Here is a 72,089-nt window from a genome sequence, read left to right on the forward strand (position 1 = left end):
TGGTGCAATGGACTACAATTTCACAGCAACACAGTTGCCTTGGGCAACCGGATTGGTATATTTAGTATGGGATAATTGGAAGGCCAGAGATGTTGAGGATCTCATGTAGCCTTATTCCCTAGATTTCTGCTGTGATCTGTATTCCCTTTCACAAATGTGTCAAGGACTGAGGCCTGTAGCTACGTTTTGACCTGCTTGGTGAGTTCTGGCAGTACTCCTGTATTTCTGATCTCAGCCTCTGTACTCTGGGCATTAAGGCCTGAGTGTTGTAGTTGGGTTGATGTCCGCTCCCTGGGTTAACAGGAATGTGTGACTCTGAGTAAAGGACGCAGAGATAGCTTGGAGTACAGTGGCTGATGGAAGATGAGTGGTCTGCCATGCCTCACAAACGGGGTTTTAAACTAAATTGTAAAGTCAAAGACCACCCACTCCTAAATATAGCTACCTTATGCATGCGCTAGTTGCTATCATAAGGGTGTTTTGACCTTGGCCTACCTAAAAGCCTAGTATTTAGAAAAGCCCTTTTCTAGACAGGAGCAGATGGAAGTTTCTCTTGGAATAAGTGCTGATATAAGACAGTTTCTTTCTTGTATTGATCTGAGGGAGGTCTTCCTGCTGCAGGCTAGGTTATACACATGAGTATACCCTCGCATGCAGTATGCATAAGATTTTTGTTAGATTACATCAGGAAAGAGAAGTGCAGACAACTTTTCATGTTATGTCTATTATCTCATTGGGAGACTGGGGCCAGAATCTTGCCCACTGATATGTTAGTTCTGTATAAGGCTAAATAATTGACATTGATATGATTATCTTTTTTCATAAAGATAAAATTAGATTGGCATCCCCCAGGATAATCTTTGGGGGACGATACTAGCATAGTCTGTGTAGCCATTTGTCCTTTGGAAAATGTCTAAAAAGGAGGGAATTGTAAGGGTTTGCAAGCATAAGTATATACACTGTCAGCCATTTTGTCTTCTCAGCAGCCATCTTAGGATCCATATATATATTGTAGCAAGCTTTTAGTTTAGCCAGATCTTGAAGACTGAACCTGTCATGCTACACTGCATTCTCACTTCCCCAATTCTGTTCTATCTTTGTCCATCTCTTCTACTTACAGGAAACTTTTAATGTGCCACCCTAAAACTGTCCCCCAGCACCTGCAAAGATATGTCATGGTTTTTGCTGGGAAAATTCCCTCATGTAAATTAGTCATTATGAAGTCCTTTTCATTTAAATCATGTATTATGTAAATATGTTGGAATTTCTATGTCTACTGCGGCTGTGCAAGATGTACAGAATTGTGCATAAATAATGATCAAAGGCAATACATTTTCAATCTGTCTATCAGTCACAACCTGTGTGTGTGTCTTATTGTGACTGACCAGATTCAATGCCAGTACTGGTAACGATATCACAAAGTATTATCTCAGTATTATTTCTAGGTCATTCCTAAAGGTCCAGTGAGTCTGTAAAGTGACCACTTCCTTTCAGAGGGATACGGATGTTGCAGTATTTACCAGGCCTGGATTTACATCACAGGAGCCTATAGGCACAGATGTCCTGGCATCCTAGACTTTGCCCATCACGAACCTACAAACACTGCAAGTGTGCTGGCTGTCCCAGCTGTCACTTCTCCCTTATTTCCCCTGCCCGTCATACAGGTGCCCCTTAGTATTAGGTAGTCTGGAGCACCCTCAGTATTAAGTTGCCCCTGACTGAAGGGAGATCTCATCAGTGGAATGCCGAGAGCAGGGTGAGTGAGCTCCAATTTACTCTGCATAGGGAAGGGGGGAGGGAGGCACTCGGGGAGCAGAGTGAGCCGCCTTTCCATCATCAGGCGCCTGTAGGCACGTGCCTACAGTGCCTTATGGTAAATCCAGCCCTGCTACTTAGTCTAAACTTTGAGCACTTTATTATTATTGGGTTCCAAATTCTACAGTATTTACCAGGCCTGGATTTACATCACAGAAGCCTATAGGCACAGATGTCCTGGCATCCTAGACTTTGCCCATCACGAACCTACAAACACTGCAAGTGTGCTGGCTGTCCCAGCTGTCACTTCTCCCTTATTTCCCCTGCCCGTCATACAGGTGCCCCTTAGTATTAGGTAGTCTGGAGCACCCTCGGTATTAAGTTGCCCCTGACTGAAGGGAGATCTCATCAGTAGAATGCCGAGAGCAGGGTGAGTGAGCTCCAATTTACTCTGCATAGGGAAGGAGGGAGGGAGGCACTCGGGGAGCAGAGTGAGCCTCCTTTCCATCATCAGGCGCCTGTAGGCACGTGCCTACAGTGCCTTATGGTAAATCCAGCCCTGCTACTTAGTCTAAACTTTGAGCACTTTATTATTATTGGGTTCCAAATTCTACAATTCATACATTTCTCAGAGAATCATGTAGGTTTTTTATTTGTGTGTGTAAAGTGAAGGTAAAATATAATCTCACTGTAGATGCTACACTAATACTATGGGTGTTTGTATACAATAATATATTAGAGCAAAATGTATTTGATTCTGAATGCATAACAAAGAAAAAAAAAACTTTGGAAACAGTGAGGCAAATCCCAATAAAAAATTGTAACACAAGTAATCTGGCTCAGTGTGAATTCCCAGGTCCTCCTGGTTCAAACACACTGTTGGATCTGACTATGGTCTGAGTGCTTCCACGTAGTGATCGCAACGGCAGACGATTTGAGAGTGGCCAGCAGTAACCATATATAGAGCAGTGCTCTCTGGCACCACCCTAAAGTGATAAACCAATGGTTACCAGCTCTGAGGTCAGCTGACCGGCCTGGTCAGCTGATCCCCCCTTGATCATCATAAAAGTTCTGCCTTTCAGCGCGCGCACGCGTATTCCTAAACCTGTGTGAACTAACAGGCTCAGCAACACCAGCTGCATGCTGCTGCGTGCAAACCGCCGCGCTGGACGCGGAACCAGCCGCCTTGCTGTCAGTACATGCGGCGGCTTTTCCGCGTACTGCCATGACACTAGATGCACACTTCCACGTGCAGACTGCCGCGTTGGACGCGGAATCAGCTGTCTTGCTGTCAGTACACGCGGCGCCTTTTCCGCGTTCTCTCACAGTAGCCCCCCCTGAGGAGTGGACTCTGGACATCTCCTACCCGGCTTCCCAGGATGCAAGTTATGGAATTCATTTTTCAACTCCTCTGCGTGCATACAACAGTCTGGCACCCAAGTTCTTTCCTCTATGCCATACCCCTTCCAGTGAACCAAATACTGCACGGAGTTCTGCACAAGCCGTGAGTCCAGAATCTTCTCAATTTCATACTCGGGTTGGTCATCAATCAACACGGGGGGGGGGGAGAGGAATCCACGTGCACTGCCGGCTTGAGCAAGGACACATGAAATGATCTCACACCTCTCATGCTGGTAGGGAGATCAATGGCATAAGTGACATTATTGATCTTCCTGGTTACTGGAAAAGGACCCACAAATCTAGGACCTAACTTGGGTGACAGTTGCTTTAGAGCCAAATGTCACGTGGACACCCAGACCAAGTGTCCTGGAAGAAATTCCCATTCTATGGAACGTCTCTTGTCAGCTTGTTTTTTCTGGTTCTGAAAAGTCCTCCCCAGATTTCTTTCAACCATTCCCCAAATCTGTTTCAAAGACTTCTGCCAGTTCTCCAGTGTTGGAAACAGAGTAGAAGCCACTGGCAATGGGGTGAACTTAGGTAACCTTCCCGTCACCACCTGAAATGGGGAAAATCCTGAGGAGGAACTCTTCAGATTGTTGTGTGCAAATTCTGCAAACGGCAAAATTTGACCCAGTCGGTTTGTGCATCTGCAACATAACACCTCAGAAATTGTTCCAGAGACTGATTCGTTCTTTTGGTCTGGCCATTGGTCTGAGGGTGGTAGCCTGATGAGAAAGAAAGCTCCATGTCTAACTGATGGCAGAATGCCCTCCAAAACTTGGAAACAAATTGGACCCCCTGATCTGACACTATATTTTCCGGAATGTCATGCAGCCGGAAAACATGCTGGATGAAGAGATCGGCCAATTCCTGGGCCGAGGGGAGTCCTTTCAGGGGGACAAAATGGGCCATCTTACTGAATCGATCGACTACCACCCAAATGACCATCATGCCCTCAGATCTGGGGAGCTCGCCCACAAAATTCATGGACAAATGGGTCCATGGTTCACTCGGGACTGGCAGAGGCTGCAATGTTCCAACAGGTGCCTGACGGGAGGGTTTGCTCCTAGCACACACTGCACATTCCCTCACATACTCCTTGCAGTCAGTTGCCAATGACGGCCACCAAGCACATCTAGCAATGAGATCTTGAGTTCTGGTGGCCTCAGGATGCCCAGCATTCTTGTGGGAATGGAACAGCTGCAATATTTGTAAGCGAAAAGGCAATGGTACCAACATGACCCCCTCCGGCTTCCCCTCTGGTACATCTTGTTGGAATGGACCCAACGTGACTGTCCAGTGTTTCCAGGTCTCTGTGGCTGCCAGAACCATCTTTTGAGGAACAATGGTTTCTGGGTCTGAGGGCTGTGCTGTGTCGGGCTCAAAACATCTGGATAAGGCATCAGCCTTGACGTTCTTACTACCAGGAGTATACGTGATTACAAATCTGAATCTTGAGAAAAATAATGACCACCGGGCCTGTTGGGGGCTAAGTCTCTTAGCGCCTTCAATGTACTCCAAATTCTTGTGGTCAGTGTAAACCGTAATGGTATGTTCTGCCCCTTCTAGCCAATGTCGCCATTCCTCAAAGGCTAATTTGATGGCTAGAAGTTCCCTATTGCCTATATCGTAGTGTTTCTCTGTGGGTGAAAACCTACGGGAGAAATAGGCACAAGGATGCAGTTTTCCCTGCAAACCGGAACGTTGAGACAGCACAGCCCCTGCCCCTACCTGAGGCGTCTACCTCCACGATAAAGGGAAGGGAGATGTCAATATGTCTCAGTATGGGTGCAGAACAGAGCAGTTTCTTCAGGGTGGAGAAAGCAGCATGGGCCTCAGGGGACCAGTGGTGAGTATCTGCCCCTTTTTTGGTGAGACTGGTTAGAGGTGAAATCACCATAGAGTACCCCTTTATGAACTTCCTATAGTAGTTGGCGAACCCCAGGAATCTCTGGAGAGCTTTCAGCCCTACAGGTTGGGGCCACTCCAAGACAGCTGAAACTTTTCCAGGGTCCATAGAGAGGCCAGAGGTCGAAATGATGTACCCCAGAAAGGCGACAGAGGTCACTTCGAAAATGCACTTCTACAATTTAGCATACAGCATATTCTGTCTTTACTTTCGTAACACAAACTTAACATGCTTTCTGTGTTCTGAGAGGTTGGACGAGAAAATTAGTATGTCATCTAAATACACCGAGACGAATTTGCCCAATACCTCTCTGAACACCTCATTAATCAACTCTTGGAAGACGGCCGGGGCGTTACACAACCCGAAGGGCATCACCAGGTACTCGTAATGCCCATCGGGCGTGTTGAAGGCCGTCTTCCATTCATCACCGTCCCTGATATGCACAAGGTTGTATGCACCCCTTAAATCCAGCTTCGAGAAAATCTTAGCACTGGTGACCTGGGTAAACAAATTGTCTATCAAGGGCAGAGGATAATGATTTTTTACTGTAATTTTATTTAAGCCCCGATAATCAATGCATGGACGGAGGCCTCCATCCTTCTTTTTCACAAAAAAGAACCCGGCCCCTGCTGGGGACCGAGAAGGACGAATAAAACCCTTAGCTAAATTTTCTCAGATGTATTCTTGCATGGCTAATTTCTCTGGCCCAGATAGATTATAGAGATGACCTCTAGGGGGCATACAACCAGACCTGAGATCAATGGGGCAATCAAAAGGACGGTGTGGAGGAAGATTATCGGCTGACTTAGGACAAAACACGTCCGCAAATTCTGAATACTGATCTGGCAATCCCTCCATGTGAATCTTGGTTTCACCCAAGGTTACCTTCTCTAGACAATGATGATAACAATGGGTAGACCGGCTCTTTAGCTGACCTGTAGCCCAATTGATCTGAGGCGAGTGAAGTTGTAACCATGGCATACCAAGAATGATCGTGGAGGTTGTAATTCGCAACACTACAAACTGTAAATTCTCTTTATGTAACACCCCTACCGTAACCCTTAACTCAGGGGTCTGAGACAGAGGGTGGTTACTCTGTAGGGGGGAGTCATCCACTGGAGTGACCAGAATCTGTTGCTTCAATGGGGAAATTGGAATTCCCAATTTCTTAGCAAATTCATAATCCATAAAGTTGGCTGCTGAGCCAGAGTCAATGAAGGCTTCAGTGGTCTCTGTCTTATCCTTCCAAGATATAGTACAAGGGAGGAGCAAACGTTTATCAACTAGAGGTAACGACTGCACGCCTAGGGTATTACCTCCAACTACACCTAGGCGGCAGTGTTTCCCGACTCCTTGGGACAATTTTGCACTTTATGACCCCCCTCTGCACAGTATAGACAGAGCTGTTCTGTTTCTCTGCGCCTTCGTTCCACCCGGGACAATCTTGATCGACCAATCTGCATTGGTTCTGGTGGAGGCGAAGCGAGTGGAGATGAAACAGATAGAAGCGCAGCGTAGGACACATATCTCATATTGTTCCTACCCCGAGTCTGTCTTTGGTAACGTAAGCGACGGTCAATCCTGATGGCCGATGAAATGGCCTCATCGAGAGACTTCCGCTCAGGATGACCCAGCATAAGATCAGAAACTGCGTCTGACAAGCCTGACAAAAAGCAGTATAGAACAGCGAACGGGTCCCATCTAGCTGACATTGCCCATTTCCTGAACTCTGCAGCATAGTTCTCTACCGGACCCTTGCCCTGCCGCAGTGTCTTGAGCTTCCGCTCAGCGGTAGAGGCAATGTCCGGATCATCATAAATTATAGCCATAGCTTAAAAGAAATCTTCCACCGAAGTTAGGGCTGGATGCCCTGTCTGAAGATTATATGCCCAAGTCTGGGAATCCCCTGACAACAAGGTCTTAATAAAGGTTACTCTCTGTGCCATGGTTCCTGACGAATTAGGCCTTAACTCAAAGTATGACAACACTCTATTTCTAAAATTCCGGAGGTCAGATCTGTGACCAGAAAACCTTTCAGGTACAGGCATGCGTATGTCTGTGCTAGGAGGAGATCGCACTGTATCTACAGCCGTCTGATAGACTTGTACAGTTCCAGACAAAGCGTTGATTTGGGTCTGGTGACTGTCCAGCACTCGGGTGTAATTCTCCACCGTAGTGGTGAGTGCATCAAGAAGGCTGCTAAGTGCATCCATTTGGGTTTGGTCTGCCGGTCTGTAACGATCGGTGTCAGCACGCAGAGAGAATCTGATTATTGGTGATCTGCAGTATCACCAAGAATACAGATGTATACCTGATTATGGATGATCTGCAGAATCACAAATAATACAGATATAGTGCTAACCTCTGGACACCTCTAGATATATATATATATGGTGAGTGTTTGGTGTAACAGTATGACTTTGAGCAACCCACCTGATGAACAGGTGACCCTAAGCAGTACAGAAGACACTGCTATGGAGAGAACAGAAACTTTCCAGCAGCCTGAGACTCTCCAAGAGATGGAGTCAGGCTGAAGGTAGGAAGGACCAGAGAGTGAGTGACACCTGAAGGTGGATGTCACTGACTGATCTTGGAGACTATCTCTTAAGTGGAGAGAGATAGTTCTCGAGGTCGGGCAAGCCAGGTCGACAACACACAGACAGATAAAGTATAAAGACAGAAGGCTGATTCATTATCCAAGTCAGGCAGGTTTTGGCAACGTGATATCAGATATGCGTGGTACCGAATCAGAAATCAGAGGGATAGTCAGGAAAGCAATAGGTCATAACAAATATCAAACAATGCCTAGTCTTGGGTGTGAGGTCTGTGGTCTCTACACCCTGGAACTAGTCTGATGTATAACAGAATGATAACACAAGTTCCCTAGTCTTGGGTGTGAGGTCCGTGGTCTCTACACCCTGGAACTAGTCTGAGGTATACCAGAATGATGACACAAGTTCCCTAGTCTTGGGTGTGAGGTCTGTGGTCTCTACACCCTGGAACTAGTCTGATGTATAACAGAATGATAACACAAGTTCCCTAGTCTTGGGTGTGAGGTCCGTGGTCTCTACACCCTGGAACTAGTCTGATGTATAACAGAATGATAACACAAGTTCCCTAGTCTTGGGTGTGAGGTCCGTGGTCTCTACACCCTGGAACTAGTCTGAAGTATAACAGAATAATAACACAAGTAATCTGGCTCAGTGTGAATTCCCAGGTCCTCCTGGTCCAAACACATTGTTGGATCTGACTAAGGTCTGAGTGCCTACACGTAGTGATCGCAACGGCAGATGATTTGAGAGTGGCCAGCAGTAACCATATATAGAGCAGTGCTCTCTGGCGCCACCCTAAAGTGATCAACCAATGGATACCAGCTCTGAGGTCAGCTAACCGGCCTGGTCAGCTGATCCCCCCTTGATCATCATAAAAGTTCTGCCTTTCAGCGCACGCACGCGTATTCCTAAACCTGTGTGAACTAACAGGCTCAGCCACACCAGCTGCACGCTGCTGCCTGCAAACCGCTGCGCTGGACGCGGAACCAGCCGCCTTGCTGTCAGTACATGCTGCGGCTTTTCCGCGTTCTGCCATGTCACTAGATGCACGCTTACGTGTGCAGACCGCCGCGTTGGACGCGGAATCAGCCGCCTTGCTGTCAGTACACGCGACGGCTTTTCCGCATTCTCTCACAAAAATATAAAACAGTGAGCTGGTGCCTGTGTATACTCTAATAGAATAGACCAATAGTAATTTCATTTTAAATGTGTGATCATAATTTCCATAATGAAGATAAAATTCACTTCAAAAAAACAAACAAACACACAAACAAACTTCAGATAAAAGACAATTCATAATTCTCACTGATGAAAACACATGTAGGTAGAAAAAAACAGTCTTGTAAAAGTAATACCTTTTAATTGCTAACTGATAAAGTTAAATAATGCAACTTTATTCAGGCGTATATCCAGATGTTAGTTGTAGTAAAACACAGATGCAGGTAAATAGCAAACATGAAGATGGCAGTTGTGCTGGTTGCTGTTTAGCAGTTAGATGTCAGGTGATCAGCAGGCTGGAGCCAGTGAGCTCATGCAAGCAAACATGAAATCCAGCAGGTTTCTGAAGATAGTGAAGCCAAGTCAATCATGTAACATAAGGAGTCATGAATCCCGTTCCACAATTTAACCCTTCTGTTAATGTCTTGAACATTTTCATAAATGTGTACTCAGAAATCTTTCTTGCTTGTTCATTTTAGAAGTTACCCTTAAGAATAAGTACTTTGATGAAAACACACAAACAGCTGATGTGAATAGGAAACATCAATTACAAATAAACACTGTAGGATGTGAATGAAAAATAATAATAAAAAACTGCATCAGAAAGCAGAGATAACATTCAGTGATCACACTGCATACAATATAAAATACAAACAACTGAGCCCCCGTGTACAGTAATATCCATCAAATGAGAAACTTGGTGGTAAGAATATGTGACAAAAACACAGTGAAGAATATTATTAAGGCAACACAGGCAGTGTTAGAACCTGTTCTATATCACCTTGCTTCGACACCATTAACTTCTTACATTTGCGTCTCACAGACTGTGAGATCACTTGACTCTCCACACAGCAAGCAGGAGATAGACTTTCTCAGGCTTCTTCAAAGTTTACGTTATTTATTCAAGAAACAGAAATACAGATAACTACAGTTCATCATATCCTGGCAAAGCAGATTTCCATGTTGCGTTACAGCTGCGTGAGTACCTTTCTGCTGAAGGTACCCAGGTCTTCTTGTATCTACTCTATGTTACATCTAGACTACCTATGTACAGCATACATTATATCAGATTACAGAAAGGAAGAACATACTTAGAGGTCCCAGTCAGCCTTGCGAACTAGTGCGAAAGTAAGAAGCAGAATGAGCTCCTTCAGCTTGACCCCTCTTTAATACCGACTAGGAAAGAGTTAAATGTGACCTCATTTTTGCCGTCCCCCAGATCAGACTATTGGTGGACCCACTCGTGGTGTCATCATACACACCTACTCGATTAATAATCAATGAGACATTTGACATACATGCAGGAATGTGGATATTTACAAAACATGGTTGATGTTTATTGTTCCATGCCCAGGTCAGGGAGACCTGCGGCCTTGTTCAGAGAACAGCTTCTTGGTATGTTCTAGTTCTGTTGACAGAACTGCAGATTTTCTCTCTAAGAGAAAATCCCCTTAAAGGGCAGGTCTGCTCATCAAGCCTTTTTGACTAACTCAGTCCAAATAACTGAGGCCTACTTAAATTATAACAATCCCCCCTAAAAAGGCTTGACCCGCAGATCCCAGCTTCTGAACCTAACCATACCTGGTTTCTTTTCTTTATGTTTCACTTTTCGATGTTCGTGCTCACACAACTTCTCTGCTCTAGGCGGTTACCCCTTGAAGAGAGAGAGCACGACCTCTTGGTCTTCCTGTAACCAGGCTCTCTGGGGAGGCCCTACTTCTAAGTCCCTCTATACCACATGCTCAGCATTTGCGTCACTTGCGTATCACTCACAAACTTGCATGACCACAGAAAAGTGAAACTTGTGTGTTTGTTACTCAATGGAGCAGTGCCAGGTGCCTTCTGAAAGAGCGCCTTTATACAATCAGCTCCATCACCGGTACTACTAAACCTATACCTGTAACCCTGTATATCCCTTAATTTAAAAATATTGGTTCATGAGATTGTTTATGAGGCACCAATCTCTGGACCAGGTTAATTTGTTTTACGTAATTTTAACACGCAACCTCACCTGGATAATGATGCCTAAAGTTGTCATCCCCATCCAGACGACCAGTGGGTGTAGAAAGAACTTTGGAACTGCAGAGGCCCAGTCCGAGTGTCCCTGGAACATCACCGGAAACCTTTTCCACCAGGTCAGACTGGAACTCACCTGCTTATTTTTGTGTTCTACCTCGTTAAGATCACCTGGATCATGGTGAAATCTTACCTCTAACTTAGTGTACTGTTTGTTTAACCTTTGTAACAAAGTGTGGTCGTCTTGGGTCAAAACCTGTTCCCCTTTGTCCCATGTCGTGTTCTCTTTCAGGATGGGAACTTCCCGTGAAACTTTGACCTTTAGAGTTCTCTTGACAATTTGAGAAACAACGTCATCCAACCTGAATGACTGGATCCATATGGGATCTCCACTCACCCAATATGTTCCCCTTGGAAACTCCCCCTTATCGGAACAATTATGAGAATATACCTTGAATGTATCCTTAGACCTTATGTTAAAAAAACAAACCTTTCCTTCAGCCACCGGAACTATCGGTTGGGCTTCAGAGTGGATCTTTTGAATGGTAGCCTCGCATTCTGCGTTATTGAGCCCGCAGGCTTCTTCACTAAATTTGACTTGCCCCGGCCAACGCAGGTACTTCTGCAAGAATTGCCCGCATGAGGACAACTCTACTCGTTTCACCTCCCCGTCTAGCACCAAAAAAGTTTGACCTCTCAGGTCCTGGTGTAAGACATGTGTTGAGGTGGGAACTAAGGAAGTGGCGGTGCCTAAAGTAATGTTGCACCGTTTCCATTTGTTCACCCAAACATCTCAAAGCTGCCATGCAAAAGATCCTTCTCCAGAAAAATCGATATACCTCCCCTTGTCCAATCTCAGTTGCACAGGATCTTTAAGCATCTCCCTGACAAAATATGCCCCCAACTGTCCTGATTGGACCTCTTCCCCCCTTATGTCCTGAGGCACAATATGTACCTGAGGTCGGGAAGACTGTACTCTCTGCAATCTTTCAATTAAGAGTACCTCTTCACTTACCCAACTAGCATGACGAGTGGCTGCATATGGACTGTGTAATATCGTCCCCTGTGGTGACCCATGTGGTGTGAATGGGGTTCCCTGTGTTGGCTTTCCCTCCCCCAGGACTGCTCTCCCCACCCTCTTTGTCACCTGGAAATGTGGCTTGATCTCGATTTTTACTTCTTGTTTCGAGAACCACCAACCCTCGGCTTTCCAGCCTTTACGTGTGTATAGTTGTTTCAGAGGCACTCTCTGTTGGTAGCTCCAGAGTGTGATGTTGTCCCCTGCGTCTCTCTGGTAGGAGAATTGACGCCTCCTGCTCGTTCCTCTCCAATCTGGAACCATCTCACTCTGCATAACCAAGACAAGGTACTCCTGAATCACACACTCCACCTTTTGCATGTACCTAGTGTACTGCACTGTACCTTTTAACAACTCTTTGGATCGGTGCATCGATTCTGGGAGTGTGGCATTCAATAGCAGATTTACACTGCCATTCAATTCCCACTGCCCGCACACCTGACCCTTCAGACCTTTTACCCACATTGTGCCATGAAATTTGTTTTCTCCTGGCACAAGTGCTCTTTTCCTCCGTCCCTGCATGGTCCATCTGTGCCAAGCGGAGGGAGGTGTGAAAGGATTAGTACCTTTGTCCCCAAACATTAACAAGCTTGGGCCTGGCATTCTCATTAACCACTTATTATACATGAGAATGTCCTCTCTTCATTCTCCTAGGACGAAACGGCAACCTAGGATTACCATCAGCACGGTACTCTTCATTATAAAAGCACCACCTTGGGAAAGAAAAACATTAGCAATTTGCACTATGCTTTGCTCAGTCAGTTTTTTTAGACGTTTTCCGATCTCAGGAATCTCGGGTTTTAGTCTCTTTCCAATTTCAGGAATCTCATGTTTTAGTCTCTTTCCAATTTCAGGAATCTCGTGTTTCTCCAAACTTAGATTGGCATCTGGAACCTTTCGCTTATCCGACTGACATCTCCATCTTTGCTGCCAGCACTGCAGCTGTCTCGATTCCATATTGCCCAACTCCTGAAATCAAAATACAAACAAATCAATTCTTATTAATGATTTGGGATTCGCCCTGCGGCTTGTACTCTGTACACTTTAAATTGATCAATATATATCGTAATTGATCTCGTTGCTTTATGGTTCTCATCTCATGAACTCTGTTTACTCTTTTTGGTAGATTTGAGTTAAACTTCACCTCCCTACCTCAGTAGTATCCTCAGTACTTACCTGTTTAAAATATGCTCCCGCGGACTTCACCTCTGGAAGCTCTCACCTCATTGCAGGCTCCTTCCACACACCCCCCCTTATCTGTACATGCTCGGCCGTCGCATGCACAGATTACGGATGCCACACCTGTTGCTGCTTTGCAGGTGAGCCTGCAATGCTCGTACTCATTTTTGCATTAACTTATCTAGAACTTCATCGTGATACCAGCTCTGCTAGAAGTTCTGTGTGTTGTACCCTCTGATCAATGTTTGCCGTGCCACTACCTAACCTACAAAAAAAATGGCTGCCTCCCTGTAGGAAGGAGCACTTAACACTTAAACTACACAGGGTGCAGGGCTAAGCATACCAACGTCACATGCCTGTATGCAGATCCCTGAATGCCCACGTGGTAGGTAGTCATATGGCAAACACCGTACCGATACACTGTCACTCTGTACATGGCAATTCTTTTAATTTGTATAATTGCCTCATGAACTGCTGTCAGTTCTTGTTCTTTGTGCTACAATTGATAGGAGCTGGAAAAAACATATTTGACCAATCAGTGGACGAGAAAAAAACGCGCAAAAAACAGCCCCAGCCCAGCATAGACCTCTTAGTCAAGCTCTGGCCCTGTCCACGACAAAAACCGGAAAAAAAACGTTACCGCTCTGCAGCAGCAGCAACGGAAACCTGGATTGGTCAACTTCCCTTTTTTTCCAACTCCGGCACCCCCTTGCTGCACTGTTGGGAACTCATGCTGCAACACCCATTAAGGTGTCCCACTTACAGGAATAATCCCATAAGCAACTCAGTACAGACCCATTCCCGATCTGCGCTGTTCATTGTCTCCCTGCACCTAGCTGGAAAACATTTCCTATCCGTGACCATGCTAGTCTTACAGTAATAGCTTGGTGCACCTATTCTGGCATTCCTTTCCATGGACCCAGGGAAAAACTTCTGGGGAAATACTTTAAGAACCGAGACACTCAGTAGAATGTCTCTGTATTTCTACCCCCCTCCCTTTCAGCTGCTCTGCCCAGAGCCGCGATCACAGCCTGACGTGACGTGGATCCCCCAGCCCCTCCTCCCCCCTGCCATGACGTGTGGGAGCCATGACTCTTGGGGGCGGGCCCTCTCCACTGCCGCCATTTTGAGTCCTGGACTGCCAGCTAAGACGGCTGCTATCAATCTCCCGTAGCAACCACTTAATCCTATAAACCTTTGGAGAAAAAACAAATTCACACAGAACAACATTTTATGCATAATTACACATAACATCGATACATAGTGCAAAAAAAAATTCCGCCACACACACTGTCTTCAAAACTGGAGAAACTTTGTCCCAGCTGCAATTCTACCTCAGAATCACCCAGGAACCTGGAAAGCTCTCTCTCTTCACAACTATCTGCTTTAACACAGACAGAGCTCAGACCCACTAGAGAGTGCTGTGAACTCTAAACCACATTAACAGCTAGTACTTCTGAGACGAACATTTATCAGCCCTAGCTGACTAAACAACATTAAACATATGCAGACATTTAAAGCAGCTCTGACTGGAACGAGATAAGCTTGCTCCTCTCACTACACTTTTCCACTACGCTCCTCTCTATCCCCTCTCCCTCCCCACCAGTACTAACAGACTGAAACACAGCTGGCTTATCTCCTGCTGTGGGGGATCCCCCCACACACCTCTGGCCCATTTCACAGATCTTCTCTGTAGAATGAGAGCAAAAGACAGACAAAAAAAGGGAACAAGAGGAGAAAGAGAGAGAAAAAAAAACCCCAATCAACATCTGACCCGCGAAAGAAACCATGCCTGCGACAACTGTGGATGTAACCACATTCTACACCGTATATTACCACTACGTAAGTATGCAACACAGGAACATTGGATCCTAAAAGAAAAATCAAAACACATAAACTCTGAAAACAGCACTATGTATTTACATCGGAGCTGCTCCTATCCTCACCCCTCCCACCACGCACGGGAGAGATGAGAAGCCCGCAGCCTCCACGCTGCAATTAACACAAAACACAGAACACATTATCCTCTCATTGTACAATAAAGATAATGCAATATAACAACGTAAATCATACGTGCCTGATCTGCAGACTCTTCGCAATTCATCAGCTTTCGCAACTGTTCTCCGCGAAACTGAATGGACACCGGAACTTTCTGGGGGGCTCCCACTCCCCCACAGTGGATCGACCTCTCGCAGCAAAGTTGCCAGCTGGCCGTCAGAGGGTTCCTCCCGATCCAATGTCGGCTGTGACCTGCAGTGCACATGCAGTCAAAGTGTAACGTCCAAGAGTTTCGCCGCTGATATCCTCGAATTGCAGCCTGTGTGCTCGACTCCCACACACCAGATTATCCGCTTGATAAGCTTCTCCAGTCCGCGTCTATTCCGCTTGTGTCGCTGTGGAATATCTAGAAACCTTCTTCGGCCCCCGGCCCCTGTCTGCTAGTTCAGCTAGACAGTGTTTAATCAGGGTTTTAATCGGCACCACTGTTAGAACCTGTTCTATATCACCTTGCTTCGACACCATTAACTTCTTACATTTGCGTCTCACAGACTGTGAGATCACTTGACTCTCCACACAGCAAGCAGGAGATAGACTTTCTCAGGCTTCTTCAAAGTTTACGTTATTTATTCAAGAAACAGAAATACAGATAACTACAGTTCATCATATCCTGGCAAAGCAGATTTCCATGTTGCGTTACAGCTGCATGAGTACCTTCCTGCTGAAGGTACCCAGGTCTTCTTGTATCTACTCTATGTTACATCTAGACTACCTATGTACAGCATACATTATATCAGATTACAGAAAGGAAGAACATACTTAGAGGTCCCAGTCAGCCTTGCGAACTAGTGCGAAAGTAAGAAGCAGAATGAGCTCCTTCAGCTTGACCCCTCTTTAATACCGACTAGGAAAGAGTTAAATGTGACCTCATTTTTGCCGTCCCCCAGATCAGACTATTGGTGGACCCAATCGTGGTGTCATCATACACACCTACTCGATTAATAATCAATAAGACATTTGACATACATGCAGGAATGTGGATATTTACAAAACATGGCTGATGTTTATTGTTCCATGCCCAGGTCAGGGAGACCTGCGGCCTTGTTCAGAGGACAGCTTCTTGGTATGTTCTAGTTCTGTTGACAGAACTGCAAATTTTCTCTCTAAGAGAAAAACCCCTTAAAGGGCAGGTCTGCTCATCAAGCCTTTTTGACTAACTCAGTCCAAATAACTGAGGCCTACTTAAATTATAACAGGCAGCACATTTTGCTGATGAGCATCCCTCCTGGTTTGTATGAATGGTGCATAAACTAGCCTCTATAGGTGTTTGATGACATTTTTTTTATTTTACACTGAAATATTACAGTACAGCAACAGCCAAGTTTTTACCACTTTAAATAGAAACTATTTACTTTAAATCTTGATTTTGAAAGACCAACATGAAAATGCATGCATACAATAAAAGCACGAGGGAAAAAAAGGGCAAGGGCAATACTGACAGTAGAATATTGATATAATTATAAATATCCTACTTTCCCTAGTAGTAAAATATTGGTATATATAACCACATTCTACTATCTCTATACCTAAATTCTCACATTAACCCTTCCCCGTGCATGCCTAACACAACCCTTCCCTCACCTACTCTGAAAGTTAAGTACACACATGAGATAAAGTCTTTCGGAAATGAAAGATCACAGACCAATTTTACCACTTTTCATGTAGTATGAGAGCCATACTCTACACAGTCTACTCTATTAAGCTGAGTACATCAATCTGTTAAAAATCTTTGCAAACTGAGGAATTATTTGTCACATAGGTTTGTCAGGGAGGTTAGAAAGACTGATCTTTCTAAAGATGCTGTACACAAGCAAAAGATCAGTATCTGTAAAATGCTTTCATAGTCTGATATCTAGAGATCTCATACACACCTTGTTTAATGGACATTTATCTGCAGATCAGATCCACCAGGATGGATCTGCAGATCTGATCTGCAGATGAATGCCTGTTAAACAAGGTGTGAGATCTCCAGCTATCATAAACAATGAAAGTATTTTGCAGGAACTGATATTTTGCATGTGTACAACATATTTAGAAAGATCAGTCTTTCAAACCTCCCTGACAAACCTATGTGACAGATTAATTCCTCAGTTTGCAAAGATTGTTATCTGATTGGTGTACTCAGTTTAATAGAGTAGACTGTGTAGGTAGGCTCTCCTACTACACGGACGGTGGTAAAATTGGTCTGTGATCTTTCATTTTCCAAAGACTTTAACTCATATGAGTACTTAGCTTAACCTCCCTGGCGGTAATCCCGAGCTAAGCTCGAGCTAGCCGCCAGGAGCTCTATGCAAAGTATTGCGCTCAGTGGGAGCTTTTACTCACCTTCCGGGAGATCCAGACACAGGTAGCCATTCTCCTTCCTGTCCTCAGAGGCTCTGAATCACTCTGGTGAGATCTCCGTCAATGATCTCACCAAAGTGTGACAGTGCCACCCGGAGGACAGAGGTAAAATTGCAGCGCTGGAGCCCAGGGAGGTGAGTGAGAGAAGAGGCTGCTGCAGGCATTCTGGTGGCATCATTTTTTTCCTGATTGTATGGTCTGAAACCTTTTAAAAAGACCCTAAAATCTGGAAATAATCATACCGCCAGGGGGGTTAACAGTAAGCCTTGTAATTAACTCTCCTGCTGCCAGCCTAATACTCAAAATTCCCGAAGTTTGTCTACAGTGTACTGCTCCCACTGAGCGACTATATATCAGCTTGTTATCACATGCCCACTATCATCCCTGCAAAGTTTCACTTCATGATAGCAAAGCTCCATTGTCGCTGTTTTGCTTGGGTGCCCCTAGTGTCTGCTATTATGGTGGCACCCAAAAATTCCCCAGCCACAGGCCCAAATTTACCGTTTGATGCCTGCTATTCTGCTACCTCCTATCTCATAGATTATTGTACAACATGCTATTGGGATGGCACATCTTTTCCACATTATCACCACTTGCAAAATTTTTGTTATTTATCATCAATTTAATGGCAACTACAAGGTTTATAAAGTAGCATTTTCAATTTTATAAAGGCAAAAAGAGACATTAAGACAACTTAACAGAGGCAACTAGCCGTTGACACTACTTTTGTATTCAAGTGAATGGAGTTTCTGATTGTCATTTAAAGGACAACTGAAGTGACAGGGATATGTAGACTGCCATCTTTATTTTCTTCTAAGCAATACCAGTTGCCTGGCTGTCCTGCTGATCCTCTGCCTCTAATGCTTTTATGTTTTAACCATAGACCCTGAACAAGCATATGCAGATCAAGATTAGCTGTATGCTAGTTTTTGGTGTGATTCTCACACTACCACAGCCTAATAGATCAGCAGGGCTACCAGGCTACTGGTATTATTTAAAAGGAAATAAATATGGTAGCCTTCATATCTGTCTTGTTACAGTTGTTGGAATTATGGTACCGCAGGTCTCCCAAAAGAACAAAATATGTTCCCTGTTGTATGAACGTGGCCTTATGTATTGGTAAGGCTTTGAAAAGTGAAATAAATAAAACAAACAAATATATATATATATGAATTAATAAACCTCTTTGTTTTGAATGAAACAACATGCCCTGAAACACATCACTCTGCCTCCCAACCAACCCTTCACAAAAACAAGGGGGCTGTGGGGCTGTACATTAATGTAACGAGTATACATGGGCAGAGAAGCAGCACCAGTCCTACTGTGACTAGTGCTGGGGACACTCTGCTATGGAGGGTTGGCAACATCACTACATCCAGAAGAGTGAAGCAATGTCATGTGATAACGGGTGTGGCACTCACAGATGGAATTTGTATTTATTTTATATTTTTGTCTTCCATCCAAGGCAGCAATTCAGTGGGGGGGATAGAAGACAATAGGGGAGGGGCATTAAATTGCATTAAAAGGACATACTGTATATGGCCATAAAGGCAGATGGGCATAGGGGACCAACAAAGGAGGTACAGAGGCTTTAAGGGAATATAGAGAAGGCACAATGGTTTGAAGGGGGCATAGAGAGGCAGCACACAGGAGTACTGAGATGCCACGAGGAAGACACAGAATGAACCATGAAGTACCACAGAGAACATATATTTAAAAAATGCTGCAAGTTAAAATGATCATATGTTTACCAGACCAGTTAGTAGAATATAATCATATTTGACTTCCTACTTTTACCATTAGTAGAATATACTGGTAAACTTACTGATATTCTACTCTGACTTAAATCTTACCCAATTCTCCCATGAGCCTTCCCCTACCTATGCCTAACACTTAACCCTCCACCTATATCTAGCACTACCACCCAACCTATGCCTAACACTAACCCCTCCCCACCTACTCCTAACACTAGCCTTTGACTCTATAAGCTGAAGTTCCACTATAGTATATCAGAATACCAGCATCCACCATAGTTGCAAGGAACCCATTGCCCAAATTACGCTCTCAGCGCCAGCTAACGCTGCTAAATTTCAAAGCCGGAGTTTCGCTATAGTATAACGGAACACCTGTGCTGGCCATTGTCGCAAAGTATCTTGCGCCCAAATTATCACCACACTTTCATCATAGCAGCAATGTGTACAGCAGCCTATGGTGGTACCCAAATTATCAGATGGATCCGTGACCAAATTAACTGTTTCACTCAGAAACGGCACAAAGGAAGGGCTCACAGAGGAATACTGTAAGCGAGCACAGTAATGAGGAATACTACAAGGGAAACACTATAATAATCATGTTATTTTGAGATACACTCTGTCTAATTGAGTTGAGAGGATGAACTACATACTATATGTCTGAGGAATTATTTTCCCGTAGGCTTCCTAATTATGTTGTTTGAGGAAGTGGGGGACACTGTCTAAATGTTGTCTGAGGCATATATATGCCCTTAGTGCCCCATTTGACCTCCATTTTATTCAGAGCCAGTCCTCCTCAGTTTTAGATTTTTCCCATGCACATGTATGTTGCAAGAATGGATAATATAATAAGCAATACTTTCCTGCGCCCAGTTTTAAATAGTACAGCTTTAATGTGCGTTACTAATAAGTCCTTCGTTAGATGAGGTCATATGCCTACTAATAATAAGTACTAATTTGCATTTGTCAGCGCTTGTTGTCATGTTTTTTCAAGCAGTCTCCATAAACATGGAATTACCAGCTGGTCATGTCTGTGAGTCGCTTACCCCCTGAAGCTTTTCTTTTTAACTTCGAGCAGATATAATAAGTGTTTAATGTTGGAGTTTTAATAAAAAGCAAAACTTGAAAGCGACAATAGCTATGCATAAATGCTATTAGAAGCCTTAGCCAGCTGGAATTTTAGATTTAAAAGTTACTTTGCAATACATTAGGAGAGAGCAGATGGAAATTGAGGAGGGCAAAGTGACAGAGGGAGAATGAGGTTTGAGCCTTTGAAGAAGTGATGCTGAAATCAAGAGACAGACACTTTGCTCTGTAAGAATATTATCTTCCACAGGTGTTACATGAATTTATTGTAATCTTTGGAATACGATAAGTACTACACCATTACCCTTTTTATTTTAGATGGACATTTCTTTTTCTTCCTTTCATGTTTGACTTTGGAATGTAATGCAGTCATCCACTATAAAGTAATTTATTTAAATAGAAGGGCTATAGCTTCTTTTCCAGCAACATAGTCACATTTTAAAGAAAGTTTAGTGATAGGAATATGGAGGTTGCCATTTCCATGTCCATTTACAAATTGCTAGTTGCTGTCATGCCAATTCAGTAGTTGAAACAAATTTACAAAACAAAAAATAGTCATTATCAGTAAAAATGGTGACTGTAGACTTACTTAACAAAACTAACTATAGAAGAACTTGAAAAACAAGAACACATATGGCCTTCAGTTTTGGGGATTCACAAAGTGAATACCATAGCAGTGCTTAAAGCGGATCCAAGATGAAAAACAAACTATAACAAGTAACTTGTCTATATATCTTATGTACAGTTAAGATGGTTTAAACAGCAAATCTGTCTGCATGCTGCTTTAATAGAATATGATTATTTCTTCCTGTGATACAATGACAGCAGCCATGTTGTTTGTAAACCTTACACAGAGGCAGGCTTATCTGCACCATCAGCACTCAGACTGAAAAAAACCTAATCCCCCCTCCTACTCCCTCCTCCCCTCTGCCTCTGAAATCTCTGGCTAGTAATACCTCCTCCTGCCCAGACTGAACTCCCATGAGCCCTTGCTACTGCCAAGGCTCTCTGAAAACTGTGGGTGGGGCATATTTAGTTTATAGGGAATTAAAGTATTAAAACAAAATCAAAAAAATATTTGGCTTGAGGAATGCCCTATAACTATAGGAAAGGAACACAATTATGCAATGAGTAAAAAGTTCATCTCGTATCTACTTTAAGGCAATATAGGTGTATAGGTGGCATGGCTGCAGTGTCAGCATATTACTAGGTGCAGTGGGATGTGAACATTTGGGCAACCTTGTTAATCGTCATGATTTTCCTGTATAAATCATTGGTTGTTACAATAAAAAATGTCAGTTAATTAAATATATCATATAGGAGACACACACAGTGATATTTGAGAAGTGATATGAAGTTTATTGGATTTACTGAAAATGTGCAATAATTGTCTAAACAAAATTCATCAGGTGCATACATTTGGGCATCACAAAAAAGAAATGAAGTTAATATTTAGTAGATCCTCCTTTTGCAGAAAATACAGCCTCTAAAACACTTCCTGTAGGTTCCAATAGGAGTCTGGATTCTGGTTGAAGGTATTTTGGACCATTCCTCTTTACAAAAGATCTCTAGTTCATTCAGGTTTAATGGCTTCTGAGCATGGACAGCTCTCTTTAACTCATCCCACAGATTTTCCATTATATTCAGGTCTGGGGACTGAGATAGCAATTCTAGAACATTGTACTTGTTCCTCTGCATGAATGCCTTGGTGGATTTTGAGCAGTGTTTAGGGTCATTGTCTTGTTGAAAGATCCAGCCCCAGCGCAGCTTTAGCTTTGTCACTGATTCCTGGACATTGGTCCCCAGAATCTGCTGATACTGAGTGCAATCCATGCGTCCCTCAACTTTGACAAGATGCCCAGTCCCTGCACTGGCCACACAGCCCCACAGCATGATGCAACCAACCCCATATTTTACTGTAGGTAGCAGGTGTTTTTCTTGGAATGCTGTGTTCTTTTTCCTCCATGCATAATGCCTCTTGTTATGCCCAAATAACTCCATTTTAGTTTCATCAGTCCACAGCATCTTATTCCAAAATGAAGCTGGCTTGTCCAAATGTGCTTTAGCATACCTCAAGCGGCTCTGTTTGTGCTGTGGGCGGAGAAAAGGCTTCCTCTGCATCACTCTCGCATACAGCATCTCCTTGTGTAAAGTGCGCTGAGTGGTTGAACGATGCACAGTGACTCCTTCTGCAGCAAGATGATTTTTAGATCTTTGGTGCTGGTCTGTGGGTTGACTCTGACTGTTCTTACCATTGGTCACTTCGGTCTATCTGAGATTTTTCTTGGTCTGCCACTTCGAGCCTTAACTTGAACTGAGTCTGTGGTCTTCCATGTCCTCAATATGTTCCTAACTGTGGAAACAGACAGCTGAATTCTCTGAGACAAATTTCTGTATCCTTCCCCTAAACCATGATTGTGAACAATCTTTGGCTTTGTCATTTAAGAGTTGTTTTGAGACCCCCGTGTTGCTTCTTTTCAGAGAAAATTAGAAGAGGAGGGGAACTTAAAATTGACCCCCTTAAATACTCTTTCTCATAACTAGATTCACCTGTGTATGTAAGTCAGGGGTCACTGAGCTTACCAAGCCAATTTGAGTACCAATAATAAGTTCTAAACGTTTTGGAATCAATAAAATGACAAATTTATGCACCTGCCTAATCTTATTTAAACAATTATTGCGCACTTTCTGTAAACCCAATAAACTTAATTTCACTTCTCAAATATCACTGTATGTGTAGCCTATATGATATATTTAACTTACATTTTTTTATTGTAACAAACAATGATTTATACAGGAAAATCATGACGATTAACAGGGTTGCCCAAACTTTTGCATCCCACTGTGAGATAAACTGAACTGCTGCAAGGAGTAAACTACACTAAAAATAGTTTAAACATGGGAGGCAGTGGTGGACTTGTAACCCAACAGATGGGTCTATTTCAGCATGGAACACAATTTTAATGGAAATTTACTCCACTTTGATGTGACATGTTTCGTGGGTTGAGCCCGCTTCTTCAGGCAATAGGATTGTAGCCATGAGAAGTCTCTCACAGGCTATATTAAACATTCTACATTTTCCAATAATATTAGACCACAAAACTAGATTTTGGGACTAGCCCCCTGTCTTTATTTCCCATTGTTTGCCTTGTATGTCCATTTGTCTGGTGTTGCTAAGTTGATCTTGCCACATTCCTGAGTAGCTCCAGCCTGCATGGAAAAAATGGAGATAATAAGAGGTGACAGAAGAGGTGAATATTATTTTTAATTTCTGCAATTTAATAAAACATTTTTATTTTAAGGTGTGCTTGTCATATGCTGTGCTTTACTCCATCGTTCGCTGAAAAACCTTTGACAGTAAAAACAGAATGGTTTCTTTTTTGTAAACTAAAACTTTTTTAACTATTTTGTCAATTTAAGAATCTCGGTGTTAACACAATAGCAGGTGAACCCTTGTATTCATTAATAATAATAATACACAGGCATCAGTATGTAAGATAATTCAAAAAGTCATACCCTCTGGCACCTTTTGCTCAAAATATAAATGTTACTTTACAAGATGTTGGGCTTTTTAATATCCATACGTAGCAAAGCAATCCTCAGTGTTGACCTGTCAGTAGCAACAGCAAATGAGCTGCAATATTTAATGCAAACCTGAAGTGAGAAATCCACTTCAGATTTGACAGTAGAGGTTGGATAGTGTACTGCTAACATGTTCCGTGACGTTGTACAAAGTAAGAAACAGACATGGGGTACAAAACAATACAGACAATGGTGTACACTACTGTAATATAAAAATGCAAAATTGGTCTAAAATACAGAATTCGTAATTACAGTGACAAAAGTAGCATGATTAGAAAAATATATACAACAAATTCCAAGACACAAAAGGGTGAGAGAGAGTCCTTCCCTTGTGAGCTTAGAAAGTTTGCTTGTCAGAAAAAGTTAGTTTTGAGAGAGTGTTTAAAGATTTTAAAGGTTGGAGAGTGATGGATGTAAAGTGGCAGGGTATTCCAGAGAAGGGGTGAACACGTGCAAAATGTTGTATACATGAATGCAAGGAAGTGATTCTAGTGGAGGATAAAACAAGGTTTTGTGCAGATATGAGATTAAAGGGACACTTAAGTCAAACAAAAAAAATGAGTTTTACTCACCTGGGGCTTCCAATAGCCCGCTGCAGCTGTCCGGTGCCCTCGCCATCTCCCTCCGATCCTCCTGGCCCCGCCGGCAGCCACTTCCTGTTTCGGTGACAGGAACTGACAGGCTGGGGACGCGAGTGATTCTTCGCGTTCCTGGCCACAGTAGCGCCATCTATGCTGCTATAGCATATATCATATACCAAATAGCAGCATAGAGGGTGCTAATATGTCTGGGAACGGGAAGAATCACTTGCGTCCCCAGCCTGTCAGCTCCTGTCACCGAAACAGGAAGTGGCTGCTGGCGGGGCCAGGAGGATCGGAGGGAGACAGCAAGGGTACCGGACAGCTGCAGGGGGCTATTGGAAGCCCTAGGTGAGTAAAACTCATTTTTTTTGTTTGACTTAAGTGTCCCTTTAAGTTGTGCTTGTATCTGGAAACTAATAATGAGATGTACAGGGGAGAGAGATTGTGCAGAGCTTTGTAGGTTATGGTTAGGAGTTTGAAATGGATCCTCTTGTTAATTGGCAGCCAATGAAAAGCTTGACAGAGAGGAACAGCAGAGTAATAGTGAGAAGAAAGGTAATGAGTTGAGCAGCTTAGTTCAATACAGATTGGAGTGTTGCGAGTCTGTTAGTTGGTAGTACTCCACAAATCAGTATATTACAATCAATGAGCAGAAACAATGCCAGTGCGAATGTACGCATCGTAGTTCGCATCTACGCATCGTAGTTTGTAGGTGAAGTTTCAAAACTATGCTTACGAATTTACGCGCAGTGAAGTACCCATACGCGTAGCTTATGCCACTATGCGTAGTTAACATGCGTATTACGTAGTGAACTACGAATGCGTTACTCACGTCTAATTTTCCGCGTACGATTGTATGCTTACAAATGTACGCATTGGAAAGGGGAATGTACGCATAGAAGAGTTCCCAGTATAAGCATTTAAGTAGGAATTAATGCATAAAATTTTCTGCATACGGGCATAACCATCCGCATACACTACGCGTTTCACACTATTGCGTATTTTAACGCGTATTCTGCAAAATGCATATGAAGCGAATATTTGATTTTGAAGACGTAGTTTGTCGAAGTGTAATTGCGTAAACCTATGCATAGTTTCAGTGTAGCGAAGTTGGCTGACTACGACCATCCCTGATTACAATAGTCCAGATGAGATATTAAATAGCATGTACTAACATTTTAGTTGTGTCCTGAGTTAGAAAAGGTCGGATTTGAGATATGTTTTTGAGTTGGAGATGACAGGAGCTGGTTAAAGAGTGATGTAAGGAATAAAAAAGAGAGAGGAGTCAAATATTATCCCTAAGCACCGTTGTTTGGGAACTGAAGTTATAGGGGTGTTATTAACTTTTATTGTTTTATCAGGCACAGAGGTGGACAGAGATGGTGGAAAAATGGTCAGTCCCGTTTTACTCATATTAAGTTTTTAAGAAGCGAGAGATCATGAAAGATGATATAGCAGACAAGCAGTCAGGAACAGGCGTGAGGGGGAAGTTAGGGTCTGGGGCCAAGAGATACAGCTGTGTGTCAACTGCGTATAAGTGGTATTGAAAACCAAATGAGTTTATTACGTTTTCAAGACCATGCATGTAGATGGAAAATGGAGAAGACTATGCTAGAGCCTTGAGGAACCTCCACAGACAAAGGATGTAAAGAGGAGATCTGATCCAAGTAAGAGACTGTGAAAGACCTTCCTGAGAGATAGGAAAATATCCAGAAGAGATTGAGTATCTGTAGGAGTAAGGTGTGGTCAACAGTATCAAACGCTGATGAGAGATCAAGAAGGAATATTATGGAATAATGGCCTTTGGATTTAGCTGTAAGAAGATCATAGCCTATTTTAATAAGAGCTGTTTCTGTGGAGTTGTTACAGCGAAAGCCAGACTGGAACTGACCAAGCAGCGAGTTAGCAGATAAATAATGGCTTAGTTCAGCATGTACAGTATATGGCGTTAAAGTAATTTGGATGTAAATGGGAGAAGCGGCACAGGGTGTAGTTGTGCAGTTCTGCGGGATCTAGAGATGTTTTAATAAGTAGTAACACAACAGCCTTTTTGAGTGTGGACCGAAAGATGCCAGTGGAGAGGGATAGGTTAAATAGCGATGTTAGTAAAGGCATGAGGGATGAGAATAGCTGTGGATTGAGATGGGAGGGGATAGGATTCAAAGAACAGATGGTTATATGGGATTTGGAGATTAGAAAGGAGAGAGAATTGTCAGAGAGTGGAGAGAAGGCAGATAGAGAGCAGTCCATGAGAGGCGTGGAGATGGAAATTGAGGGCTGCATGAAAAAAAACACTTCAGATTTTGTCAATTTTATCAGTGAAGTATGTTACAAATCCTTTAGTTGACAAACATGAAGGAGAAGGAGGGGAATAGAGACGGGAGTTAAAAGTGCTAAACAAGCGCTTTGGATTATGGGTGTAGGAGGAAATTAGGGAAGAAAAATAGGACTTTTTTTTTGCCAAAGAGAGAACATTTCTAGTTGTTTCTAGCTTTTTTTTAATGAAATAAAATTCTCACTTGTGTTACTTTTTCTCTACTCTAGAGCACCTTTTCAACTAGCTTTGGTCAGCCAGGGTTGGCAACTGACACAATGAGGGCAGACATTGGTAAGAGTGGCAAAGGCATCCATGATTTTCATGATTGAGCTGTGGTAGTGTATAGCTACCGAGTCTGAGTCAGTGAAGGATGATGGCCAACAGTAAGAGTTGGAGCAGTGGACCACTGAGTCAAGCTGTAGGAGGACTTGAGTGACTGAAGATTAGTAGTGACAGAAAAGCTTTCCTGTTCCTGGATGCAGCCCATCATTCCAGCGCTATCAGACAGTAAAGCCATTTGACCTAACATCTCTCCAGAACCCTGAATGTGTCCCTGAATAGTTGTGAGGATGAGTGCATCACTATTTTGCATGCTCAAGTCCAAACTTGTGCATGCACAGTAGTGATTCACTGATCCTTGGGCCTAGTCAGGGACATGAGTAGTTTTGAAGAGCTGTTTGACCAAGCAAGTTGAACAGCTTTATTGGTGGACAGTGACAGAACAATGAGCCAGGTGGAGGAAAGGGAAGACTCTATACTGTCCAGAGTCTACCCACCACTTAAGTATCGAACCTGTAGTGGATTTTTTTCACTCCATGCATATGGTAATTAGCAGAATTTATATAAATACTAATAAGGCATAGAAAAGGCTTCAGGTTTTCTTTAAATATTTTTTTAATGTCAGGCATAAAAACTTTTGGTTCAAAGCCCAGACAATGGTGCAGCATAATTGACTTTTACAAAGAAAAAAATACTGTAAATATGTTCCTTTTGCTCATCTTTCTGACATTTTCAGCATGATTTCTAACATCTGGATTTCTTTTTTCTTTTCATGTTGATTGCTAGCTTTAGAAATGCCCACTAAATGTTACAGTCACTGCATGACTTCACCAGATAACATTTCCTACAAAAAAACAAAACACATTTCAATGTATTCTCAATGATTTCCTATTAAAATGTTCTGTGTTATTTTGTCTATTCCAAATATGACTCACATCAGTTGCAGACTGCAATAAACTGTAGAGTTTATATGCTTAATGTTTGGTACTGATTTGCTTGATACCTTGTTCACATTTAATCGTTAGCCAAATTGATGAATACAGGAGAATATCCTTTCTTACTAAATAACATTTCCTTTAGTACATCTTTCCTTACAATAAACAGCTGACCTTGGGATATCATGACTTGACAATGGCCTCTTCTATAGATTACCATTTAAAGGGTATCTGAAGTGAAAAAAAAGTTATGATATAAGGATGTATTTGTGTAGTACAGCTAAGAAATAGAACATTAGTAGCACAGATATGAGTCTCATACTGTTTCCAGTACGGGAAGAGTTAAGAACCTTAAGTTGTTATCTATGCAAAGGCTTCTCGTCTGAGCTCTCCGACTAATTTAGTCAGAGAGCAATGCTATTTTCTGAAGCACTAATCTCAACCTGTCTCTCACTGTTTCTTGTTTGTTTACGGTTTTTCTGCCAGGAAATTCGAAGGGTCATTAATTCTGCTTTGTTTCCCAGTTTAAAATATAGAGTGTAATTTGTAAACTGCAAATATTAGGGAATGATGCAATGTTATAGAAAAACAACTAAATAACTAAAAATACAATTATGAGACTCTTTTCTTTGTTACTAATGTTCTATTAATTATCTATACCACACATACAATGCATTATATTGTAAGTTGTTTTTCATTTCAGTGTCATTTTAAGTTACTGGCATCAACCACCCCACTCTGAGTTCCGATGTACGTCAATTTACACTGGCTGGTTAGCCAACAGACACAGTTCTACACAATTCATGCTTGTAATTCTTACCTGAAATACTCTTCAGTATATTGCTGAACTAATTTTCAGATACAGTTACCAAACATAACCTACTCTTTGGTAGGGATACCCCTATCAATTCCCACATACAGGATTCTTATTGTTCTCTCTTCTTAAGAACATAACTCATTAACTGTTTTCACAGTTTTCCACCAATTACATCCTAAAAATATCCTAAAGACTTATCATTTTAAGATCTGTCCTAATCAGTAGGGATAGTTGAAAATGCCCATTTCCGATTCCATCCCAATTTCCCATTTTTCATATTTTCAATTTTTTTTCTTTTACAATTTTTTCCGATTTCTGATTTTCGAAGGAGCATTTTATCATTCATTTTTTTTGTAGTAGAGAAAAATATTTAAAAAAATTAGAATATACAGAAATCAGGAAAACAGAAATGTGAAAAATGGTCAAGTCTTGTGATTAGTCTAAAATTAAAATTGTGCATACAAATTCTACATTCTCTGATTGGTCCAATGCTTCCTAGTTCTGTGATTGAGCTAAAATGAGTTGTGATAATTGGATTTTGCGGGATTCCAATTTCTGATCTGAAATGCAGATTTCCGGTAGGAAATGCGGAAATTTCAATTTCGCGTAATACGAATGAGCATCCCTACTAATCAGCATCTACAATCAACTATTGCTTTTTTGTTACTATTATTACTATTTAATAATCCATGGTGCTGTACAAAAGTAAGACGCAAATACAGAAGAGGTAAACAACGTAAGTGTGGCATAAGTGTAATCCTGTAGTCTTCTAAAAGCAAGATGATCATGAGGAAGTTGAAGAATACAGTAGTCCCAGTTTCAGCAGCTATCTTTAAGCTCTGCCCTTTCCACCACACACTTATAGGCTTAGAAACACACACAGTCCACCCATGCACTCTCCCATGAGAAGCTCCGCCCAAGTCACATTCTGTAAAGAAACAGAAACCACTAGACTCTCACACAGGAATGCTTGCGCCCTGCACCCTGCCATTGAGGCACAATACACTATACAATAATAGTCACAAAATGTACTGTAACATACATCCATTTATACATTATGCACTCATAAAACATACATGTATACAGAATCACCACATACAAATACCACAAAATAGTGGACGCCGCTAGGTAAACTAAATACATAAATACATACAATTCCAATCTTAAAACGACTTTATATACTTCACATTTTGAACCATATATCTCAACAGACAGCAATAAAAAGCACTAAACATTCCACTAAATACAGTTCAATGCAATTGCAAACAATTTCAACATTAATAATTCACACACAAATGAACAACTGGCAGAAAGTTACATTAAACCCTCCTTAGGAGTCCTTCAAGACTAGGACTAATCTCACTACACAGCACTTACTCCATACACTTTGGCTTATCCACTAACACAAAATCCTCAATCCTTATGCCTGGTACACACCATGCAATTTCATGTCAGACAGACATCTTAAATGGATTATCTCTGCAAATAATCAATCAGTGACAAATGTGTGATTCCAGAGGTGGAGAGAAACTCATGAAACTCATGATTAATATACTGTATCCCAGTAAACATCCACTCTCTGCAGACTAGACCGACCTGATCCAGTGAAAATCCCTACTAAGTTTGAGAAAATTTGCTGACCAGTAAAAAAATAAATAAAAAGAAAAATTTAAATAAGCAGTAATCAAACTTTAAGGCTATGACTGACACGCAACGTGAAAAGATGTTACATTTAAACAAAAAGAGTGGAAGAGCTGAAGATATAAAAAAAAAATATATATATATTTTTCTCTACATGATCCTTTATATCCAGATTTTTTCTAAGTACTTAATGTTAATGTAAAAATAAATCCTACATATTTGATGTACTTTTCCCATTAATAAAGTACTTTATTTTATATGAGCAATTCATACAGGAAAAAAGCTAATCTGATAAAATCCACAGTAGATTAAAACATTTCAATCTCATAGTTTTAATTCCTCATATTAAAAAGTAGTAACGCTACTGATTCATGTCATCAACAAAATTACAATTTTCTTATGTGTGCTTCTGCTCTAAAATTATTAATTATTAAAGGTCTTCGTCAAACTCAGACTTGGCTGTACAGTTTATTGCATCCTAGATCTGTTTATTAAAGTGCACCACTATGAACTCTTTGGAAATATCAAGAAAAATATTCAGAGGAGAGAAAGAGCAATTTTACAATACTTCTTAGAGTAGAAGATTAAAGTGACAGTTTTAAAACCAAAAGGACAAATTAAATATTAAACATATGCCTTCTAGATGCTTTATAATCAAGCACAGCAGTAGCTATTGATCACCAGGATATAAACAAGCAACAAATGCTAAATAATGTAGGTGATCTTCTATAAAGATTTTGAGTTATTATTGTAATATGGTCATTTTAATATATAAATAATTCACTTTAGATAGTATAGTGTTTTTGTATTTGAGAAATGTGGTGATTTGTGATAATTTTAAAGACTCACTTGGCTTTCTAGTTCATAATTGAATTTCATTTATGTCCTACGTATTTATTTTAAATTGATGTGCCTGCTTCTGATAATGGGCAATATTCCACTGCCTGTATTTTCCAGCAATGGACACTGCTGCTTCACTCCCCAGGAGATGTGTGCACACCTGTTGCTGTCACCTGAAATCCGCTGCTAGAGCCAGCAGGCTTCCTGGCACTTACCCAACATCTGCCAATGCAAGTCAGGCTCTCCTAGCACCTCCCTGTCACTTCCTGTTGGTCTGCGCCAATATAAAAGGCCATATGTAACGATGGACCATATACAATTCAAGGTGACAAAAAGCTTGCAGTGTAAAAGCTTATTATTATTATCACCTGACATCGCTCAGGATTTACTGGCAAATTCAATTGCCAGCTTTACTTTACCCAGCTTTACCTAAGCTGTGTCTGAGCATTGGCTTTTGTGTGCCAAGCGATGGGGAGCATCAAGGTATTTGTGTTTTGGAGCTGCCCGCAGGCTTCCTCCTGATACTTACCTAACATCTGTCACTGCATGACTTCTGGCGCCTCCCTGTCACTTCCCATTGCTTTGCAACAACCCCCTGAAACAGGCGAGACTGCAACCGCTGCTCCCTGCTCCTACTGACACTGAAGACTCTGCAAAAGTATCTTCTTGGCACCCTCTTGGGCTCCCCATGGGCCCACGATGGACCAATGAAAATAATCAGCCTTGATGTTTCAACTTATTAAAGGGGGCTCACAGATTTAAACGTAAGCCCCACAGGACCTCTGCATCATGATATGGACAATAGCTCTTTGAGAAGTGGAGGCTTTATCACTCCTTTATCACAGAGCAGATCAAAAAACTATCTGGGCTGGTATGGCAGAGCCCAATGCAGGTGACTGACTTTACCACCCTTTCTTCTCCTTTAAATTTTGATTGAAGTGTCCTCCCTGCCGCTGAGTCCTGTTGCTCATCACTACCACTATTGACAACCACTCGTTGCTCTACTACTGGCCACCAAGAGCACGTTACAAGCCAGATTTTCAGTGCTATACTGTTCAGTGAGCCCAGCAAATCATCTTTGAACATTCTACTGGGGCTTCATTTTTGTCCAGGCTTTCAACCAATGACAATCCGTCCATTTTCATTGGTCCACTAAAGTTACCAATAAAAATCCTCCTCTGGCAGGATTCTCATGGGTTGAACTTCTGGACCAATGGGGAGCCCCGGTGGCAGGCTCAAAGATGCTTTGTTCCATTAATAATATAGCGCTGGAGCGCTAGCAGGAACAAGTAGCATGCGGTGTGTTCCAGTAAAGAAAGGTCGGGCACAAGGATCCCAAAAATCTTAACAGCTTGATTACCCTTAATGGGTTAAACACATAGCAGACGTACAGTGCAGTGAGGTATAGGGGCAACACTGCAGCCTAACAGCCATTTCACAGGAAGTACCGCTTCTTCAGAGGCTCGTGCAGAGCATGTGGTATGTGCACCTGGTTGCCAACAGTGGAGCGATAGGTGAAAACATTTTTATTTTTTAAAACTTTTTTTACACTAAATAGGTAGGAAGTCCAAAATGACTCCCTTTACCAATTTAAAAGACTGGCATCTAGGGTCTTCTTAGTAAAGCAGGCTTCCAGATGCCCAAATATGCCAGTGGGACATGGGAGAGAGAGACGTTTCACTTGCCCTGAGCATGTGAAAACTTCTCGTCTATGTTTGTTGGAAAGCACCGCTATCAGCCATGTCTAACCTTAGTAGAAGAAAATAATTTGCTAGGTGATTAAATATCCTAAGCAAGTTCTTCCTCACAGATAGTGACTGTGAGGAAGCCTATTTAAGTATATATAAGTATATATATATGTGCATCCCCGCTGAAATGATGGAGCTCTGCCTTCAGTCTCCCAGCGGGGATTGCCGCTCGGAGATTGTTAGACGATGAAACTTCCATCTATTAACATTGTACATTGCTGCGTTCTGAGGCAGCGCTGTACAGGGGGTAGCCTTGTCACTCGGTTGTCTTCACCAGAGGCACAAAGGCGATCCGCTGTCATAGGCTGAAGCTGCTATCGGAGAAGCTAGTGCTAGAATGAAGGGGACTGTGAGAGGAGCTGGAAGGCTCTATAGGACCAAGAGCCCTAAGTATCTGGTTGATTTTTTTTATTTTTTTTAAGTTCCCAGTTACTTTAAGCAATCAAAAAGTGCATTTTCATTTAACTATGTTTTCTTCTTAATTAAATTATTTGCTTTTCAAAAAATGTTTTATTGATAGAAAATATAATTGCATTTAACACATCAATAAAGTGTTACAACATTTTTGAATATGGTATTGTGGCATACATAAGAATGAGACAATTAAAAATCAAAGAAGATACAGAACAAGAAGCATAACTAATGACTAAGATAGATTTCCTATAACAGTACACAAAATAATGTTTAAATAAGTACAAGATTGTGCTTGCAGTGCATGAGGTGGCATTTTCTAGTTATGGCATCTCACTCTTAGGTTAGCCATCCAGCAAATATTCTTATGAAGGTTTAAATTTAAAAGAACACGTACAATTAAATCATATCATAAAGAGAATATTATCAATCAGTTTCCTTCGTATCTGTTGGGCAATGGGCATGCAAACAAAAATGTATCCAAAAAGAAACGGATAACAAACAAACAACCATAATTGTACTTATTCGGCTGTGGAGCCTGCCACATGGCTTCGTCAATTATTCACAACTAAAAAGCAGGGCTGTGGAGCCGGTAGAAAAATCATCTGACTCTGATTCCTCAATTTATGAAATCACTGACACCAATTTATGAATTCCTGACTCAGTTTATGAAACCACTAACCCCTGACTCCAGGTGCCCAAAATTGCTGCGACTCCAGTCCTGCTAAAAAAGGAGTGAGAGGATGAGAGTAGTGAGGACCTGTCTGATGCTGGATTCTTCTATTCATGGAGGCATCATTGAGGCACAATGGATACGTAATAACATGGGGGCATTTGGGGAAATGAGGGGCAAGGCTCAACCCAGTATGGGTGTGGGGAGTCCACACAAAGGTTTTTCAACACAGATTTATTGGGAAGAGGGGAAATCAAAAAAGAATATTTAATAATTAGAACTGGAAAGGCACAAAACTACTGAGTTCGGGGAGATGGTCAGTCTATCCTAGCCAAGGTTTTTCTGAGGGGTACTGTAATTTCTAGTTACGCCTTTCAAAGTGCATACATTTCAGTACAATACAATGTAAATAACCAAATTCTTAGAAACCCACGGAGAGGATACAACACATCATCTTTTAACAATTATTATTTTTGAATAATAATAAAAACGTATTGAACAATAGAAACTTGCAATAGAAGTCCCATTTACATCTCTGTTTACTGGATTGCTAATGACGCTGAAGTGGCATGTAAGAGTACATATCGGTTTCTTAGATATAATAACAAAGAGGCAAGCAGTTCAAGTGTGTATATGCTCAATCTTTGAAGTTAAAATGTTTTACTCCTTCTCTAAGATCAGTTCAATTTTCTGTCTTGCCGGTTTCATATTGCAAATCAAGAGCATGTCTGTAGTATTTAAACAAGCTTATTATATTAATGTCCAGGTTAGTTCTCTCACCTCTTTTGACCTTCTGCTCACAGAACTGTAATGATCAGACGCATTCGTTTCTAACATGAAAGTGCTAATGAAGTATCAGCTGATTTTGAAAATCAATGCGTAGATGCTTATTGTCCTAGTATTCCCTTTATTGTGGTCGATTTAATAGTGTCAGAATTTTAAGAATCAGTCAAAATTTTCTTTTCAACTGCGAAAGTAAATTGGTACATGCATTCTTGTAAAATTGTAAGGATTTAACAAAGTAATGGAAAGTTAAGAGTATCATATGCAATATGATGATGCTTAAAAATCCTCGCCTGAAATCCCGAAAAAAAAGTAATGGTGTTTAACTAATCTGCTTTTGCAGACATATGAAACTTTAAAGCATGTTAGTGTTTAATCTCCAGTAAAGTAAAAACACCCGTATTTATCTGTCAACACTACCTACTATTAAGTCAGCAAAATCAAAAATAGACCAATGTAAAATAAATGTTGTTGGCAATGCTGAGAGAAGAGCTCCACATTCCACATTTTACTAAATGTCAGTGCTTTGGCATAGTATTTTTTAGCTTGGCACAAGAAGAATCTGCTTTACAAGAAAAATCTGAATCCAGTTATAAAGGGTATCCCATAAAGTAGCCACAGGACATTTCTAACTAAGTGGTTTTGTTTTTCAATGCATCAAAATAAAAAAGCTAAGTTAATTGACTATGAAGGTAACATTTGTAAAGTACCTTTCTCCTGTAGGACTTCTTAGTTCATGGACAGCTACGTAGAGCAGCCAGCCTTTTAGAGTGTGCCCAGTAAGCCACTCTGGCCGTGTGTGTTTACATTACATAGGTTTGTAGCCTAGTAATCTTCTTCCTCTTCTATCACTGCCAAGGAAAATGTCTTAGGTCTAGTTCACACTGAAACCAATTTTCTAAGCACTTTAGTAAGAGCTAGTGATTTGAAAAACTCTTGCTAATGTAAAGCTATGTGTATGTTCCCACTTGACTGATGCAATAAAGAAAAAAAAAAATCACTCATAGCATTAAATTAGCAAGAGATTTTCAAATCATTGGCACTTAAAAAAACGCTGGTAGTGTGAACCAGCCCTTAATTATTTGTCAATCACTGAACAATTCTAACACCTCCAAGTAGTATCTGTGTTTGAGACAAGAAGAGACAGAGCGCACTCAGGGGAACAGTACAGCAGTAGATTGGGTGAATTCAGAATAATCTCACCTCCAAGTAGGATGAGGGTCAACAGATACTGAACACTATGAGCATATTGTGTAGTTAAATTCTCATACTACATGGATGTGGTCAAATTAGTGATTGGCCAATCATAATTGAAAGTGTGTACCAGGCTTTAGCTTTATTCTGATTGGTCAGTCTGAACAACTGCTCAAATTCCACACCTGCACTACACCATATTTGCTCCTACTCTCCTTTCCCTAGTATCTTTATCTTTTCTCTCACCATAAGGGTACATAAACATGCATGCACACATCCAATTTTACTAATTCCATGAACGTGCCCAGTGCCCACACAATCTGTGAATAGTATTCAAAATCTGTTGGCCTTTATACTACATTGAGGCTGTAAAATTGATCAGTGATTGGATGTATGTATCCCCCCTTAGGGGAAGCCAATTAACCCACCAGCATGAAAGGTTTTTTTTTTGTTTGTTTTTTTTTTTTTTTAAAGCAAACCAGATTGCCTAAATGAAACCAATGTGAAAAACATACAAACTTTCATGCAAATTTTGCCCAGGCTTAAACGTCAATCTGGAACTCTACCACATGCAGCTTATTGCTAGCATTTTTGCAATGATGAGGCCTAGAGCTACCTGCTTATTCTGATCCAGTATATTATTACAGTCAGATGGTATGAAAAGTCATGCTAAAGCAAACCTGAAGCTAATAGAAAGCCTAAAAATAAATCAGGTATCGGGTTCCTATAAGTTTTGCTCAGTTTTTATTAAAGTGTGCTCGGAGACTGAAGGCGGCCGCTCGGAGACTGAAGGCAGAGCTCCGCTCTGCTCACTGAGCAGGAGATGTGCACACAGCCTGCGCGCGATCTCCTGCAAAACCGAGCCCCAGGACTTTACGCTGATCAGCTTTATGCAGTCCTGGGGCTGTCGCCGCGGGCAGGCCCTACGGCATGACGCAGTCGGCAACTAGTTAAAGACAGGACGTTTTTTAATCAGGATAATAGTCCTGATTCAAAACTTCCTGTCTGTAAAGTACAAGCTCTAGTCTCCAGCAATGCTTAGCTACTAAGATAAGGAATTAAACACACAGTGTTTCTCTCTCTCCTGCCTCTTCCCCCACCCCTTGCTTGTGGAGTCATGAGGCACAGGCTGGGAGCTGGAATGATTTGTCTGTGATCTGTCCACACAGGAGCAGCTTGCTAGCAAGTTAAGATTGAGCATGCCAAAAAGCTAGCCAGTTACATCTGTAGGTAACTTTTCTTCAATAATAGCACCATACTTTGGACAATATGCTCTGCTCAAAAACCTCTGATTTCAGTTTGTTATGTTTAATTTGGTTCCTATCTTTGCATAATTATTAGCATTAATTTTATCACCTGAGTTAGGCAAAAAATATCTAAAGCTCACCATAGAAACATTGATTTTGATTACCCAAAAGGGCCCCACCAGTCAGCCCTTTGTGCCACTCCAAAAATATGAAGCTGGAGCCGCCACTGCCCCAACCTACTCCTAATACTGACCTCCCCCCTGTGTATATGCCTAACACTAACCTCTCCCCGCCTACTCCTAACTAAAACTTTCCCCAGCCACAATCTACCCAAGCAGCTGTAAAGCCGCTAATTACAGTGCCTACAAGGACTATAAAGCAGTCGTTTACCCAAAGCATGTAAAAGCCACTACTTACAGAAACCATGAGCCTCAGTTTGCCAGAATGGCTGCAGTTTAGTTGATCAGCTGAAATTTACCCTACCGGCTATAAAGCCACTAGTTAGAACCACTTTGAAATATACATTTACACAAACACCCACATTATACTGTTAACACAGTTAATACGGAGAATTGCACTGCTGAAAATGGGATCCCCAAATTAAAGGGTACCTGGGACTTCCTCCAGTCCCCTTCCGGTCCCTCACCATCTTCCCATGCCACCTGGATCCTCCTTTAGGTGGCCTGGTAATTTCGCAAGTCGGCGCCAGTTGGTGCAAGCGCAGTTGGCCATGTGTGCTTCCCCATCGTGCTTCCGTGGCTGGGAGCTCGATGGGGCGCATGGCCAGGGCGTACATACGCAGTATGCCACAACTTGCATGGGGAGATGGCGAAGGATCGATCAGCTTAAAGGGGGCGGAAGAAGCACCAGGTATATATAAAATACTCTTTTTTTTCTTGTCTCAGGTTTATTCTTTAACAAGCGCTGTTTTTCAATGTGTTGCAGGTAGTAATTAGTTAAAGGGAAGGTTCAGGGTGGCTCTTAAAAAAATAAAAATGCCCATCCACTTACCTGGGGCTTCCTCCAGCCGTGGGCAGCCAGGACGTGCCCTCGGCGCCGCTCCGCAGGCTCCCGGTCCCCTCCGGTGGCCGACCCGACCTGGCCAGGCCGGCTGCCAGGTCGGGCTCTTCTGCATTTCAAAATGCGCCTCACGGGGGCGCGCTGACGTCATCGGACGTCCTCCGGGCTGTACTGCGCAGGCGCAGTAGTTCTGCGCCTGCGCAGTACAGCCCGGAGGACGTCCGACGACGTCAGCGCGCCCCCGTGAGGCGCATTTTGAAACGCAGAAGAGCCCGGCCTGGCAGCCAGCCTGGCCAGGTCGGGTCGGCCACCGGAGGGGACCGGGAGCCTGCGGAGCGGCGCCGAGGGCACGTCCTGGCTGCCCACGGCTAGAGGAAGCCCCAGGTAAGTGGATGGGCATTTTTATTTTTTTAAGAGCCACCCTGAACCTTCCCTTTAAAAGCTAACAAATTAGGAAGGACCATGGAGGCAATGAACAGTAGTAAAAGCTCTGTTTATTTAAATGTAAACCTTTATTATAGAGGTAATCTCTAACTCTATGTATCTATCAACTAACTGGAGAATCATATGTCTGTGCCTGAGACACAATACATACATAGACATATGACTATGGTAGGGATTAGATTGTGAGCCCCTCTGAGGGACAGTTAACTAGTAATAAGACAATATATACTCTGTGCAGCGCTGCAGAAGATGTCTGCGCTATATAAAGTAAATACTAAATACTAACGATAATAATAATGTCTGTGTCCACCGGCCATATAGTGTCTTGGCCTAGCTTCTTTTTCTCTTAGTGTAAGATCATTGCCATGATTATATTTTAAAAAGGTAAATAAACAGTTTCCAACTTTAGCAAAAAGAAATGTGTGTTTATGTGGCCAGCTGTCCTGTTTGTTTATTTAAAACTGCGTATTGTGAGACCTCGGTTTCACTTAATAACGTCAGATGAGTTACTACGCATATGATTAAAGCTCCAGATTCCAGTAAATGAGTCAGCAAGATGAAGGCATTGCAATGAATCAATCACTCTTCCTTTGAAAATAACTACCAAATAACTGAGGAAATGTTTGTATGAAGTGGTGACAAAACTCATTCATTTCCATTAGATTAGATTTTAAATTCCAAATACCTCAGATTGATTGTTGTTGGTTTTCAAAGGTATGGAAAAAAGAGCCAAATATGAAGCAAGCAGGAAACGAAGGTCCCACTTAGGGGGATTTGATGTTGGCAGCTTTTCCAAGTAACAGAAGGCAATAAATAATTACATCATTTTGGCTGACCATCAGATGCTCTAAGGATATTTATACCATACCTGCGCATTGACTAATTTTAGAGACATATGACAGGTGAGGTAGTATTTCAAAGAAGTTGAAAAAAAAAGCAAATGGAACTGGAGAACTTGTCACAGTTTCCTTGCAGAGTTGGGAAGAGGGTGGGAGTGGATTATTCCCCTGGTTCAATCACAAACATTACTAACTTAGGGCTAGGAAAAGTCTTTAGTGGGTAAAAGTATTTACACCTGATTAATAAAGGAAGTACCTTGATTCTCTTTTCCTATAGTGTAAACAACTTAAAGAGAAACTGAAGCGAAAAAAAATATATGATATAATGAATTGATTGTGTACTATGAATAATTACTAGAAGATTAGCAGCAAAGAAAATATTCTCATATTTTTATTTTCAAGTATATAGTGTTTTTTCTAACATTGCATCATTCTCTAATATGTGCCGATTACACAACATTCAGCATTCAAAATGATTTTTCAGAGCAGTCTGTGAACTAATGAACTCTCCTCTTCCAGAGGAAAAGTAAATAGTTAACTAACAGTTGAGATAATAAAAGTCAGAAAACAGCCCTCTCCACGACTTTTGAAAGTCGTAGAGATAATGGCTTTTTTGTATAGAGATAACAACTGGAGTTTCTTAACTCTTCCTGTACTGGAAACAATTAGACTGATGTATCTGATCTTAATGTTTTATTTCTTAGCTGTACTACACATATAAATAATAATATTATAGTTTTTTTTTTTTTCGCTTCAGTGTCTCTTTAAACTTGGAGCTTTACTGTTCTACTTTTTTTTTCTTTTTTTTGTGTTAAGAAAAACCCCAATCTTTAAAGTGTAACTGTCGGGCATAAAATCAAAAAACAAGTTTTATTTTTATCTGGTAAACAAGTAATAAGTAATGCTAACTAGGCAACCCAAAAGGGAAAATCACTATTACTTTTCTTGTTGATGTACATAATCATTCTCCAGTTTACCTGACTCTTATTTGGTACACACACAATTTGGTACACAAAAAGGAAGTTGCAGGGCATGCTGGGTTGTCCTTTTTTGCTCCTCTACTTCCCCTCAGACTTAACTAATGCAGCCTGAAGCCTCTTTCCCTCCTGTTTTCTCCTCCCACACCTCTGTTCCTCTCTGATTGGCTAATATTTCTCATGCTGAGACAATGTGAAGGGTGGACAAATCAGGCAGAGGAGTGTAAAGGTAGGAAATTACATCATGACTGGCTTCAAAATAACATTTCAGAACAGCTTAGTGCTAGGTGTGAAAAACAGTGTGATTTTGTTAGCAATTACGCTTTCTAGTGGAAAAGGAGCCTAAGCTCTATATGATGTCAACGTTTCTTCAGAGCACTGTAAATTCAGATGTCCCTTCTCCTTCCTGCTGCATTGACCTCACCTGCCTTGATCTTACCATTCACAGGGCCGGATTTAAGGGCGGGTGGGCAGCAAGCTATATTGGGGGGAAGGCTCACCTGGCTACCTACACTGGAGGGAGGAGGATCATCAGGCTATCTACTGTATATGGAAGGGGGGGTTCATCTGGCTTTTTATACTAGCTGGAAGGGGTCCTCAGGTTACCTATACTTGAGGAAAGGGGGGGGGGTCATCAGGCTATCTAAACTGGAGGAGGGGGGGAGGGTTATCTGTCAATCTATACAGGAGGTTGGGGGGGGGTCATCTGACTACTTGTACTGGAGGGTGTGGAGTAATCTCGGGAGATTCGCTGGAGTGTCCCTGCACATTGTAGCAGACTCTTGCCATCCTATGTAATAAACGGCAACACATCTTCTCTCTGCATAATATTGTGCTGGTCTGGCTTGTGTGTTGCAGAAATGTAATGAAGAAACCCAAACATTGTGGACAGGCCCACAGGAAAGCATGGATCCATTCTGCTGCTATCCTCTCTGGGGAACTGTCCAACTGCAGACCTTGGTGTAACCAGAGCCCTGGAGGCAGAAGATCACCACAATCTCTTTTCAGTTAAAAACTCATCATTGTACATCCAGAGAATATGTATTATCCAGTGACATATCTACAGCATGTTTTATTCTGCCATTGGGTATATATTTGAAAATGAGATAAGACCAGTAATATTTAGTAGATTGCACTAAAGACCTTATTTTTTTTTCCTAGAACCCTCTAACTGACGTAGAGGACAATGCAGAAAAGGAAGTCTTTTTGTCATCCAATGGGCCACAACTCCCTTCACCAGAGACCGAAGACATCTTTCACGGTTTCAGCTTCATGAGTGATCGGTGGAGGGAGATGAAGACGCCAGCTGAAGGGAGTTAAGGAGATACGATCATTCCACTTCCATCAGCATGGAGCTCCTCTGTCTACAATTTGACTACATAGGATTATTGTATTTATCTAAACCAATAAAACTGTTGCAATTTTGATGTCAATTAGTGTAAAGCTGGCCACTAACGGTCCAATTTCTAGCGAAAAATCGTTCGAGCGATCAGAAATTCTGATCGGATTGGTTGTAAATAATCTCCATTGGTGGACACAATCAATTATGAACGAGTGAAAAAAATGTCGCCCGAATGAATTTTCGTCGAACGAAAATGTGGATTTTCTTGGTGGTCGTGATAGATAGGAAGCAAAGATTGGTTAGTTGATGGTGTAGTGAACGATTGTTCGTCCGATCAGAATTTCTGATCGCTCGAACGATTTTTCGCTAGAAATTGGACAGTTAGTGGCCGCCTTAAGTTTGTGTATTACAACAAACCATATAGAGTGATGCATGCTTAGTTGACAATGAATGTAACTAAACATAAATACTTACATACTTACTTACTTAAAGGGAACCTTAAGTGAAAGGAAACCATAAGTGTTCTCCCGATCTGCACCATTCTGACACTGTCAGCCCCGGTAAAGTTCCCATCAGTGTGGATGCTGCTGGATGGAGGGAGAAAGTCAGTGTGGGTGCTGATGAGTGGAGGGAGAAGGTCAGTGTGCATTCTACTGTTGGATGGGGGGCACTATGGGTGCTGCTCTAGGGAGGGTGGAGGTCAATGTGGGTGCTGCTGAGGGAGAAGGTCAGTGTGTGTGCTACTGGTGGAGGGAGGTAACTGCGGTTGCTGGTGAAGGGAGAAGGTCACTGGAGGAAGAGGTGTCGGTGGGTGCTACTGGGTGGAGGGAGGCCCTGTGGGTGCTGCTGGTGGGAAGCATGTCACTGTGTGTACTACTTGTGTTCTAAAATATAGGTGAAAAGTCTTGAATGTGAGAGTGAGAGAAGGTGAACAGAAAAAGTAGGTAAAACAGCACTGTCTAAAATATTCAGAGTGTTTTCTTGCTTGCTGGTGGCTTAACCACTGAAGGACTGCAGTCATAAAACCCCTTAAAGGGGAACTGACCTTAAAGAGAACCTGTACTGAGTAAAAATATTTAAAATAAACACATGAGGTAACTTCAAATGAACATTACATAGTTACCTTGCCATCAGTTCCTCTCAGAAGCTCACCATTTTCTTCTGACAATAATCCCCTCCAGTTCTGACAATATTTTGTCAGATCTGAAATATATCAGTTGCTGTCAGTAAAATATCAGTTGCTGTCAGTTATAGCTGAGAGGACAACTGATGTACCAGGTAATGTCCATGTTTCCCTATGGCTCAAGTGGGCGATGTTACAGTTTAACTGTGTGCTGACCAGAAAGCTGTTATGGGTAATGGCCATTTTCAAAATGGAGGACGGAAAATTCCCTTGATCACAGTGAACAAACAGGACGCGGGACAGGAGAAAGACACTGAGGAGTAGACTACATGGCAGGTAAGTATGACTTGTGTATGCTTATTTTGACTTTTACATTTTCAGTTCAGGTTTTCTTTAAAATTTGATACTGTAAAAATATCTGATGTGTTGCATAATACTGCTTTAATAAATAAAAATATATGTTTGCTGTAATACACCTTTTAGTTGTCCTAATTTCTGTTACTGCATTCTAGTGCAGTGTGGAGCCATATGTTGGTTGGCAGGTTTACAGTGCCATTCAGCTGATTTCTACTTCCTCCAGCCCCTCCTTCCTCAAGCAGCTCCTTTCTCTAATCAGTATGCAAATTAGCCTGTGATAGTGTACAGTTACAGTGATGTCATCTGGCTGCGCCTGTCTATGACTGTCTGTCTGTGTTTTCCAGCCTGTCATTTTTCTTCTCTGTATTTTGTCTATTCTCTGTAGTTTTTCCTCTACTGTCAGTATACCGCACTGGGCACATTTTACACTAGGAGAGGGGGGTCATCCCCGGGGTTCCATCATGTTTGTCATCACAATATCCCACTACATTTCTGCTGTGCACCAGATTGAGCTTGTTGGCCCTACATCTTCCAGCATGCCTGACCGATACAAGTAACACAAAAATGGTTGCATCGTCAATTGGACATGCTCTTGGTGGCACCAATCTTTATTCGGTTATAATAGTGGAATCAGATGGCCGATTGACTGCCAAGTTTCCAGATGTATGGCTAGCTTTACACAATGCACATATCTAAACCAGTTATGAAATGCAAGTTATCTCCCACACGAGACCTAGCAACTTACAATGAATTAAAAAATTCACTAACTACCGCCACATATTGCAACAAAAACCAACTCCATAAGATTTGTAAGCCAGGATTTCGGGCAGCACAGAGTCATAGTATTTAGCGCTCGTCTTGCAGCACTGGGTCCCCGGTTCAAATCCCAGCCAGGGCTCTATCTGCATGGAGTTTGTATGTTATCCCTGTGTCTATATGGGTTTCCTCCGGGCACTTTGATTTCCTCCCACATCCCAAAACCATATATATGCGCTACACAATACACACAGAGACATATGACTATGATAGGGATTAGATTGTGATTAGCCCTTCTGTGGGACAGTTAGTGACAATATACTCTGTACAGCACTGCGTAATATATCGGCACTTTATAAATACTGTAATAGCCCTGGCAACGCCCCTCCTAATAAAGTATGTGCCCAGTGTAACAATACATTACCTGTCCCAGGTCTCCGCTTGTCCCTCCGCATTCCCCTGGCCATACACGCACACCCCACGTAGTTTCCTAGTACGAGCGCACGTACAACATCACACACATGAGCAAGGCGGCGGGAGCACAATCAAGTATGTGCATTACCAGAGCCATGCAGGCACACTGGCCCCAAAACGAAACTAGCTGCCTGCGGGGGACTGGAGGATCGGTTTGAGACAGTGCAGGACGTCTGCACGGGGCTGGGGGAAGCCCCAGGTAAGTGAAACTTTTTTTTTTTATCCTGGTAGCAGGGAAGGTCTTTCACACCACCCTATAAAAAGTCCACTTGCAGCCTAGACAAGACACCCCCCTCTCCTCCCATAAAACCTACCTCTTATCCGGACTACCTCCCCCCCCCCCCCCCTCAACGGCACTTCTGTCAATCAGCCCCAGCCTGGGCAATACCCTCCCCAATTCCCAGAAAGCATGCCTTTATACAAAAACAAAACAAAAAAAAACACAAGCACATACTGTGACACATACACATAATGGACACACAGAGGCACAAACACACTGGCACTCACATTGTGGTCACTCAGACACACACATTCTGGTACATATACACACACACAAAGACACGCAAACACTCTGCCACACATATACACACACTGTGGACAGACACACACATACACATGCTGTGCACACAGACACAAACACACATTGTGGATACACACACAAACTGTACACAGCACACACACACTCTTTGACACACACATACACACTCTGGAACACTCATATACATGCTGTGCACACAAACACACATTGGACACTCACACTGGCACACACATACAAAAACTGTACACACACTTTCTCTCTCTGGCACACAGACACTGTCACCCACACACACTGTGGGCAAACATATACATATAGTGTACATACATGCCTTCTCTCTCTGGCACAGACACTCACACACAAAATGTCAAAGACACACACACACACACTCTCTGTCAACCCCCTCCCCCCAGCTAGCTCTGGACACAATCAGACAGTTCAAAGAAAAAAAAACCTTTACCACCGGCAGCCTCAGCTTTTGAACTTTACTCGAGGGGGGAGAGAGCATCACACACTATCTGAAAGGCTGGAGCTGCGGTATCCTGGCTGTTTCCTCTGCCATGTCTGTCCACTCCAGCCCAGGGAGAAAGCAGCATAAACTGCTCTGCTTGAGTGAGCACATTTTTACTCCGGACCAACAGGAGACGAGTGTACACCGCCCCTCCAGTCGCCGGGGAATGACACACAAACAAATACAGGGAGGCAGTGCTGTCATGCGACCCTGATTCTGGGCCAGGGCAGCAGATCAGGCAAGCACTGTCATGTTGAGCAGAGACAGTTGGGGACAATTAGCCACCAGCAGCAGAGCATGACATCAGGTGATGCTTCAGGAGGAAGCATCGCCAGATGTCAGAAGACTGCACACAGTGAGATCCGGCCAGTGAAAGAGCACGCTGTGCATGATGGGGCCATGCCGCGGCAACAGAAGCTTGGGGGCTACAGGTTCTTTATTATCATAACTTCTTTTTTTTTAACAGGTAAATTTTTATTGTATTTTTTGTTTGCATAAAAACACAACATAGAAACACATTTCAACATTTTAACGTGTCAAACATAACCTTATTGGTAAGTTATTGTACTTCTAAGAGAAGAAGATTGAGGAACGAGTATAGGCTCCCCTCAACGAAAGGCGTCAGGGGAAGTAGAAAGAAGAGAGAAAAAGAAAGGAAAGAAGAAAAGCATCAAGATCTGTTGTTACACGTGATATAGAGTATGACATATTCAATCTACACCGAGGCTCATGACCATATATGATGTGTTATAGGATAGTCTCCCATGTTAAGTGTAGGAGCTTCTTTCTGAATGTCAGATCAGAGCCCATAATAGTGTGTAGGAGATGGACAGTGTGTATAATATCCAGGCTTTCTCATACGTAGCGACAAGGTTCAAGATGTCCTCACGTAGGTCTTATCCACCCAGTAAAATCCATCCAGCACCTATCTCTATATATTTAGTAAGGAGGTTGGCCCACTAGTAATTAGCTTCGTTTATATTATAGGCCTGTGTAAGGTGAAGTATTTACTATAGCATCTTATCTAATATGCCTTATTAAGTATCAGTCAGCACCGCCCTACAATATTTGTAACACCACCCAGACCATATAAAGTCAAATTTTTTTGGGCAGTTCCGGCTTTTATAGGTCATTTTACAAAGAGGGAGGAGTTTATTAACTGCATTGAGCCATTCTGCTTTAGTGGGTACAGTAGTCTGATTCCAGTGAGATAATATAATCTTTCTAGCAATGTGGCAGAGTGTAAATATCATTGCTTGTTTATGTTTACCATAGCTATCTTTTTTTAAAAATGCCTAACATGGCCATTTTCAACTCAAACCTGAAGAGGGTGTCCAATACGCTTTCTATAGTCTTTTCAATTTGGTCCCAGTATCTGGCTAGTGCAGGGCAGGTCCAGAACATGTGAAGAAAATTTCCCTCTGCCGCTCTACATCTAGTGCAGGTGTCAGGATGGGAACTATTAATTTTATGCAGTCTACTAGGGGTAAAGTATACTCTATGAAGATACTTTAATTGAATTAATCTGTCCCTGGATGAGATCAAGACCCCTGCCCCCCATGCCCACCGCCTCCTCCCACTCCTCCTCTTCTATTTCTCCTAGATCTTTGACCCATTGTCTGTAAATTTTATTTGTGTTATGACCCAATTGGGTAAGGAGTTCCGCGTAGATAGCCGATAGTGGTTTAGCCAATCTTTCTATTATAAGTAGAGCCTCAAGTGGGTCGGACTCTAGTTGCAGGCCCTCCCCACCGAACTGTGACTTAAATGCATGTGAGAGTTGCAGGAATCTAAATTGCATGTGGTGAGGAAGACCATATAGTTGCTGCAGAGCTGAAAAGGGCAACAAGGTCCCATTGGGGGCTATGTCCTTTAAAATTTTTATACCATGTTTGGCCCAGAGTACCGGATCTGGAATGGTAAGGAGCTGGGGGGCATTTGGATTTCCCCACAATGGCGTGTATGGAGACCACCTAAGCCGCATGTGGAACTTATTATGTAGATATTGCCAAGCCCGGAGTGTGGTTTTCATGCCTGTTGTGACTAGAGGGGAGGAGGAGGGGCCACGAAATGGCAGGTTAAGGAGAGCCTCATAGGATCCCATGATGGCCGCCTCTATCACCACGGCTGGGTTATTCTCATCCCTAGAGAACCACCAATGGACAGTGACTAATATTGAGGCCAGAAAGTAATAGTAGAAGTTGGGCATAGAAAGGCCTCCCTCTATAGTTGGTAATTCCAGGGTATTGAGTGATAAACGTGGGAGTTTATTAGACCATATAAATGGAAGCAGGATTTTGTTTATTTCAGCAAAGTATTTTTTAGGTATCCACACTGGCGAGTTGCGAAAAACGTATGTAAATTTAGGCAGGAGCATCATTTTTATGGCATTAAACCTCCCTATCAGGGTTAAAGGTAGGTTCTGCCAGGTGTTGCACTTATCTTTCACCTTTTTTATGATGGGGATAAAGTTATTGGACAGGAACATTTTGAGGTCTTTTTGTATTACCAGCCCCAGGTATGTAAATTTTTCAGTCCACTGCAGCACTGAGCCAGGGCTATGATTGGGTGAAGGGTTGTGATCTAATGAGAATATAATGGATTTTGTCTTGTTTATTTTCAGACCTGACCAGCGACCGCAGTGGTCAACTGTTTCCATAGCTGCGGTTAAAGAGGGTCCAGAATCAGCTAAATATAATAGGACGTCATCCGCGTAGAGCGAGATTTTTTCCTCCAGTCTTACCAGTTTTAATCCCACAATATTAGCAGAGTGCCTAACCATGATTGCTAAAGGCTCAATAGCCAGGGCAAACAGACTCGGCGAGAGGGGGCACCCCTGTCTGGTGCCTCTGGTCAGTTTAAAGATTTTAGAGATCTTGCCATTAATTCGAAGTCTGGCAATAGGGTTTTTATAAAGAAGTTGTATTAGTTTTATGAAATTGTTTCCAATACCAAATTTGGCCATCACTTTCCAGAGGTACCCCCACTCCACCGAGTCGAACGCCTTTTCATTGTCCAACGAGGCCACCACCCTGTCACCCCCATTATCATGATCAACCATGAGGTTAGTATGTAGTCGTCTGAGATTTATGTCTGTGCCCTTCCCTGGCATAAAGCCTGTTTGGTCCGGGTGTATGATACATAAAATGCATTTATTGAGTCTATTGGCGAGAGCTTTAGCAAGGATTTTTGCATCTACGTTAATTAGTGAAATGGGCCTGTATGATGTGCAACAAGTAGCATAACTTCTTTTTTAATACGTTTTTTAAAAAAAATATTTTAAAAACACCCATATTTATTACAACCAACAAAGTTCTCAGCGAGCTTCACTTACTAAACCTAACCAAAGTACACCTATCACCTCCTGTGGGTATGCTGCAATAGTCATACAGTGTTGCACATACACATATACATATACAATTTAAAACAAAACTATGCGCTACCTCACAGTCCACTAATTGAGTAGAGAGATCCTGAGCCACACAGTCAGCAGGTCAAATCCACTCTGATCTTCACATCCGATATTCCTCATGCATAGGGGACAAAGAGAAAAGAGAGACTTTCATCGCATAGACTATCAATCCAATGAGAACAATCTTCCACCAGATTGTATCCCGTGAGAAGAGTCTTATCAGCTGTCACCACTTTTTCGTGCTCCACCACCCACAGGAACCGCTCTCACCTTAAGCGCTGGCTGCCCAGACCCACAGACAGCTAATAGAGCATATATCTCCAATCGACCAACTCCTTTTCCCTTCTTCCAATTTAACTCACAGGTGATTCTCCCAAAAAACAAATTGATAAAACATCATTGCGCAGGCTGCAAATACTGGCTTTATGGGGGTAACCTCTTGCCTGAATATACAATCCACCGTGCCTAATTTTTGAGGGCCACCTCTCACACACTGTGTTGCCCCGCATCTCCAGGGATTGTGCTCACCTTAAAATCAGGCTGCCCCAATCACAGACAGCTTCCCAACATATGTATGCACGATCTCCCTTTAGTCCTGAGGTTATCCTCTCCACAGCTTAAATGCAGCCCACTGCAACTAAGAACGCTGATATAGCATAAAATCTTTTATTAAAATCCTTAAAACTAGTAGCGCTACTCACAAACATCAGAAGAAAATAGGCATATCAATATTCAACCGAAGAGGACGTCTCCTCCATGCACTGCTGCTTCCTGCCCGTCAAGCCACGCGTGGGCTGATACAATCTGGTGGAAGATTGTTCTCATTGGATTGATAGTCTATGCGATGAAAGTCTCTCTTTTCTCTTTGTCCCCTATGCATGAGGAATATCGGATGTGAAGATCAGAGTGGATTTGACCTGCTGACTGTGTGGCTCAGGATCTCTCTACTCAATTAGTGGACTGTGAGGCAGTGCATAGTTTTGTTTTAAATTGTACCCATATTTATTGTTATATTTATCTATGAGATATAGTTAAAAGTTAAGGTCAGTTCCTCTTTAAGGACCAGAGCCTTTTTTTCCATTCAGACCGCTGCAGCTTTAACGGTTTATTGCTCGGTCATACAACCTACCACCTAAATGAATTTTACCTCCTTTTCTTGTCACTAATACAGCTTTCTTTTGGTGCTATTTGATTGCTGCTGCGAGTTTTACTTTTTATTATATTCATCAAAAAAGATATGAATTTTATCAAAAAAATGACTTTTTACTTTCTGTGCTGACATTTTTCAACTAAAGTAAAATTTCCTATACATTTGAGCACGAAAGTTATTCTGCTACATGTCTTTGATAAAAAAAAACATTCAGTGTATATTTATTGGTTTGGGTAAAAGTTATAGCGTTTACAAACTATGGTGCAAAAAGTGAATTTTCCCATTTTGAAGCATCTCTGACTTTTCTGAGCACCTGTCATGTTTCATGAGGTGCTAAAATTCCAGGATAGTATAAATACCCCCCAAATGACCCCATTTTGGAAAGAAGACATCCCAAAGTATTCACTGAGAGGCATGGTGAGTTCATAGAAGATTTTATTTTTTGTCACAAGTTAGCGGAAAATGACACTTTGTGACAAAAAAAAGGGAAAAAAAAGTTTCCATTTATTCTAACGTGCGACCAAAAAAAATGAAATCTGCCACGGACTCACTATGCTCCTCTCTGAATACCTTGAAGTGTCTACTTTCCAAAATGGGGTCATTTGTGGGGTGTGTTTACTGTCCTGGCATTTTGGGGGGTGCTAAATTGTAAGCACCCCTGTAAAGCCTAAAGGTGCTCATTGGACTTAGGGCCCCTTAGCGCAGTTAGGCTGGAAAAAAATAAAATCTTCTATGAACTCACCATACTCCTAACGGAATACCTTGGGGTGTCTTCTTTCTAAAATGGGGTCATTTGTGGGGTTCCTATACTGCCCTGGCATTTTACGGTCCCAAAACCGTGTGTAGTCTGGAAACCAAATGTCTCAAAATGACTGTTCAGGGGTTTAAGCATCTGCAAATTTTGATGGCAGGTGGTCTATGAGGGGGCGAATTTTGTGGAACCGGTCATAAGCAGGATGGCCTCTTACATGACAGGTTGAATTGGGCGTGATCTGATGGATTGGAGTGCTAGGGAGGTGACAGGAGGTGATTGATGGGTGTCTCCGGGGGTGGTTAGAGGGGAAAATAGATGCAATCAATGCACTGGGGAGGGGATCGGAAGGGGGTCTGAGAGGGGATCTGAGGGTTTGGCCGAGTGATCAGGAGCCCACACGGGGCAAATTAGGGCCTGATTTGATGGGTAGGTGTGTTAGGGGGTGACAGGTGGTGACAGGAGGTGATTGATGGGTGTCTCAAGGTGTGATTAGTGGGGGGAATAGATGCAAGCAATGCACTGGCGAGGTGATCAGGGCTGGGGTCTGAGGGCATTCTGAGGGTGTGGGCGGGTGTTTGGGTGCCCTAGGGGCAGATAGGGGTCTAATCTGATGGGTAGCGGTGACAGGTGGTGACAGGGGGTGAATGATGGGTAATTAGTGGGTGTTTAGAGGAGAGAACAGATGTAAACAGTGCACTTAGGAGCTGATCTGACGTTGGGTCTGCAGGCAATCTAATAGTGTGGGTGGGTGATCAGATTGCCCGCAAGGGGCAGTTTAGGGGCTGATTGATGGGTGGCAGTGACAGGGGGTGATTGATGGGTGGCAGTGACAGGGGGTGATTGATAGGTGATTGATAGGTGATCAGTGGGTTATTACAGGGAAGAACAGATGTAAATAATGCACTGGTGAATTGATAAGGGGGGGTCTGAGGGCAATCTGAGCGTGTGGGGCGGGTGATTGGGTGCCCGCAAGGGGCAGATTAGGGTCTATTCTGATGGGTAACAGTGACAGGTGGTGATAGGGGATAGATGTAAACACTGCACTTGGGAGGTGATCTGATGTCGGATCTGCGGGCGATCTATTGGTTTGGGTGGGTGATCAGATTGCCCACAAGGGGCAGGTTAGGGGCTGATTGATGGGTGGCAGTGACAGGGGGTGATTGATGGGTGGCAGTGACAGGGGGTGATTGATGGGTGATTGATAGGTGATTGGCAGGTGATTGACAGGTGATCAGTGGGTTATTACAGGGAAGAAGAGATGTAAATAATGCACTGATGAATTGATAAGGGGGGGTCTGAGGGCAATCTGAGCGTGTGGGTGGGTGATTGGGTGCCCACAAGGGGCAGATAGGGGTCTAATCTGATGGGTTGCAGTGACAGGTGGTGATTGATGGGTAATTAGTGGGTGTTTACAGGAGAGAACAGATGTAAACACTGCACTTGGGAGGTGATCTGATGTCGGATCTGCGGGCGATCTATTGGTTTGGGTGGGTGATCAGATTGCCCACAAGGGGCAGGTTAGGGGCTGATTGATGGGTGGCAGTGACAGGGGGTGATTGATGGGTGGCAGTGACAGGGGGTGATTGATGGGTGATTGATAGGTGATTGGCAGGTGATTGACAGGGGATCAGTGGGTTATTACAGGGAAGAAGAGATGTAAATAATGCACTGATGAATTGATAAGGGGGGGGGTCTGAGGGCAATCTGAGCATGTGGGTGGGTGATTGGGTGCCCGCAAGGGGCAGATAGGGGTCTAATCTGATGGGTAGCAGTGACAGGTGGTGATTGATGGGTAATTAGTGGTTGTTTACAGGAGAGAACAGATGTAAACACTGCACTTAGGAGGTGATCTGACGTCGGATCTGCGGGCGATCTATTGGTGTGGGTGGGTGATCAGATTGCCCGCAAGGGGCAGGTTAGGGGCTGATTGATGGGTGGCAGTGACAGGGGGTGATTGATTGGTGGCAGTGACAGGGGGTGATTGACAGGTGATCAGTGGGTTATTACAGGGAAGAACGGATGTAAATAATGCACTGGCGAATTGATAAGGGGGGGGTCTGAGGGCAATCTGAGCGTGTGGGCGGGTGATTGGGTGCCTGCAAGGGGCAGATTAGGGTCTAATCTGATGGGTAACAGTGACAGGTGGTGATAGGGGGTGATTGATGGGTGATTGATGGGTAATTAGTGGGTGTTTAGAGTAGAGAACAGATGTAAACACTGCACTTGGGAGGTGATATGATGTCAGATCTGCGGGCGATCTATTGGTGTGGGTGGGTGATCAGATTGCCCGCAAGGGGTAGGTTAGGGGCTGATTGATGGGTGGCAGTGACAGGGGGTGATTGATGGGTGATTGACAGGTGATTGACAGGTGATCAGGGGGGATAGATGCATACAGTACAAAGGGGGGAGGGGTCGACGGGGGGGGGGGGGTCTGGGGAGATCCACTTACCTGGGGCTTCCTCCATCCCCCTGCATCCGTCCTGTGCCCTCGCCGCAGCTCTGGTGGCTCCTGATCCCTTTCGGGTAGGCTGGTCACGCTGACGTCATCCGGATTGTGAATTACTGTGCCTGCGCAGTACAGTCTGGATGACGTCAACGCGACTCTCAGAGCCGCTCGGGCAGATGCTATGGACACCGTGTACCAGAGGGGACCCCGCTGTGAGCGGAGCTACGGCGAGGGCACAGGATGGCTGGCAGGGGCTGGAGGAAGCCCTAGGTAAGTGGATTTTTTTTTATTTTCACACAGCTCGGATGTGTCCTTTAACCTAAAACACCTGCAAAGAATTACCATTTCTTATATTAGTTTAAACTTTTAAGTTGAAATACTGAAATAAATGGACTTTTGCACAATATTCGAATTTTTCGAGTTTTACCTGTAGCTAAGTTTCACCTCCCCTCTCCATCACAGATTTAATTTCATTCAGAATTTCGGAGTGCCAATTCTAATTCAGTACCAATTTTCTACACCCTTGTGATCTTCTTCAGGCCATCCCACTGGGAAGAGCCAGCAGTGATCCTATTACAGCACCTGTGGGAAGAGCCAGCAGTGATTCTGAAATCTTTCAGGTTGGCTCACTCTGGGGATTCTCAGCATCTCATTTTGAGTTGGTGAGTTATTTGTGCATTAGTCATTCACCACAGTGTAATTTCCATGTACGTGTTTTTAGATCATCGCAGCACTGTTTGTACCTTTTTTTTGTTTAGTTTTTGTTTAGTTTCTACATTTTCTATATTGAATCTAATAGGGCTTGATTCACAAAGCGGTGCTAACTGTTAGCACGCCTGTGAAAACCCCCTTAGCACGTCTAAACAAGATTTTTGCGCATAAAACTTTACGCGCGCAAAACTTTATGCACGTAAAACTTGCGTGATCTGATTGAGAAATCCGGTGCTAACCTACTTAGCACCCTGGTTAGCGTGTCTAAAGACTTTAGACGTGCTAAGTAGGTTAGCACCACTTTGTGAATCAAGCCCATAGTTTTTTCTACTGATATTGTCACTATTCTTCTGCATCTTTGCAGGCTCACTTTATAATAGTGTATATAGTATTAGGTGCCAATATAAGTCATTTATTCTGTTTCACTGTGTGCTTTCACTCCTCGTGTAAATGTTTACTGTTCATTCAGCCTTTACTATAGTCACACTTTCAGTTTTTCTCTATTTCCACATTACTGTTAATTACCAAAACCTATTTTCAACACTACTGGAATTACTTGTCTTTTTGGAGGCGCAGTATACCTATACCCTCAGTGGCTGTCTAGTGACCAGCATTGGGCTCTATTCACTAAGGGCAGGTTTCCATTACAAAGTGATGCGAATGCAGCTATGTAGCCGCATCGCATCACTTCCGCCGCCGGCCGCATCACTTACGCATCTCCTGATGCGGAAGTGTATTGAGGAGATGGGACGCGGCTGCAGGTGGATGCGGCTGCAGATTCTCGCATCACGCTGCACCACTCTGCACAGCATGCATGCAATGGAAACTATTTCATTGCTGTGCATGTGTTTCAGCATACCCGCGTGTAGCCGCATCGCACCGCTTCTAGTGGAAACGGGCCCTAACTGGTGATAACTCAGTTATCACATGTTAAGGCTTTACACGTGCAAACTTGAATGCTAAGTAGTTTGCACGTGCAAAATTTTCGCTGTTCACGTGCTGTTTTAGCATGTGGTGCACGCGAAGTGCATTACGCCATTACATTCCGTTCACGTGGTCTGCAGTGACTTTGTGTACTAAGTATCATTATCACGTGAAGTCAATGCAGACCATGCTACTTTGCACGCAAAGCAGTTGCACACAAACCTTTATGCACAAAGCGTGAAATTGTATGCGTGCAAACTCTTACGTGCATGTTACCACATGTTAAGCATGTTAGCAGGTGCAAAGTAGCTTTTCACTGCAGTGCTGACACTTAGCACGCTTTAGTGAATCAAGCCCATTAAGTGCTGACCCCTACTCTTTTCTGCCCCTTTTTTGAAGTTTGTTGATCATTGCTGGAGTGTCATCTTTTTTGTGACCAAGATCTGCTGAATGTTCATGAGATTTATGATTATTCCTTGTATGGGTATCTATTCAACACTTCATTCAGTATTTCACAAGCAAACTAACTTCCAGTATTAAACAAATCTTTTTATCTACAAAATGTTATCTTCAAATTGCACACTGCCTCATCTATATCTCTTTTTTTAAAATTTGATCACTGTTTCCTTTCTTTCTTTTTTTACTTCTCCTGCTGCACCTCTTTTAGTTTGTTGCTTCTCTTTCCTCTTTGGGCAGGCACCTCAGCTCCAAATTAGTTATTTCCAATGCACTGTGTGCCCCCCCCCCCTTCTCTTTCCTGTCTTCCCCTCCCCATCTATCACCTCCAAACCACACATTCGTCCTCTCCCCTGAATCTTTCTCTTCCTCTAAGTAATCTCTCCTCCAGCCTCACTATCCCCTTTCTCATTCCCATCTCACCATTCTATCCTCTACCTTTTCCCTTCTTTGTTCTTCTCCTTTCTGCATACTTCCTTCATTTGACAATGGTGTTTTGGCTGATGCACAACATCTGCCTCATTTTCATCGTGCACACACTGTGTTTGCAGCTGAGTTTCCCTATGTCAGCCCTCAGTCAGGTGCCGGGTTGTGTCTGGTTGGAACAGATACCTCTTTACTAATCAAATTCATTTTTGGTCTTTTATGACTGTACATATTATCTGGTCAAGATAATTCTCTATGCTTTGTAAAGGCCTGACGAAGGGTCAATAACCCGAAATGGACTAGTGTCGTCGCCTGAACTAAAATTACCTTTTTTCATCAAACAAAGCACACAGTGTCTATGATCTGCTTTTTGTATTGCTTTTTATATGTCTGTACCACAAATTCTTCTGCTGCTTTATAAAGAATTTTTCTACCTTTTTGAAGATGAAAAATATTTTTTGTGAATATAATAAAGTGTGAAACAAAAATGTTGGAAACAGATCGCTATTTTGTGGCTTCACTTGATTTAAATTTATCCTCCTATAAAGAAACCTCATTTTCATTGTGCATCAGGTTTCTTTATTTAGATGTCTTTCCCAACTAGTCTATAGTCTATACATCATAGAGTAACTAAGCAGGTAATTTTCAGATGATTTCTCCTACTTTTTTTTTCCTGTTTATGACTCATGTTTATGCTTGATGATGCTGTTCTTTTGTTTTCTTATGCATGGAGTAACTTTAATATCTTGATCAGATTATGTATAGTTCACCTTAAATAGTTTGTCTATTGGGTGCTTGTGCAAGCACTCTACATTGTATATAATTTTGTGGCCATTACCTGCTTTATATTTTATATAGATCTTTTGATGAAGTGGTCATGGGTCACAAAATATTTCAGGGCATAATTTATCAGAATCTTTATTTTTCCAAGAAAGACTGGGTCGTGCCCAGAATTGGGCTTGGCACAGACAGGGGAAAAGTATAGGATAGGACACAGAATACATCAGAAGGAACAGAACATCATATCACATCATGCAGAGAAAATCAAGGTCACACAGTTTACAAAAAAACAAACAATTTAAAACACAGAACTTTGGTGCATCAATGTATAATGTGCGTTGGTGCAAGCATGACATTTACCGACTGAAAGTGAGGACAGGAACATGGGGGGGAGTGTATGAAGAGAGTTCAGAAAGTCTACAGCTGAGGGGAAGAAGCTGTTCCTGTGTCTTGAGGTCCTGGTGGAGATGGACTGATATCTCCGGCCCAGAGGAAGACGGCTGAAGAAGCGGTGACCTGGGTGTGAGGGATCGTTGGTGATCCTCAATGCTCCAGAGCGCAGCCTGGAGTGGTAGAGGAGATCCAGAGTGGGAAGAGGTTTACCGATGATCCTCTCCGCTGATTTGGTGACCCTCTGTAGCTTGTGTCTGTCGCTGGTGGAGGAGCCTGCATACCAGACTAGGATGGAAGAGCAGAGGACAGATTATGGATTAATATGGATGATCTTTCTAGCTGTGAAGCTCCATTTCTTTAACCTCTTAGCAGCTATGAACAAGTTACTTGTGTACAATAACTTGCTTCAGGACTGCTGCAGCCGGCTATACCTGGCCAAGAAGAGTAGAGCCGATCCTATGTCCAGATCAGGTAATTATCAAGTGGCCCCTGTGCCACTCTGCATTAGGCTGCGGGATGGACACTGGCGGGCTGGGGAGGAACAAACGATGCTGTAAAGCGTCTATTTCTCTGGGTTGTTTAGGGTTATATATAGTAATTTATTTTCCTTTTTTTTCTCTATGTGAGCTTTTGACCTGTGTGCTGTCTTTTGCCATTGTTGGGCCTGCACACCGATGCAGAGAATATCTTAATTTTTATACTTACTACTATTGATTACTATGCAGCTGACTCCTTTCAAGGGTGATTTTAATTAATTATTATGTTTTTTACTGGGATGGACACTGGCGGGCTGGGGAGGAACAAAAGATGCTGTAAAGCGTCTATTTCTCTGGGTTGTTTAGGGTTATATATAGTAATTTATTTTCCTTTTTTTTTCTCTATGTGAGCTTTTGACCTGTGTGCTGTCTTTTGCCATTGTTGGGCCTGCACACCGATGCAGAGAATATCTTAATTTTTATACTTACTACTATTGATTACTATGCAGCTGACTCCTTTCAAGGGTGATTTGAATTAATTATTGTGTTTTTTACTGAGTATTTAAGAACTTACAGAGCTATGAACAGTAAATGGTCATGTTACAATTTTGCATACATAACCAGTATTTACAGTGATATATAGGGATCACTGTATGGGACTTTGAGGACAAAATGGGAGAGACAGCTTGAGGCATGGGCATAACAATAACCCCTGCAATCCCCTGCCATTGCAGGGGGCCCAGAGGCTTTGAGGTTCCCTTTTCCTTCCTCTCCCCAACTCCAAGTGCAGCCAATTAGTCACAAAAACCATTCCTGCCACTGTCCTCCAGCCATGCAAAGTAGCGAGTAGCGGGAGTGTCTGTAATTTTTTACTGCTTCTAGACGCTGCTTCACAGCAGAACACTCCCTGCTGCCATTTGTCGGCAGGGATGCTCGGATATCCCTAATCACAAATTCGAGTGATCACGAATTTGACTCCACCCACTTACGAACTGACTCATGATCACGATCATGAATAGAAACAGATATCCGACTCGAGTGCGGTTTTGAGTCGAATAACTGCATGTAATCACAAATCACAAGGTGTTAGACCCCTTGAAATATCTTTTCCATCACTTTTGTGGCCAGAAAATTAGTGTTTATAGTTTTGAAAGTTCGCCTGCCCATTGAAGTCTATTGCGGTTCGCAAAGTATTGCGGAAGTTCTCGTTTGAGGTTCGCGAACCTAAGTTCGGATGTTTGAGCCATCTCTAATGGTGAGTAGTGGAAAAATACCGACACCATTTAAAATATTTTAAAAAGTTATTTTTAACTGTCATTTCTATTTTTATTAACATCCAGTTTAGTGCCCCTGTAGGTTCGTAGACGTGAAACTCTGCACTAATTGCTGCTTCTACATGCTCATGAGCGCCCCTGTTGCATGTAAGCAGGAATCCATCAATAAAGTGAAAAAAAAATAGTTTACAAAGTTGCCCTTCATATCAGCGTAATAGCAGTGCAAACAGAATCTTTTGGAGTAACATGTCAAATACAATGTGGTACTGCTTAATGGGCTCATTAACAGTTGCAGTGAAGCATACTTTGCATACACTGTATGCAGTGGAGAGGGAATGTTCTAATTCCAAGGAACATACAATGTGTATTTTCATTTGCATACAAGCCAGAATCCATATCTCATTGTTTATTCCTAACCCTAGAAATTGGCACCAAGCTCCCCATAAATGCTCTTGTACCAGAAATGGCCTCTATCATTGTATTTTGTGGGTCTGGGATAACATGCAAAAATGTATGTTCTTCCCCTTCAAAAATTAGCTGTAAAATAATGATGTTTAAGTTTAATTGCCAGACATAAAATCAATATTCAATTCTTTATTAGTAATAAGGATGCTAACCAGGCAATCCAAAAGTTAAAAATCATTCTTACTTTTCTTCTCCATAAAACATCATTCCTCCATTTCCCTGGCTCCTATGTGGTACATCTTTCTTCTTTACTTTTCTCTCAGACATAACTAATGCAGCCTGATTGGCTGAAGCCTCTTTCTCTCCCGTTTTCCCCTCCCACACCTCTGTTCCTTTCTGGCCAATATTTCTCATGCTGATACAATGCACTGTTTACTGCAAAGCTGGGTGGGAGTGTCTGAAGACTGGGAGGAGGGCAGGCAGAGTACTGGAGGAAATTATGTCAGGATCGGCTTCAAGCTAGACACATTCAAAATGGAAAATCCTAAGAAGGGTTTTTACTATAGAAAAAAATCACTAAAATAAACATTTGGACAGTGCAATACATGTTGTGTGTGTGTGTGTGTGTGTTGTGTGTGTGTGTGTGTTGTTGTTGTTGTTTTTTTCTGAGATAGTATGGCTGACAGATCCTCTTTAAACTGCTAAATCGGCAACCTTAGAAGGAAATTAGGGGCTATAATACTTACAAAGACATTGACTAAGTAAAATACACAGATGGAAATAGATCAAAGCACTTGGTATACTGCATCCGTCTTCTTTGTAAATGATTTAGAAAGCATAACAACCAGAAGATCAGCATTACAATAAAAAAATTATAGTATTTAAGGAGATTAGAAAAGCCTGCCCCATCATTCTGTTATGACAGGTGTAGCTCAAAGCCACAAATGTTTCTGTTCTCATTCTACTTTACATCTATGGATTGCCCATTTCTTAAATGCAACCATGTTATTTTTATTTAATGCACAGTTTTCTCATGTGATATTAGACAATGGTCTCAATTCACTAAGCTTAACTCCTGTCTTTAATAACGTTTCTAGAGTTATCACCATGGTGATAAGGTATGTAGTATTCAGGAAACATTTTACCTCAGGCAAACCTAAAGTTAATTATTCTGTCTTTAAAGGTGTTCTTTCGTGAAGGATCTTTAGAAGGATGTTTAATAGTTTATGCATAAACCACTTTTTATTTTTTTCCTCATTTGCGAAAGAACCCCTTTAAGTTAACTCTTCAATCCTTAAAATAACTCCAGAATTCTAGACAGACTGTTAATTAACTGTGTTTGAAAATAACTACAGAGGAGGTAATTTAACTACAGAGGAGGTAACTTAACTACAGAGGAGATAATTTAAGGAATGAAGAGATAAGTTAACTCTCTCACTGTGTGGTGGCAAGTTTTCTCTTGCCTTATTATCTCCAGCATGATCTTAGTGAATTGAGGCCTATGCGACACTGGCCTCAATTCACTAAGATCATGCTGGAGATAATAAGGCAAGAGAAAATGTACCACCACACAGTGAGAGAGTTATCTTATCTCTTCATTCCTTAAGTTACCTCCTCTGTAGTTATTTTCACACACAGTTAATTAACAGCCTGTCTTTAACTTTAGAATTCTGAAGTTATTTTAAGTATTGAAGAGTTAACTTAAAGACAGAAGAGTTAACTTTAGGTTTGCCTGAGGTAAAATGTTTCCTGAATACTACATGCCTCATCACCCTGGTGATAACTATAGAAACGTTATTAAAAATAGGAGATGAGCTTAGTGAATTAAGGCCACTGTGTGTTAATGAATAATCTTTAAATGAGTGAATATGTCTCCTGTTTCTGTAATATACAGCACAATAATATGTAGGTCATGTAGGCCAAGGCTATATTGTAAATGAGAATAGTTCATTAGAGATACAAAAAGGTGGTTTAAAGAAGCTAAATGGTTCACCCTGAATAAGTATCTTTGTCATTAATGTAAAAAGAAAAATAGTTCGATATATTTTTATGTATTTAATTAAATGCTATAGGAATTAGTGATGAGGTGAAAGTGATTGAAGAAACTCTAAGAAAAATGTCAACATATTAAGTAGTATATTTATAAAGCGGAAAACTTTTACAGCTTATGACTTTGCTACACTGTTGGGTGAACGGGTTGCTTATTTTTGTATGCATTTATACTTCTGTAATGTATGTACTTGATGAAGTTTCAAAAAAGAAAAAATAGTAAAGGGTCAAGAGCTGTAAAAATAGATCTGTAAAAAGGAATTACATTTCAGAAAAACTTAGTACAAGTAAAGTAAATAAATACATTAACTGACAAAGTTAAATTAATCTTTGAAACTTGGTGTGATTAACTAAAACTAGGATTCACTATGATCAGGGTTTTCATCAGATGTGTAAAAATAGGCACTTAACTGAAAATAGGAAGTACTCACTATTTTACCTTACATAGGGTCCTAAAAGGGTCCTAAAGTGAACCTTTTTTTTATTTATTTCACAAATGTATTTATCTCACAAATTGTTTTATTGCTAAAGGGAACCCCTCAACAAGCATGCAGATCAGGTGCTCTGACTGAAGTCAGACTCGATTAGCTAAATGCTTGTTTCAGGTGTGTTATTTAGCTAATATGCAGCCCAAGAAATCAGTAGGGCTGCCAGACCACTGGTATTGTTTTAAAAAAAACACCCATATCCCTCTCAGTTTAGGTTCCCTTTAAAGATACCAAAGCTGGGGGCTTAGGAAAAATATACATACCTAGGGCTTCCTCCGGCCTAGTAATGATCGTAATGTGCTAATTAGAGATGGCTCGAACCTCCGATTTTCGGTTCGCAAACCTCAAACTCGAACTTCCCAAAAAGTTTGCGAACCTGTGAACTTTTCGAACTGCAATAGACTTCAATGGGCAGGCAAACTTGAAAAACTACAAACACTGTTTCTGGCCACAAAAGTGATGGAAAAGATGTTTCAAGGGGTCTAACACCTGGAGGGGGGCATGGTGGAGTGGGATACACGCCAAAAGTCCCAGGACTTTGCTGCACAGCAGGGTTATAATTAGAGATGTCCCGAATAGTTCGCCAGTGAACGGTCCCAGGCGAACTTCTGATGGGTGGGTTTGATTCCCAGTCAATGCGAGTTGGCTTTTGACATGCTACAAATCCTTAAAGGGATACTGTAGAGGGGTCAGGGGAAAATGAGTTGAACTTACCCGGGGCTTCTAACGGTCCCCCGCAGACATCCTGTGTTGGTGCAGCCACTCACCGATGCTCCGGCCCCGCCTCTGGTTCACTTCTGGAATTTCAGACTTTAAAGTCTGAAAACCACTGTGCCTGCGTTGCCGTGTCCTCTATCCCACTGATGTCATCAAGTGTGCACAGCGCAGGCCCAGTATGGTCTGTGTCTGCGCAGTACACTCCTGGTGACATCAGCGGGAGTGAGGACATGGCAACGCAGGCGCAGTGGTTTTCTGACTTTAAAGTCAGAAATTCCAGAAGTGAACTGGAGGCGGGGCCGGAGCATCGGTGAGTGGCTGCGCGGGCACAGGATGTCTGCGGGGGACTATTAGAAGCCCCGGGTAAGTTCAGCTCATTTTCCCCCGACCCGCCTACAGTATCCCTTTAAGCAAGCTAATTTTTCTCTTGGATGTATCATAATGGTACATGCTAGGCTGGCTTCAGCATGTAGTGTTGGTGGTGGTATAGTGGTTAAGTGAGTTACCTACCACACACTCAGACCTGGGTTCTATTCCCTGCCAATGTGAGTTGGCTTTTGACATGTTACAAATCCTTAAGCAAGCTAATTTTTCTCTTGGATTGATCATAATGATACATGCTAGGCTGGCTTCAGCATGTAGTGTTGGTGGTGGTATAGTGGTTAAGTGAGTTACCTACCACACATTCAGACCTGGGTTGTATTCCCAGCCAATGTGAGTTGGCTTTTGACATGCTACAAATCCTTAAGCAAGCTAATTTTTCTATTGGATGTATCATAATGGTACATGCTAGGCTGGCTTCAGCATGTAGTGTTGGTGGTGGTATAGTGGTTAAGTGAGTTACCTACCACACACTCAGACCTGGGTTCTATTCCCAGCCAATGTGAGTTGGCTTTTGACATGCTACAAATCCTTAAGCAAGCTAATTTTTCTCTTGGATTGATCATAATGATACATGCTAGGCTGGCTTCAGCATGTAGTGTTGGTGGTGGTATAGTGGTTAAGCGAGTTACCTACCACACATTCAGACCTGGGTTGTATTCCCAGCCAATGTGAGTTGGCTTTTGACATGCTACAAATCCTTAAGCAAGCTAATTTTTCTCTTGGATGTATCATAATGGTACATGCTAGGCTGGCTTCAGCATGTAGTGTTGGTGGTGGTATAGTGGTTAAGTGAGTTACCTACCACACACTCAGACCTGGGTTCTATTCCCAGCCAATGTGAGTTGGCTTTTGACATGCTACAAATCCTTAAGCAAGCTAATTTTTCTCTTGGATTGATCATAATGATACATGCTAGGCTGGCTTCAGCATGTAGTGTTGGTGGTGGTATAGTGGTTAAGTGAGTTACCTACCACACACTCAGACCTGGGTTCTATTTCCAGCCAATGTGAGTTGGCTTTTGACATGCTACAAATCCTTAAGCAAGCTAATTTTTCTCTTGGATTGATCATAATGATACATGCTAGGCTGGCTTCAGCATGTAGTGTTGGTGGTGGTATAGTGGTTAAGTGAGTTACCTACCACACACTCAGACCTGGGTTCTATTCCCAGCCAATGTGAGTTGGCTTTTGACATGCTACAAATCCTTAAGCAAGCTATTTTTTTCTCTTGGATGTATCATAATGGTACATGCTAGGCTGGCTTCAGCATGTAGTGTTGGTGGTGGTATAGTGGTTAAGTGAGTTACCTACCACACACTCAGACCTGGGTTCTATTCCCAGCCAATGTGAGTTGGCTTTTGACATGCTACAAATCCTTAAGCAAGCTAATTTTTCTCTTGGATTGATCATAATGATACATGCTAGGCTGGCTTCAGCATGTAGTGTTGGTGGTGGTATAGTGGTTAAGTGAGTTACCTACCACACACTCAGACCTGGGTTCTATTCCCAGCCAATGTGAGTTGGCTTTTGACATGCTACAAATCCTTAAACAAGCTAATTTTTCTCTTGGATTGATCATAATGGTACATGCTAGGCTGGCTTCAGCATGTAGTGTTGTTGGTGGTATAGTGGTTACGTGAGTTACCTACCACACACTAAGACCTGGGTTCTATGCCCAGCCAAGGTATGTAAGCTGGCTTTTGAAATACTACAATTCCCTGGAAGACGAGACCCTCCTCCCTCCGGGAGGGGAGAGAGGGAGAGAGAGAGAGGGAGGAGGGATTCCTGTGTCATAAAGCAGTGTAGGCCTGCAATTGAACATTCAATGAGATTTATGACCGTAAAACACTGCTTTGTATTAAATCCATATTTTTTTCTGGGACTTTTGATGTGTATTTCACTCAACCATGTCTTCCTCCAGGTATTACACCTCTTGAAACATCTCTTCTATCATTTTTGCGGTCAGCAGAAATTTTTCTAAATTTTTAAGTTCGCCTCCCTATTGAAGTCTATTGTGGTTCGCGAAAGTTTGCGCGAACCGAACCTTCCGCGAAAGTTCGTGAACCAAAAATCGGAGGTTCGCGAAATCTCTAGTTATAATTCCTAAAAGGCAGAAATCACATTGCATTGCTAAATTGGAGGTCTAAAGTGCTTGAAAACATCTTGCGTGTGTATACATGGATCACCAGTTAAGTAGTGTACTGCTTCACACTGATAGACCAAACTCACTGTGTAACGCACCGCAAACAGCTGTTTGTGTACTGATGGCCATGCTGGACTGGTGCACACGATGGCGAGAGTGCAGGCGATGGTGGTTTTCAAGCCCATATGGTCGGGCTGAGGTAGCTCAATGACAGAACAACTGTCCACAATGAAGCAACAACCTTATTATCTTGGGTCAGGTGTGCCCCTCAACACACTCATATAGCCGGTCATTGCTTTATTGTGATACGCAAGCCCCTTTAAGGTAACAATCACAAAGGGGAAATGACACATGTATATCCCTTTTGTTTTGTTGTAGCAGCCGCAGTGCAGCCAGAAAAATTAGGCAGGCATGTACACACACCAGAAAAAAATATTATTGTTTTTGTTAGTGGCAGCTGCTAGCAGCAGTCTTAAAAAATCAGGAATCCACCTGCAGTCCTGGTCTGGACCCTGTTGGTGGTGGCGGAGAAGGCAGTCAAGTGGCCTGCAGGCAGAGATGCTGTGTGCGGGGACTGACTTAGTCTTCAGTCAGGCCAGGGAGTAGCCCTCTGGGATCCATGCCTCATTCATTTTAATAAAGGTGAGGTAGTGAACACTTTTTTGACCTTCATCAACAAATATCACCAAGGAGCAAGCTAACAGACCTCCTAACTATCGCTTTTCCTATCTCTCCAATGTCTCTCTATGCTCATCACAACTCCAGCCCCCACTGGTCTGATCGCTCCCATGGCCTCCTCTTTTTCATCGCTGTTTGCCCGCTACTGTCCCTAGAAAATCTGTCAGTCGGTGCCAGTCGGTGCATGCGCAGGTACACTTCCTTGTCTTGCTCCCATCACCAGGAGTTTCCTGAGCCTGCGCAGTAGTACTGCACAGGTCCAGGATGCCCCGCGCGACATGAATGCACAGTTTGCCCTGGACCAGAGGACTTACCGGGGCCAATTGTGGGCAAACGGAGAGGGAGAAGAGGAGGCCGACGGAGCTACCAGGCCGGAGGCGGCTGGAGGAAGCCCCAGGCATGTATATTTTATTCCTAATCCCCATCTCAAGTTATTTTTAATGTAGTAGCAGCCACGCTACCAAAGTAGCATGGTCACATTACGTCACTCTCGTGCGGCATTTACAAAGATCGTATGTTGCTAAAGAGCCCATTCAGCGCTGTTAGTAGCTCGCATAGCGTGCGCGCTAGAATTAAGTCATGCCAATTTCATGCCAACAGTTTGCCCTGGACCAGAGGACTTACCGGGGCCAATTGTGGGCAAACGGAGAGGGAGAAGAGGAGGCCGACGGAGCGACCATGCCGGAGGCGGCTGGAGAAAGCCCCAGGCATGTATATTTTATTCCTAATCCCCATCTCAAGTTATTTTTAATGTAGTAGCAGCCACGCTACCAAAGTAGCATGGTCACATTACGTCACTCTCGTGCGGCATTTACAAAGATCGTGTGTTGCTAAAGAGCCCATTCAGCGCTGTTAGTAGCTTGCATAGCGTGCGCGCTAGAATTAAGTCATGCCAATTTCATTAAAATGTGTAATAAGATTTGACTTGTGCTGTTTCAGCACAATACACTTAATGATTCAATGCCAAGGTGACCAAGGTGATAAATTCATGCAAAGTATTAAACAGCCAATCAAATTTCAGCAATTTATTTTCAATGGGAAAATGTAAACTGCAGCCATTCTCACAATGTTAATGACAGGGTTCTCAAACTTGGCATGCTAAAACGGCTGATAAACTGCTTCCATTCTCTCATTACTGATGCCAAGGACCCCAAAGCTCACAAACTTAGTCATTGACTGACTGTGTGTCAAGGTTACAAAAAAGTGGGTGGAGCCAACAACAACCAAATTTTGAAATGGGGAAAATGTAAACTGCAACCATTCTTACACTGTTGATGTCAGGGTTCTCAAACTTGGCACAGTTGGTGGCTGGGTGACTAGGATTAATATTCAGGAAAGTTGGTAGCACCTACAAAAGCCAATCAAAAATCACTGATTGATTTTCAAGGGGAATTTTAAATTGCTGCCATTCTTACACAGTTACTGGCAGAAGACTCAAACCTAACTGTGTGTCAAGAACAACCAAATACATGCCCAAGCAATGCCGGATCTTGAGCTAATGTGTATATAAAACTATGGCTTCTGTTCCACCAACCTGTCCTCCTGACCAGAAAGGGGAATATGGCAGCAATTATGCTTTATCCACTTCACACTTTGTTCAACTCTAAAACAACTGCATGGCACCAGATCTAGCTTTCTATCTGGCGGATCAGTTGATTTCGGCGCGCGGCTCTGAGAGCCAAGTGCCGAAGTTGGGCGCCCCATAGCAGCAATGTTATGCTGCGCGGGGCACGTAGTAGTAATTCGGGGCTCTGGTGGCTTCCAGACCCCGAATTACATCTCCCTCCGAGTTGCGACAACTTGGAGGGGGAATAGTGTTTAACGCCGCCTCTGAGTTTTGCGGCAGCGGTAAGAGCCGTCATTCGGCTCTCCCCGCGCCGAACTGAGCAGCGCCGAGTTAATATGTACTCCTATCTGGAGTGTCTCATCCATCAAACTGCATCTGTACAATTGATTTCTGAGAACAAGATAAATTAAGGAAAAATGTAATTGGCTTTAAAGAGAACCAGAGACAAAGCACCCTCATGTATTTTATTACATTGATCAATGGGAAAATGACAGTAAACACCTACCCTGCTTTTAGTTTCATTCTTATCTGCTTAATTAGTCTATTATCAGCTGTGATAAGATTCCCCGACTGGCTCAGTCTAGGTTTTTACCTGGAATCATTATAGCTGAGTCACTCTTCTGTGGAGTCTTTTCAAGCCCAAGCCTGCCACCTCCTGGCTCAGATTTCCTGCTTTGCATACTGAGAGCTGTGATGACATGGGAGGGGCTGCTGCTGCTGAGAGAGAATCTCTGAAACAGACAAGTGTGGCTGCAATATGATCCCTATGTGCTCTGTGTGCACTAGATAATGATGATGACTGCAGTTTCATTCCTATGAGAGACACTTCCTACAGGCAGCTGCACATCATACCAAAATGAAAGCACACAGATGAAAGGCTGCAGCAGCCTTTCTCATTTAGCCTAGATAGCAGCCTAGTCTCATATAGCCTAGACAGCACATCCAGAACAACTCATAACCCGGAAGCAGAAGGGATATGAGCCGGCAGCCATATTTGATTTTTCCTGGAGCAATAATGGATAAAAAACACTAAAAAAGGCCCACCAGAGCGGAAAAATTATCAGGTAGAGCATTTATTTTTTACAAGCTATCGACTGATATGTTTATTTTGTGTGAAACGTTCATCTCTGGTTCCCTTTAATCCTATTGCTCTGCTTATAGCACAAGTTTCAGGCTACTGCACTACAAACAAGTGCATACAATATACTTGTTCACAAAGCATTGGGCTGCAACAACCAGACTATTTAAATAAATAGACCACTGGTACATGCATGACATGAAAAAAGTTCCTACACAGTAGAAAGCCTTGGATAACAATGTTAGTAGTATCTAAAGGGTATTGTGGCATTCAAAAAGTAAAAAAATAATTGCCTAAAATGGTTAGTGCCTCAAATATATACTGTATGTAAGGAATGAAGGATGCAGTATACCAGTCAAGGCTTACTGCACATGTGCAAGCACGTGCCCGCCTCGCTGTGTTCCCATCACCGTGAGCTCTCTGCACCTGCACTTTACTATTACGCAGGCGCAGAACTCTCCTGGCTGAGGGAGCTGGATGGGGAGCGCGCACATGTGCCGACTGGCCAAAGATACCGAGAGCCCTTGCAAAAGATCCAGGAGGCGGAGGATGGTGCAGAGGAAGTGATCGGGCTGGAGGAAGCCCAATGTACGTGTAATTTTTTTTTTCTTGTTATCTCAGGTACACTTTAAGTTAGTTAAAACTATGCCCATTTGTGGCTGCTTAAGCTTCCTTTGGCGTAGTTTTAACACTGCCCGATCCGGAACATGGGACGCAATAGTGCGTTCCTGCTGAGTCAGAACTCAGAACTGAGTCAGTGCTGCAGTTTTTATTGGTTCCTGACCTCCTGATCATTATGACCCAATCACAGTGATTGGGAAAGAAAAAAAAAAGAAATGTGTTACGACTTCTGTAGACAAGATATCTGGTGACCACGTTTAGCAGCATATACAAAAGTCTGGAAACAAAGATGAAGTGAAACTGTGCTTTTAATGAACTGTGCTATATACATACATGTGACAGTAATCTCTCCCTCATACACACAGCAAACTATATACAAAATATACAATATCGCAATAGTCATATAATCGAGGTACAGGATCAGGTAACAGGAGCAATGTCAGAGAGCAAGCTAAGATCATACACGGGCAGATCAGGATTAACGAGTACAGAGCAGACAGAATCAGGTAACAGTAGCAAAAGTAAGGAAACAAGCCAAGGTCATACACAAGAAGATCAGGATAAATGATTACAAGGCAGAGTAAAAGAATATGTACCAGGCAACAGAAGCCAAGCTAACTCGAGATCTGGCAATCCTGCAAGGGGTGTGGTTGTCTTAAATAGAAAATGGTAAACTGCTAGGAGAACACCTGTTGATCAGAGACATGCCCAGAAGTGATACTCCATCTTGTGGTGAAACTGGAAACTGCAGGTAACATAGCAGGGATAGCAGAGCCAACTGCTGGTGACTCGTGATAACACCAGCCTGTGAAGCCGGGTGCAACTGTGTTCCTGACACAAGGACTTAAGATTGCCAACATGCAATGTTCTGGATGCACAAACTGGCTGGTTCTGTATGAGAAATGGGTTTGGTCTAGCTGTAGTAAAATTGCGAGGAAAGGAACAGCGCTACTTAAAAACAGATTGCATCCTTATGACTACCTGCTTGAGAGTGCAAGCCCCACTAGTGGGATAAAATACACACCCAGCATTCAAATAAAATGTACCTGTCTACCATTGGAGGATGTTGGTTTCCGTAATAGCTTGCATGCGACTTATTAAGTACTCGTCCCTCCCACTGTGAATAAGTCATCCCCCATGGGAGGGGCCCTAACACTAACTAATCATAAATTATGCATATGCATAGCCTGGGTGCGCTACCAAGTAAAAATTCAAAATTGCGCAAAGGTGGATCAGCACATCACCAGGCCGACTCCGAATGGCCACCAATCAGAGGTGCGCTGAGCCCCCCCTAGAAACTACAAACACACCTTGAAACCAAACAGAAGCTCTGCATAAACCCCAGCTGAACTGTTTTCTCAATTTCTAATTGAGAATCACTTCCATTTCAGCCATGGCAGCTATCATACCTATTTAAACACTGCAAGAAGGTCACTTGTGGCCTAGGTCATTTGGTGCCATTTATTTCCTAAGTGCCATTTATTACAAAGTGCTTTGCAACAACTTACCAAGAATTTACCAAGAATTCACCCAGGAATTCAAACAGGAATCAACAGCCAAAGGACTCTGCTGGAAACTACTACTCTGCATCCACAACTGCCTCCAATGCTGTACAGAGCAGACAGAATCAGGTAACAGTAGCAAAAGTAAGGAAACAAGCCAAGGTCATACACAAGAAGATCAGGATAAATGATTACAAGGCAGAGTAAAAGAATATGTACCAGGCAACAGAAGCCAAGCTAACTCGAGATCTGGCAATCCTGCAAGGGGTGTGGTTGTCTTAAATAGAAAATGGTAAACTGCTAGGAGAACACCTGTTGATCAGAGACATGCCCAGAAGTGATACTCCATCTTGTGGTGAAACTGGAAACTGCAGGTAACATAGCAGGGATAGCAGAGCCAACTGCTGGTGACTCGTGATAACACCAGCCTGTGAAGCCGGGTGCAACTGTGTTCCTGACACAAGGACTTAAGATTGCCAACATGCAATGTTCTGGATGCACAAACTGGCTGGTTCTGTATGAGAAATGGGTTTGGTCTAGCTGTAGTAAAATTGCGAGGAAAGGAACAGCGCTACTTAAAAACAGATTGCATCCTTATGACTACCTGCTTGAGAGTGCAAGCCCCACTAGTGGGATAAAATACACACCCAGCATTCAAATAAAATGTACCTGTCTACCATTGGAGGATGTTGGTTTCCGTAATAGCTTGCATGCGACTTATTAAGTACTCGTCCCTCCCACTGTGAATAAGTCATCCCCCATGGGAGGGGCCCTAACACTAACTAATCCTAAATTATGCATATGCATAGCCTGGGTGCGCTACTAAGTAAAAATTCAAAATTGCGCAAAGGTGGATCAGCACATCACCAGGCCGACTCCGAATGGCCACCAATCAGAGGTGCGCTGAGCCCCCCCTAGAAACTACAAACACACCTTGAAACCAAACAGAAGCTCTGCATAAACCCCAGCTGAACTGTTTTCTCAATTTCTAATTGAGAATCACTTCCATTTCAGCCATGGCAGCTATCATACCTATTTAAACACTGCAAGAAGGTCACTTGTGGCCTAGGTCATTTGGTGCCATTTATTTCCTAAGTGCCATTTATTACAAAGTGCTTTGCAACAACTTACCAAGAATTTACCAAGAATTCACCCAGGAATTCAAACAGGAATCAACAGCCAAAGGACTCTGCTGGAAACTACTACTCTGCATCCACAACTGCCTCCAATGCTGTTGCTCAAAATGCCACTGCTGGACATATGTTGCACTACCAAGTAGACTCTTTATGTACACAGGTTTGCTTGCACTAACTGCATACTAATATAAACTGTTTAGGAGTTGGAAATTTCCTGCTGATAATCATTGACACTTACCATGTTTACTGCACTTTTTCTTATGTTCTGCCTGTCTGCAAACATCTACAAGTTGCATTGCAATATGCATCCTCCCAGTGTACCTCACTCCATATTCATTTCATCTGCTC

The 72,089-nt window shown here is 42.5% G+C and overlaps 1 long non-coding RNA gene across 2 annotated transcripts; it reads right to left on the reverse strand.

The window, feature by feature from the left end:
* Positions 1 to 23,286: 23,286 nt before the first annotated feature.
* Positions 23,287 to 45,908, reverse strand: LOC137570587 (uncharacterized). 2 transcript variants are annotated; one of them, XR_011031095.1, is made up of 3 exons: positions 45,722 to 45,908; positions 42,499 to 42,600; positions 23,287 to 23,556 (listed from the first exon to the last, which is right to left on the reverse strand). It is a non-coding gene; the product is annotated as an uncharacterized lncRNA (long non-coding RNA). The 2 variants fall into 2 exon arrangements; XR_011031094.1 differs by having other exon boundaries at positions 42,503 to 42,600; positions 45,722 to 45,905.
* Positions 45,909 to 72,089: the final 26,181 nt, after the last annotated feature.

Source organism: Hyperolius riggenbachi, chromosome 4 (genome assembly GCF_040937935.1).
Source record: "Hyperolius riggenbachi isolate aHypRig1 chromosome 4, aHypRig1.pri, whole genome shotgun sequence".
In the NCBI taxonomy this organism is placed as follows: domain Eukaryota; kingdom Metazoa; phylum Chordata; class Amphibia; order Anura; family Hyperoliidae; genus Hyperolius; species Hyperolius riggenbachi.